General features: G+C 47.5%; 1 protein-coding gene and 1 long non-coding RNA gene across 2 annotated transcripts; both read left to right on the top strand.

The window, feature by feature from the left end:
- Window positions 1-31,995: 31,995 nt before the first annotated feature.
- On the top strand, window positions 31,996-65,291 carry LOC149339077 (uncharacterized). The gene is made up of 4 exons (XR_016283778.1): window positions 31,996-32,242; window positions 49,678-49,953; window positions 59,428-60,026; window positions 65,086-65,291. It is a non-coding gene; the product is annotated as an uncharacterized LOC149339077 (long non-coding RNA).
- Window positions 50,076-50,943, top strand: LOC149339078 (uncharacterized). The gene is given in 2 exon segments (XM_089550875.1): window positions 50,076-50,372; window positions 50,374-50,943. Coding segments are annotated over 2 exon segments (867 nt in total).
- Window positions 65,292-65,660: the final 369 nt, after the last annotated feature.

Here is a 65,660-nt window from a genome sequence, read left to right as displayed (position 1 = left end):
ATGGTCCATGTGGAGTCCTCTCCGGGAGGGGTCTCCGAAAGCAGCCACCAGATAGAGCTCCTGTATATGCTACATATACAGTAACTCAAGCACCAGAGATAGGAGCTGCTGACATGCGCACGTGTTTTCGCGGTATGCACCTTACATCACTGCAGCGTATATTGACTGCTTGATACTCGCCAGGCGCTGTCCCTGCCGCTTTCTTGTCACGTCTTTCGCGCCGATATTTAGTAACATATCGCTCATGTTTCGGAGTAAAGTACGCGCATCTTTCATTTGTCAGTTGTCAGCTTCATGTGTACCGCGTTGTAGTGAACGCCCCTCCATGCTCTACAAGAGAACAATGGAATGATTCTCCTTTTGTTGTAAATTAGGGAGGTAAGTGATAACAAAAATGTCATGCTCATAGTCCGGACGGCGCTGTAAGGTTTCGTTTGGCGTACCGTTTTTATGTGCTGAGATTCCTTCTTCGCATTTCCTTTTGCCATAACAAGGTTTGATCGGGCGTCATCGGCGTCAGTTGTTCCGTTGTCGCGTGAGTATTAACGTTCCTTATAAGACATCGCTTGTAACACTTTCTAACGGGTTACTTTATTCCAGCCTTGGTTTTTCGGTGCCAGCTTGCACAAGGCGCATTCTTTATATGTAGGGCCTTTCGTTGTCGGGTTTCGTTTTTTTTCAGGCATTCCAGAGGCAAAATTGGGTCGAATCAGCAAAATTTTTCATAATGCTGGTTTTTCGAGTGCTTTTTTTTTTGCATCAAGACACTTTATTATCCGCATTCATTTTTGTGCGGTACACGGAAAGTCCTATTTATTGCTCAATATTTCACAACAACATGCAAGTGCCAGCGTGCCAGCTGCTGTCTACTACCTGAGATGTGCCGCGCTGCTCGCAAAGAGTATTCGGACTATTTCGGTGGATACAAAGCTGGCATTTTTCGTTTATGCTTGAGCTCTGACCTCCGCGCTTTCTTAGAATGAAAATCCGTTGGGCGTGTTTGTGACGTAACGTCTTGTTCCTCTGTGCGCAGTCGACATCTTGGACGAGCGAGAAGAAATTGCCTTCTGCGAGCAACGTGGCGCCCTCTGTCGCTACCGGGCGACGGCCGTCGACGGCCTCTGCTCTCCGCGGATGTCCGCACCGAAACCACTTCAATGTCTCTTGGGATACTTGCGCGTCGATGTCTTCCCATGGAGGAAAAACAGCTGTTTTTTTTTCCTCCATGTGTCTTCCCCTGCACTTTCCGCTCATGGCGGTCTACAGCAGAGTTCATGTCGGCAGTTTCATTATATATATGTGACCGTTTTAATAAACAAACTATTGTTCTATCTCTAATTCTGCCTCGTGTGGGATTTCTACCACTTCGCAAACCCGCTTGGAAGGAAGCTTTATTAGTGTGCGATACTATGTCTCCGGGGTCTGTGTTCCGTAGTTTCGATGCTCGTGTAGCATCGTGTAGTGCACCTTTCCTACCCCTGCGTGCCGCCATGTTGCTTCCTGGGCGACGCCCTACTGCTCGCTAAGCTGCTGCGCGCATCTGCCGCAGACGAGAATCAATATGGCGACGCCTGCACTGCAGGCTCCTATAGTCAGATTACAGAAAGAAACGGGCGATTTGGTTAATATGCACGGCGGAAAACAAGCGCGTTAAGACGACGAGGACGCAGAACTAGCGCCTCTGGTGTTCGTTTCTCCTCCTTGTGTTTTCGTCTTCTGCTGTGCTGCAATGTTTTACAAGGCTATGAACCAACGGGCCTGCAAACCCACGCTACGCAAAACTTATTCAACGCAAAACGTCTTCGCGGGCTTTTTTTCCACCGTCCTATAATCAGCCACATAACTCCGAAGGTCGGCAGAGGTTCACCCGTATTTCGGCATATTTTGCTGGCAAAATATGAGCGTGAGGGTAGCTTGCCGCTACATGTAACGGATAATTCATGTTTGAACGCGCCTATAAGGGATTTTGAGACTGGACGGTACAGTGACATGTGTTGACGTAGTAGCAGGTTTGTCGCGACTGAAATCCACATATTCGAGCCTTAATCTCTTGAAGCTAAACATTGTGTACACGATGTTCCCTGCTTTCATCATTACGCGTTAAAATCGGCCTCCGTGATATACGCAGCTCCTACAGGTTAAGTTAGGGTCCCTGAACGCTGTCATGTTCGCAGTTTCAGTGGAGTCTGGTAGGAGAGCTTAGGATGCAATTGTTGTTAGCCTTTTCTTGTGCTGAGTGTTGCGTCGATTAGAGAGAGGGTTTATAGACTGCAAAGGCAGAGAGGTTGGCCTTAAAAATGAATATCTGGCCTTCTACTCTGCACTGGAGAACGGGAAGAGGAGAAAAAAAAGGGTCACGTTGGGGGATGGTGATTTGCGGAGGCAGATCATAAAAGACAGGTGACACTTGCTAACATTACAAACGCCAGTCAAGGCGTTCAAATTTCCTACAGGGATGGCACTTAGAGGAGAGTTTATTTTATTCAGGTATGCTATCGTGCGGTCCGATAAAGGCGGTTTCACGAGTTATGCAGGGTGTTTAACCTAAGACTTTACACAATTTTTATAAATAGGCTTTTTGACTTAGAATAGCGCTATTTTGGCATAGCGCATTATCAGCAGTGTATTACATCAGCACACAGGCAAGACATGTTAACTAGCTGGCTGGTTAACTAAAATTGAATCGTTTACGTTTTAACTATTACTGTTAGGCTCCTTGACTATTGACAGGCTGTAGCCCACTGTAAGTAATATCCTAAACACTTTTTATAAATTTTGAAAACGCGCTTGCTCTCGGTGCAACAATGATGTCAACAAGCGGCACGTGGCAAAAAGCGCACTAGCAGAACATGCTGCTTCCACGGGTCATGCCATCGACTGGGATAGCGCGAGGATAATTGGAAAAGGAAAAGAACAAGACGACAAGCCTTTACCTGGAATCCATTCATATCCAAACCACGTCACAGACGCTAAACCGTAACGAAGGAAATCTACCCCCGATCTACACGCGCTGCTTACGTCACCCCATGGAGCATTTAAAATGAACCCTCACTTCATTCTCCCTTTCACTGTGAACACGGCTCCCGTAGCGGAGCCGAAACGTCTCTTTTTGTTTGTGTCTAACGATTGGTCGGCGCTTGTTATTTCCGGCCATGAATTTTCCCTACCGGACGGGTTTCCGTCGAACCCATGGATTTCAGATACAACAGGTGTTTACACAAGAAGTTCTCGGGATAGGCTTTGTAAGTAAGATAACATTGCCGGGCTTGCTAAATATGACGTCACTTAGTGCGCGCACGTCAAGAAAACCCACGAACTCAGCGTAAAATAGTGCTTCTGCCTTTGTCCTGACAGCTTGTCTTTTGGGTGTGTCAAATACTGAGTGTTGCGCCGCTCAGATAAAATTAAAAAAAAAATTCTCACGGCTTAAGCGCTCGCTTGTTCGCGCTCAATTTTCGCAAAGCGGAGGCATTGGTGGTAAGTTTTATTTTATACTGCGGTTGTATTAGGCACTTGCGAAAGGCGGTTTCGCAGAAGCTTTACTGGCGGCTCCCTCTCTTGACGGTGAAAGAACGACGAAAGCAGACGAACTTGAAACGCGAAAACGAAGAGCGATTCCCTGCCTTTCGGGGGCGAGAGATGGCGCTACCGCTACATATGTTGAGCGTGAAGTGCCCTCGTACTTTAGGTTAGACCGGTTGCCTTGGAACCCGGAAGTGTAGAATCAAGTATGAACAAGGATACGCTCTGCTTCCGAGAACTGAACGCCGCGGTGCCTCGAGCAACGTACTGACGCGTTCGACGCCCGAAGTAAATGTCTTAGCTACGCATTAAAGAGAAAAACCTCCATTAACATCACTCGCCGGACAGCGATAGACAAACCGTAGTGTACGCAAAGAACTGCTAAACCTACAGTCGCGTCCACTGTAGCCAGGCAAGCGATACAAGCACAAATCCAATGAGTGGCGTCTGCTAACGCGGCCTTTGCCTTATTCGGCACTGCGTTGCGGTTACGTGTATATTGTAGGCTAATGAGTAGGCAGTGTTTCATTAAGCATGACAAGTCTTCACGCCGCAGCTGGACGATCGCATGTAGAGAGCGAGTCGTGACATTGCTGGCAGGCTGTTTCTACATAACGCGTCAAACGGGCTAGGGTTACGTAACTGTAACAGACACAGGACATCCGCTTGAATATCGCATAAAATATCAGAGAGGTTTAGAATAGGGTTGGGGCGAATAGGGTGACCACATCCGAATGCCCTTAGCGTTAGGGGAACGGGTTTACGTTTGGCGTCTATAGAATAGAGTAGCGAATGGTCGCTTTGCGTTGCTTGAAGGTAGCGCCATGACAGCGGGAAAGAGAAGGTTTCAGAACAAATAAGTTAGCATATATGATGCGTAAATAAAACGACACGTCAACTGTTGTGGCGACCAATTACTACTTAGGTAATGTAAAAAATGATGCAAATATTTTTTTTTATTATGCGGATGTGTTCAATCTTCCTGCGCTTTCTGACGTCAATCGACGTGTACCGTCTAAGCCTATAGCAGCTCTGTAAACACGGAAACAATATGAAAATTTTGCGTGTTTTATCGTTCCAATTTTGTAGTTCAGGCAACTTCAGCCAAAGCGAAAGCTTCGTGCGCCATTAGTTTGCGGTGAGTGTGAACCACAGAGTAGCGGCAGCGACGAATCGGTGATGAAGAGAGAGGGCGCGCTTCGAAGGGCGCCGCAATCTTGCCCAAATCTATCTCACGTTTGGGTGCCACGCTATTTCGCCGAATTCGCGTTAGCGTCGCCAGCTCACCCAAACACCCTTGGGCGCATGCGCAGTAGCGTCCCGCTATTCCCCTATGCCCCAAAGCGATAGGGTGACCCTATACTAAATCTCTCTATTAAAATAAGCCGCCGGCGCTGCCTAAAGACCCAAGCACTTCCCACCTCTCCCGGCTCCTCGATCGGTAGTAGCGCCCCTAGCGGAGGCTTTTGTGTCGGCGGGAATTTAACGTCCATAGGAGTACTGAGACTGGTTTCAGTGACGAGCATTTGGGTGTGTTACGAATCGGGCGGAACAAGACGCATGGGGTAGTGAAAGCGGTGGTTGGAGCTTCCCTATAACTGCCTCTCATAAACGGGTCTCTGGAAAGGGGTGCGGTTCACTCACAGCAGGAGAATGAGAAAGTGGGAGAGGAGGAGAGCACGTGGTTCGAGGCTTGCAAGCAGATTGGTGAATTTGGGTGAGGGGAAGGATCGGGATGGAGAGGGAGGTATAAAAGGCAGCAGTTTTGGATGTTTTTGGGGAGTATCTGTCCTCGCTTCGGCGAGCGCGGCTTCGGCCGCTTATTGGTTTTTTGAGCAGCGTCCGCTCCGGCGGACGCAGTTGTTTCTGCGACGCGCGTCTTTTCTTTCCTTTTTCTCTTTCCTCTGCTCTTTTAACTCTCCTCTATCTGCACGTGGCAGCGGTGGTGGCTTGGCTCGAGTCAGTAGCAGGCCCGTGCAATTTCCTTTTCATCCTTCTCTCAGTCACAACAACAACAACAACCTTTAGTAATGGAGTATCTGTTCTCGCTTCGGTGAGCGCGGCTTCGGCCGCTTATCTGTTTTTTGAGCAGCGTCCGCTCCGGCGGACGCAGTTGTTGCTGCGACGCGCGTCTTTCCTTTCCTCTCTCTCCTTCCTCTGATCTTTTAACTCTCCTCTATCTGCACGTGGCAGCGGTGGTGGCTTGGCTCGAGCCAGTAGCAGGCCCGTGCAATTTCCTTTTCATCCTTCTCTCAGTCACAACAACAACAACGACCTTTAGTTTTGTACTGTAAAGCAGTGTGAGCGCGTGTCAGCTGCTGTTTTGTCTACCACCTGAGATGGACCAGTCTGCTCACGGAAAGGATGCCGGCAATTCGGGTAAGTACATAGCTGGAATCTTTCTTGTTTGCTTGACCTCTGCGCTCACTTGGTATGAAAATCTGTTGGGCATGTTTGTGACGTTATGTCTTGTTCTTTTCTTCGCAGTCGATATGATGGACGTGCAAGAAGAAATTGTCATAAGCAAGCAATGTCGCATGGATGACCCCGACCTCTATTGCGAGCGGACAACGGAGGTTGACGGCCTCGGTTCTCCGCGGAGGTCCACACCGAAACCGAACGAGCATCGCGACACCACTTGCGAGCCCATTTCTTGCTCGTCGATGTCTTCCCGTGCACTTCCCGGCCATTCATACGACGTCTCTATGAGCAGCAGTGGGTCCGAGTCCGTCGTATCGCCGATGTCGCAGTCACCGGGGCCCCTCCTTGCTGGCATGTCTGCGCAGAAGTGGCGCCGTCGCCTGCCTTCTGCCGATCTTTGCGCGTTCATGGAGTCCACGTCAAGCGACGGTACAGTAGATTCCGTATCCGCCATGGCAGACTCGCGGCTGTCATCCGACGAGGCGTCCTGGATCGGCTGCCTGCCAGAGTTGGGCGTCGTGTGCCAGTCCCTGTCTCCGTTGTACCAGACGCTTGCTGCGTGTGGAACGAGTGCGCAACTCTTGGGCTGTCACCAGTCACACTCGCCTGATGAGCTGGAACCGGTCATGGCCGATGCGGAGTCCTCACCGGGAGGGGTCTCCGAAAGCAGCCACCGGAGCTAGGAGCTGCTGACATGAGCGCGCGTTCGCGCGGTAAGCACCTTACATCACTGCAGCGTATATTGACTGCTAGATGCACACCGGGTGCTGTCTCTGCCGCTTTCTTGTCATGTCTTTCGCGCCGATATTTAGTAACATTTGGTACATGTTTCGGCATAGAGCACGAGCAGCTTCAATTTGCCTGTTCTCAGGTTCATGAGTATCGCATTGTAGTGAGCGCCCCTTCATGCTTTACATGAGAGCTCTAGAATGATTCTCGTTTTGTTGTAAATTAGGGAGGTAAGGGCTAAAAAAAAATGTGCTCATAGTCCGTACAGCGCTGTAACGTTTTGTTTTGCGTATCGTTTTTTATGGGCTGAAAGTCTGTCTTCGCATTTCCTTCTGCCATAACAGGAGTATAGTTGTTGTGTGCATGAATAGCGCCCTCATTCCTGTGCAAAGACTGCGGTAGTGCCCGTGAATGTCTACACCTGTTATGTTGGCTGTTTCATTGCATATATTTACTTATTTATGACATACTGCTAGCCTCACCCTAGAAACTTTCGTAGGACCGGTACAAATTATACACACACCGAAAAATACGTAAGAGTACAGTCAGGCTACTGCAGGAATGATAAAAAAAAGAAAAAACAATAGAAATGGCAGTTGTAATGAAGAAACCATTGTTCTAACTCGAATTTCGCCTCGTACGCGATTTCGCCTGAAAGGAAGCTCTATTCGACAGTAGAAGGGCTGTGTGATGCTCGTCCCATAGACCTCTCCGACCTGAGCACCGCCACATTACTTATTGGACGACACACTAACGAGCGCTATGCTGCTGTGCGCACAAACGACGACAGGATAAAAGCTTATTCAACGAAAAACGTCTTCATGCGCTTTTTTCCTCCACGTTGTAGTCACCCGGAAAGCTCCGAAGGCCGGCAGAGGTTTTCCTTTATTCAGGCATTTTTTTTCTTATTATTCTGTATATAGCACTGTCCATTCTTGCTCGAAGATCCTGTAGTTAACTTGCCTTGACTAGATGGCGCTACTGTTGTACTTGTTTTTATTTCCCTTTATTTCAATTTCTGGGTCATTTTACTGGCGAAAATAAGCGGTGATGTAATAATTTGCTTAAAGGACTGAAATATTATATTTTGGCGCGTTGATGTCCCTTTCAAGTACCTGTCGCCTCCATGCACTGCAGATCGCGTGTAACGTTTTCAGAACGCTATATTAAAACTGTCTTCAGGGATAAGTTGCTTGCGGCATGCTACCGTAATTTCCCTTAGGTCCGCTATCACGCTAACGCTATACTAAAACTCTCTAATTATTACGCGTCAAAATCAGCCTCCGTGGCATATGTAGCTCGTAGAGGTTAATGTGGGGTCCCCATATGATCGGTCTGGTGCTCGGTTTCAATTGAAGTCTGAGAGGAGAGCTGAGGATGGACTTGTGCTGAGTGTTGCGGTCGTCTTCATTTTGTCTTCTGTGGTTACTGCGCTATCCTTTGTGTGTGACGATGAGCCAACAAACATAAACGTATTCCATGAAGACGAGAAAGACGGTTTCGCGAGATGTATGCCCATTGGCAACCCCGTTTTATCGGGGCGGTGGCGAGTATCTTGTCTAGTAAATTTAGGCGATTGTTTTGTTTGTTTTGTATTTGACCCTAGTTTTTTAGAACTTTCAGTGCTGCTTTGTTGATTTCATTTCTCCATCCAAGGCTATCTTTATGTTTTAAGCTGTATTACTGGTTGGTGTGACGTTTCTTGCAATTTCTCCGATCTGCTTTTACGACGTCTTCACTTAGGGCCCTTCGTTGTCGGGTTTTGTTTTTTTTGGTTTAAAAATATGCGAAACTTTTTGAGCTAAAATTCGGGCACAAATTGGGTCATCCAGCGAAAGGATGAATAATTCTGGTTTTATATGGCGTCATCGGTGTAAGTTTTCCTGTTGTTGCGTGCGTAATAACTAGAGGCCGTATTTTTAGGCACTAAAAAGCACGTTTTAGGCGCCATAAATAGGCGGCTAAAATTGCATTTTAGGCACCTATCGGAGAAAAATAGGCACTATAAACTTTATCAAAAGTGCACACAGTTCCGAACTTCAGCGCGCAATATCTGCCGTAAAATGAAACAAAAACACAGCAGTAATGATTTGGGACCTTAAGCAAGGTGCGAACATTAGAAGCCGTTTTTTTTTTAAGGCTGTCGCGCAACTTTTCGTACAATACACATGCTTCAGCAGAGCAAAAAGGACGGTTACCAACCCTTTTAAAACACTTTCGAAAGAAACTATTCGCTTGTCGTGAACAAAAGTAGAAACAATGAACACCTTAACAGAAGGCCATGTATTTAGTAATTGATAGAAACATTGTCTATTCAAAGCATCTGACAAATGACTTCAGTCTTCGCTCACACAGGAATTGAACTTATTTATTGCAGGCATACACGATGCTTCAACATTAATAAACATGTTGTCATTTGTGTAAACAGTGTTTTATAGTTTGTGGCTTCACGTGTCTGGAGCCACGCGACTATCAAATGATGCTTGCCATTAGAAGGGTCTGGAAACCATAAATACGAGATGCTAGAAAATATTACACACAGTGCTGCTGATGCAGAATATGCCGAAAAGAATCATAGTTGTGCACGGGCCTACGTAAGTACATCCACGAGTATCCATGGTAAAATGAACATCACCCATCTAGAAATCACTGTTAAAGCTATGGAAGCAGTAGCAGACAAGCACCATCTCCAGGTTGATGGACTCAAATTTATGCCTCGTATCGGTAAGAACAAGCTTGTATGCTGAAAAGGAACGCACAACATCAACGGATGTTACAGGAGCGTGCTTGTACTTAGGAACATTTCATGGCTTTACACTGTTCGGTATCATAGAATGTTCACCGGTAAGTACTCCTGAAAACCACAGCGTATTTCAGGCCCCTTTTCTGTAAAATAGGGCATTTTTAGGCACTGACGTCGGAAATAGGCATTTATAGGCACTAACACCCAAAATAGGCATTTATAGGCACTATAAAAACCGTATTCAACATATTGTCGACACCAGATTCGTGCTCATATGTAAAAATGGTGCGCCTATGAAGCGTTGAAAAAAATAGGCATTTCCCTAAGATCCGGTCTCTAGTAATAACGCTGCTTAAAAAACTTCGCTTGTAACACTTCCGAACGCGAGACATATTCCACGCATGGCTTTTCGGTGCCAGCTTGCAGAAGACGCACTCTTTATATGTCGGGCCTTTCGTTTTCGGGTTTTTTTTTTACAGGAATTCGCGGAGTAAAACTAGGGCGAATCAGCAAATTTTTTCAGAATGCTGGTTTTTCGAGTTCTATTTTTTTCCCCAGGAAACGACATTTTATCATCAGGGCTCGTTTTTTGCGGGACATGGGAAGTCCTATTTATTGATCAATATTTCACAAACAACATGCACATGACAGCGTGCTAGCTGCTGTCTACTACCTGAGGTGGGCGGAGCTGCTCGCAAAGGGTATTTCGGACCATTTGGGCGGGTACCACATGGCTCGCATTTTTCGTGTGCGCTTGAGCTCTGACCTCCACGCTTTCTTGGATTGGAATGAAAATCCGTTGGGCGTGTTTGTGACGTAACGTCTTGCTCCCCTGTGCGCAGTCGACATCTTGGACGGGCGAGAAGAAATTGCCTTCAGCGAGCAGCGTGGCGACCTCTATCGCTACCGGGCGACGGCCGTCGACGGCCTCGGCCAGTGACTCTACTCCGCAGATGTCCGCAGCGACCCCGAACGAGCACTTCAACACCACTGGGGAGTCCACTTCTTGCTCGTCGATGTCTTCCCCTGCACCTTCCGGTCACGAGGGTCTACAGTAGAGGTCATGTCGGCTGTTTCATTATGTATATATGGGGCGGTTTTAATAAACGCACTATTGTTCTACCTCTAATTTTGCCTCGTGTGCGATTTCTGCTACTTCGCAATCTCGCTTGGAAGGAAGCTTTATTAGTTGTACGATACTCTGTATCCGGGGTCTTTGTTCCGTAGTTTCGATGCTCGTTCAGTGCACCTATCCTATACCTGAGTGCCGCCATATTACTTCCTGGGCGACGCCCTATAGTGTTCTCTAAGCTGCTGCGCGCATCTGCCGCAGGCAAGGCAGCAATGTGGCGACGCCTGAACTGCAAGTTCCTGAAGTCAGATTTGAGAAAAAAATGGGTGACAGGTTAATATGCATGGCGGAAAAGAAGCCCGTTAAGATGAAGACAGGACGGAAAACTTTTCACAGGCATTTTTCCCACCATCCTAAAGTCACCCACAAAGCTTCGGCAGAGGTTTGCCGATATTTTGTCATTTTTTAAAATCTGCATAGTACTGGCAAAATATGAGTGCGAGGGCAGCTTAGTGCTATATACAACAGATAATTTGTTTGGACGCGTCTAGCAGGAATGCCACTACTCGACAGTAATCACATGTGTTGACGTAGTAGCTGGTTTGTTGCTACTGAAATCCACATACTCGAGAATTGATACGACGATAGACACCTAAATTTCTTGCGTTTATTCTTCTTTCGTATGATGCGTTAGACATTAGAATACACTTATTACCGCGTGGTATTCGCCTGCGACCACTAAATAATTTCTATTTCTTCTCTTAGACTGTTTCGGTTTCATCAACCGAACGATGGCTGTTACGTGTGGTTGGTGTTTAGGTGACGTGATGCACTAGAAACACGCTAATATAATCGCTGATACGTAGCTTTAATTTACTGCAACACTTAAGCGAGCCTCTTCCAAGACCCGGAAGGAGAGAAAACGACCTATCAGCAATTATACAACAGATTTTTCATTTTTCACGTGACCTAAACATCAACCACACGTCACACCCATCATTCGTCAATTGAAACCGAAACAACGTCAAGAAAATTTTCAGTTATATGTTACTCAGTGGTCGCCGACGATTACCACGGGGTGCTCATAGTATACCGATGTCTAACGCATCGTTTGAAAGAAAAAACACACAAGCAAAAATTTGGTGTCTATAGGCCTTTAATCTCTTCATCCCAAACATTGTGTACACTCTATGCCCTGCTTTAATTATTACGCTTTAAAATCAGCCTCCGTGGTATAGACCGTTTACAGCGCGCAGTTCTTCTGTTTGAGACCAGATGGCGCCACAGGTGCGCTCAGAACACGGCGCCATTACTTTCCTCGTAAGTCGCCGGCGTGTATGCCTCGACGCAGCAGTGGAAATGTGGAAAGAGAAAATACGTGCTCTGTTGTGGATTGCGAGAATTGCGACAAACAGTTAAAGGGGCGGGATGCGATCGTTTGCGAGCTTTACGGAACCGAACTGCACTAGGACGTACTGCCCCTGTTCGCGCCCGTTGGACATCCACCCTTTCCGAACGGGCGAAGGCAGCACACATGTTCGCCAGCGCTAGACAGCAAATATAGAAAGAAAGGTCTCGATCTTGGAAAATCTGCGAGGGTAAGTGCGCAACATAGCCGCATGAACAAGCTGTCCCGCCACCGAAACGTCACAAAAAAAAAAAAAGACGGCTAACGCTACTGCATATTGTGCAGTGCATAGCCGTGCGAGCGGACAACGCTTACCGTCAGTTCGTGTATTACACACCGCCTTGGTGCTACTGTTGAACTTCGCTCCAAATAGCGTGGTTTTCGTGGACCACAATCGGAATAAAGCATTTGTGTTACGGCTGTTGTGCTCAGCGGTTGTCACTTCCTCGCGATCCATGCGAGACAGTCACTAGAAGTGACTACGGCTTATTGCTTACAACCAACGAGACCTCGAGCATTTTCATGTCCGCATATCGAGCATGGAGCGTACCACAATTTTATACTATGTGAGGCTGACATAATTGTGAACTTCTTGTAGTGAACGCTCTGCCATGAGCGCGTTATCACAAATATATCGCGGAATCCTTGTAAACGATTGCATGCAGGCTTGTGAAGGTTTTTTGATGCATGGTACTGCTTACATGATTGGGTAACATTTGTTTGTTCATTTATTTTTGTCGCCTTCCTTTGTTTAGCAAACCAACAGAAAATATTTTTAGGCTTCCTAAGCACCTTCAACAGGTTGTAAACAAATGAGTACGATGTGCATGTGAGCGTTTTAGAGCAGTCTCCGCATGCATGTACGCAATACGACAACGACCTGCGCAGCCGCAGGGTCGTTAAACCTTGCTGTTTTAGATAATAACACTAAAAAAATATTAAGCAAAGCCTTGCGCGGCATTCAGGCGATCCACCCGTTGCCTCGAACACAGACGGAGAGCTCAGCGGCTCTTCGCGACATGAAGCCCGATCACGTTTTCACGCCTAAAGTCATCAAATTAGGGTTTTCACATGTCCTTCGAAGCTTCGGACCAAACACAGTGTCGTCTTTTCACTCCTTTCCAAACTGTTTCAGCCGAAACACTGCCTGTCGGAACTGAATCATCAGACGCAGCAGCCGTCGCGACGAGGCGCGCGCCGAGCGGTCAGGAGGCGAGTAATGGCGGCGTGATCACGTGATCAAAGATGGCAGCCCCCATGATACGCCGCTGTAAAGGGTCTTATAGACCCTTTACAGTGCACAGTTTCAGTGCAGTCTGGGAGCAGAGCTGGGGATGGAATTTGTTGTCGTGCTGAGTGTAGCAATCGATCAGAAATGTTCTCAAAGCTGCAGTGCTGTCTCTGGCGTTCAAACTTTCCACAGAGGTGGCATTTAGACGTCAGGTTTGTTTTATACACGTATCCCCTAATGCCGAGGCGATAAAGATGTTTTCGCGAGATGGATACCCTCTGTCATCCCCTTTGTATCGAGACGGTGGCCAGTGCCAGCTTGTCTTGCAAATTAAGGTGCTTAAATGTTTTATTTGTTTTGTATTTGCCCCAGCTTTAATTAACCTTCAGTCCTGTTCTGTTTATTTCATTTCTCCATTCAAGGTAATTTTTATGTTCTAGGCTGTGATTACTTCGGTTGCTGCCCCGTTTCGTACAATTGCGTCACTTATACCTAGGACCCTTCATTTTTTTGGTTTTGTTTTTGCCGGAATTCGGGGGTTGAAAATCTCGCGAAATTTTTTTAGCGGAAATTTGGGTTATGCAGCAAAGGCTACATAATTTGGGTTTTATCGGTTTTCTTCGGTGTCAATTTTTCAGCTGTCGCATGCGCAATAGCACTGGTTATAACACTTCGCTTATAACACTTTTCTAACGCTAGACATTTTTTTATTCTAGGCTTGGCCTTTCAGTGCCGGCTCGAAGCAGGCACACTCTATATATGTAGGGCTCTTCTCTTTCGGGTTTTATTTCTTTGGTTCATATTCAGATAAAAATTGGATTGTTGAGCAAAAATATTCAGGATTCGGGTTTTTCGGGTTCTTATTTTTTTGCATCGAAAGACGATATGCTATTATCGCTCGTTTTCTTATTTTTTTTTGCGGGACATGAGAAATCCTATTTATTTCTCAATATTTCACAAACAACATGGAAATAACAGGTTGAGCAGAAATGAACTGTTCACCAAATGAGATGTTTATTACAATTGTTATGTAGTGTTAGCTGTGAAATCCACTGCGCGACAGACATTGGTATTCTAACACACACACACACATACATACAGACACACGTGAGAGAAGCCAACAGCCACAGAAACCAAGGCACACAGGGGATTTTTAATTTATTTATTTTCTGGTGTTGATCAATTTAGAATATTACTGAATATGTTACCGCTTAAAGCTAATTGATTAGAAAAGCAGAAGAAAAATTCGCTGTGGCTTAGCTTGGTTAAGCCCGGTAATTGCGAAAGCAATATCCGTACCTACGCCATGGCACAGCTGGTAGTGTAGCTGATGGTGGTGCTTGTGGTTAGACTTGTGGTGATGCATCGGTTATACAATCTAATCAAATCCCATTCAATCCAATCTATTCCAATGCAATCCAATCCACTCACATCCAATCCATTGTAATCTACTCTATTCTAATGTAATCTAATCTAATCCAGTCCAATGCAATCTAATCCAATCTAATGCAATCAAGGTCAAATGAAGGTCAATGGTGGTCACCGCCGCGGCACGGCAAAGGCGTGAAAGTGCAAGTAGTATTACTTTGGTGGTCACCGCCGCGGCACGATGGTGGTCACCGCCGCGGCACGGCAAAGGCGTGAAAGTGCCAGTAGTATTGCTTTCGCATTAAAACAACCACATGCCGTCGGGATCCCACCGGCAGCCAAATCGAAGAAACCTTCTTCAGTGTAGCGTGTCCCGTAGCCACGCCGGGTGTATCGCGCTTCACCCACTAGGTGCGCTGTTGTCTAACAGGTGGTGTGACGTCATAAGCGAGGCGAAAGATGGGCTACCAAGTCGGCTCTTCAGCTTAGCGTGGCTCGTAGCCACGCCGGGCGTTTCGCGCTTCTCCCACTAGGTGCGCTGTGGTCTAACAGGTGGTGTGACGTCATAAGCGAGGCGAAAGATGGGCTACCAAGTCGGCTCTTCAGCGTAGCGTGGCTCGTAGCCACGCCGGGCGTTTTGCGCTTCTCACACTAGGTGCGCTGTGGTCTAACAGGTGGTGTGACGTCATAAGCGAGGATAAAGATAGGCTACCCAACCCGATTCGTCCTGCAGGCAGTAGCACTGTAGCAGTAGACGCGGCGCACTGCGTTCCTTCCGTTAGAGGCGCTGCGCTCGCTTTCGCAACCTACCAGGCTTAACCAAAGCTAAGCCCCCGCCAATTTTTTTCACGTCATAAAGCGGCAAGACATTTTTACCAGACAACACTTCTTTACATAATGTGAAAACCTCGTCGCACTGACACGATCAGTGCCATTTGCTTTCTTTACGGGAGCAAGTTGTGCAGTGGGTCAAGGACCATTGCCAAGTTTGGCAAAAATTTGGCGCAAAATTGGACCATGCCCAAAAACGCCTTCAGCTGGGTCACGTTGGTCGGCTTAGGCGCATTTTTAACGGCCACCACCTTTTCAGGTATGGGATGCAACCGATCCTTATCAATGTCATATCTCAAGTAGGCTATGCGCTGCTGAAACAACGACCACTTTTTTTTAATCACTCGCACACCGTGTTCGCTCAGGCGCCGGAGAACCTGCTCTACTCTTTCGTAGCACTCCTTGTAGTTCTCGCCTGTGATGGCTGTGTCATTCAAGTAGCAGGCTGTGCCCGGAATACCATGGAGTATTCCATGACTGCTTACAACACTGCAGGTGAGAAGCTACGCCATACGGCAAGCGACGAAACATAAAAAGGCTCAAATGCGTGTTTATACAGGGTCTGTTCTGAAAGTAGTAGGACTCATTTTTTAAATAAAATGTATTCAAGAGAGTAGTACAAACGAATAGAATTTTTCAAAGCTGTCAATGAGTTTTCCAGTTTTCGTACGCCTCCAAGAACGCCTGGACCGGAATAGCTCCCTCGACACCGCCTTGAACCGCCTCTACCGATCCGTGATGTTTCCCCTTGAGCGTCGATTTTATTCTCGGGAATAGAAAAAAGGCTGGCCGGGCCAAGTCGGGGCTGTAGGGGGCCTGAGGCAGCGTTGCGGTCTTGTGCTGGGCAAAAAATCGGGGTCCTCATTCACATGATGAAGAAGATCCTGGCAGATCGCTTTCCGGTTGGCCTTTTGCTCCTGTGACAACACTCCCGGCACCAACTTCGCGCACACTTTCCTCATGGCTAAGTTTTCTGTCACGATCTCGAAAACTTGGGTTTGAGGAATGCTCAAGTCATCAGTAATCATTCTGATACTCATCCTAGAATCACTGTTCAGTAAATGTCTCTCTTGCTACACATTTTAGCTGTTCTTGCTGGTCGAAGGGCGTCCGGAGCGTTCGTCGTCTTTCACTCTTTCCTGACCTTCTCGGAACAGCTTCTATCAGTCAAAAAGCACCTGATGTAACCATGGCAAAGTCACCGTAGGCCTCCTTAATCATGTCATGAGTCTCTTTGCCCGTTTTATCAAGATTTACACAAAATTTGATCGCGTATCGCTGATCTAGTAAGCGCTCTATGATTCTGCGTGACGAGACGTTTCGACAGGGGTTCACACTACAAGCGACCTGCTATCTTCAACGGCCGAGAGCCGACTGCCGATTTTCCCTAGCATTCCTAGTATCCCCCTTCAACGATCCTGCACGCGGAGATCGCCTCTCGTCCGCCCGTTCGCCCAGGAAAAAAACAATCCTACTACTTTCAGAACAGTAGTAAGCAGTTCTTGAGCATACTCGTCTAGCTCGAGCTGGAGATACGTCTTAGACAGGTCAAGAACAGAAAACACTGTTCCGCCTTGTAAAGCGGCGAAAATATCCTCAGGCAGCGGCAAGAGAGAATGGTCTACCTTAATTTCTCGGTATATGGTACCCGGTAATCGCTGCAAAGACGAAACTCCTTGCTGTTCGTTTCAGGGACTATGACCTGAGGCGTTGCCCAAGTGCTGTGCCTGACCCGATACACGACGCCAGCTTTCTCTAGATGTGCCAATTCCTGTTCGACTTGTTCGCGTAAAGCGTAAGGAACTGGCCTTGCTTTACCAAACACTGGGCGCGCATTTTCTTTGAAGACAATGCTAGCTTTGAACCCTTTGATAGTGCCAAAACCTGAGCCGAACATTTTTTTCTGTAAGGGGCATATCACTTTCCACTGCTTGCATAGACATGATCTCGTGCCAAGTGATCCTAATTTGGGAAAGCGAATCTCGGCCGGATAACGTGGGCATTCTCGCGCCCTGCCTTTCCTTTGCAATAACTAGAGGCAGCTCGAAACACTGATCTTCATACTGGACCTTGACGTCCGTAACTCCAGCAATAGGCACAGCCGTGCCGTTCTATGTCACCAATCTCACATTGGCTTGTCTTAAACCGGCATTTGGAAAGTGTTTCGCCCACTCGACTTCCGACATGATTGAGACAGCTGCTCCTGTATCTATTTTATCTATTTCCATGGGAACATCTTTGCCATTTACCGTAACCACAATGACAATAGCAGGTGCTCAAGCTTTTTGGGTACTGTGACACGAAGTCAGTTGCTCAGTACTGCTATCATCCAGTTCTACAGAGTGCACTACTTTAGTTCTGCGCTTTTTTGCAACGTTTCCCTTCTTTTTACACTTGTAGCGCCGGCTGTTTAAAAAAGGGCAACTCGCTGGTGACTGTTGAAGAAGCGTAGGTTGTTGGGCCAGTTGGTGCATGGTAAGTAGAAAACCAGCGGAAAGGACGCGTTCACAAGGAGAAGTACACAGGACTACGCTGGAAACACAACTGAAAATTCTTTACTTGATGAATCATCCACATCAGGCAAGGGCGCACATGCGCGAGAGCAACCACAAACGTTAACAAAAACAACAAACACGGAATAGATTAAGTGATCGAATAAAGCGTGTAGCAACCTATGTCCCATTCATGAAACTATACTCTTTTGCCGTGAACCTAACAGAGCTGTCGCTGACGCATTCAGTTCCTAACTACTTGATTTTGAAGGCTTATAAGATTTCTCGTTCTATCTGCGTTTTGCCGCGGCCAATGATTCTTACATTACGGAACAAAGGGGTGCAGTCTTTGCAGTGGTTGCAATGTCGTGGCAGATTTGCTGTGTTGCCTGGCTGCAGCGAAGTGCGGTGCTGATTCATTCGGTCGTTGACGCATTGACCAGTTTGACCTATGTAGGCCTTGCCACAGGACAGTGGAAGCGAGTAAACAACATCGGATGTGCATTTAGTGAACATGCTCTGGTGCTTGACATTGCATTTCTTTTTTGTGCTAATTTTAGAGATACGTGAACAAAGCGACGGCAGTTTGGTGGGCGCAGAAAAGACAACCTTAACACCGTATTTCATGGCTACCTTCTTAACGTTATGTGACACTTTATGCAGCTATGGCATTACAGCGGGTCTGCATTCTTCACCAGGCGTTTCAAATTTTTTGTACTGTGACTGAAACTTACTGGTCAAGGTCTCGGCAATAGAAACGAGGACGTCCTCAGGGTAGCCCGCTGTCCTCAAGCGGTGAAGCTGCGCTAAGAAACTCTTCTGCATATTGTGTGTACAAGACCTGCGCAGAGCATTACCGCGGCAAAGGTTGCAATGCCTCTCTTCACAAGTTTTGAATGCGAGGAGGAGTAGGGCAGCAGGCTTTTCTTGGTCTGTGGAGAGTAGCTCCGCGTCCTTTTCGCTGGTTTTATACTTATCGCGGGTGAGTGTTGACCTTCACATCGGTGACATGGAGCTTTCGTCCCTTTTGACGTCTTCCGAATTGGACTCTCTGCCTCTTTCCTCGACAGGCGTTTCTCTGTTATAAGCTTTACGTTGCTTCCCTGCCTCTCGTGTCCTGTAGACTTCGGTGCTGTCCAACGAAGCTGTTTTTTTGCGCGGCCATTTCAGCATGTCTTTCGTGTCCTGGCTTGCAGCTTCCATGGCTATGGCCACACTACACGCTCGGTTCCGTGTTATCTCATCGTCAGGAATGACTAGCAGTCGGCACCTATGGCTTCGGAACGCAATCCCGCGACGAGCCGGTCCCGCAGAGCTTCGCTTAGAAACGGGCCGAATTCGCCTTCCGTAGCTAGTCTTTTCAATTCGACAATGAAGTCCGCGATGGTCTCATGGGCTTCTTGCTTGCGCTGGCTGAACCGATAGCGTTCGGTGACAAGTGAGCGCTTGGGAGCGTAGTGCTTCTTTAGAGCACTTACCACTTCCTTAAATGAAGACTTAACAGGCGTAGCCGGCAAAAGCAAGCTCCGGAGCATGACATACGGTTCTTTGCCAATAGCCGTTAAGAAAACTTGCAGTTTCTTGTCATTCTTGATGCCGTTGGCAGCAGCGAATAATTCGAAGCATTCCAGGTACACTTCGAAGTTGCCACTTTCCGGCTGGAATTCCGGTAGCTTCCCGACACTTGCGGTCATTCTGGTTTCCTCGTTGTCCCCATCCATCCCATCCTCGTCGCCACTTGCTGTAACCAGACGCCGAGTAACCAGACGCCGGCCAGAGAACCGGACGCTTTATTACGAGGCGCCCACTAGCAGCCTCGAACCAACGACAACCGTGCATGGCGACCGCACGGGGTTAAATACATTTGGTGAGACGCGGGCGCATGCGCAGCAAGGCATGGCGACCGCGACAAGTCACGAACAGATATCGCGATACGATACGACGCAAGCAGATTGGTGAATTTGGGCAAGGGGAAGGTTCATGGTGAAGAGGGTGGTATAAAAGGCAGCAGTTCTGTCGCGACCTTCACTCGTGTACTGTGAACCCGCCTAAGTGCCTGCCAACTGGTGTTTGCCTACCACCTGAGTTGGACCAGCCTGGTCACGGAAAGGATGCGGGCAGTTTCGGTAAGTACATAGCTGGAATTTTTTTTGTGTGCTTGACCTCTGCGCTCACTTGCTATGAAAATCCGTTGGGCATGTTTGTGACGTTATGTATTGTTCCTTTCTTCGCAGTCGACATGATGGACGTGCAGGAAGAAATTGTCATAAGCGGGCCAGGTCGCGTGGATGACCCCGACCTCTATTGCGACCGGACAACGGAGGTTGACGGCCTCGGTTCTCCGCGGAGGTCCACACCGAAACCGAACGAGCACCTCGACAACACTTCGGAGTCCATTTCTTGCTCGTCGGTGTCTTCCCCTGAGTCCGTCGCATCGCCGATGTCGCAGTCACCGGGGCCCCTCCTTGCTCGCATGTCTGCGCGGAGGTGCCGCCGTCGTCTTCCTTTTTACGATCTTTGCGCGTCCATGGAGTCCACGTCAAACGGTGATACAGAAGGCTCCGTATCCGCCATGGAAGACTGGCGGATGACATCCGACGAGGTGACCTGGATCGGCTGCCTGCCAGACGTAGGTGTCGTGTGCGAGGGCCTGTCTCTGCTGCACCAGACGCCTGCTGTGTGTGGAACGAGTTCGCAACTCTTAGGCTGTCATCAGTCACACTTGCCTCAAGAGCTGAAACCGGTCATGGCCGACGTGGAGTCCTCTCCGGGAGGGGTCTCCGACAGCAGCCACCAGACAGAGTTACTGTATATGCTACATATACTGTAACTCCACCACCAGAGATAGGAGCTGCTGACATGCGCACGTGTTTGCGCGGTGAGCACCTTATATCACTGCAGCGTATATTGACTGCTTCATACCTGCCAGGCGCTGTCTCTGCCGCTTTCTTGTCACGTCTTTCGCGCCGATATTTAGTAACATTTGGCTCATGTTTCGGCGTAAAGTACGCGCATCTTTCATTTGCCAGCTGTCAGCTTCATGAATATAACATTGTGGTGAACTTCCCTTCAAGCACTACATGAGAGCTCTGCAATGATTCTCATTTTGTTGTAAATTAGGGGGGTAAGTGGTAACAAAAATGTCATGCTCATAGTCCGCACAGCGCTGTAAGGTTTCGTTTGGCGTACCGTTTCTTATGTGCTGCAATTTCTTCTTCGCATTTCCTTCTGCCATGACAAGGTTGGATCGGGCGTCATCGGCGTCAGTTGTTCCGTTGTGGCGTGGGTAATAATGTTCCTTATCATCAGACTTCGCTTGTAGCACTTTCTAACGGGTCACTTTATTCCAGACTTGGTTTTTCGGTGCCAGGTTGCACTAGGCGCATTCTTTATCTGTAGGGCCTTTCGTTGTCGGGTTTCATTTTTTTCAGGCATTCCAGAGGCAAAATTGGGGCGAAGCAGCAAAAATTTTCAGACTCCTGGTTTTTCGAGTGCTTTTTTTTTTGCAGGAAGAGACACTTTATTATCAGCACTCATTTTTTTGTGCGCTACACGGAAAGTCATGTTTATTGCTCAATATTTCACAAACAACACGCAAATGACAGCGTGCCAGCTGCTGTCTACTACCTGCGACGGGCCGCGCTTCTCGCAAAGAGTATTCGGACTGTTGGGGTCGGTACTTGTGCTTGAGCTTCTACCTCCGCGCTTTCTTACAATGACAATCCGTTGGGCGTGCTTGTGACCTAACGTCTTGTTCCCCTCTGCGCAGTCGACATCTTGGACGAGCGAGAAGAAATTGTCTTCTGCGAGCAGCGTGGCGACCTCTATCGCTACCGGACGGCGGACGTCGACGACCTCGGCTCTCCGCGGATGTCCGCACCGAAACCACTTCAACGTCACTTGGGAGTCCAGTTCTTGCGCGTCGATATCTTGCCCTGCACTTTCCGGTGATGAGGGTCTACAGCAGAGGTCATGTCGGCTGTTTTATAATATATATGTGGCAGTTTTAATAAACCAACTATAGTTGTACCTCTAATTTTGCCTCGTGTGGGATTTCTACTACTTCGCGATCCCGCTTGGAAGGAAGCCTTATTAGTTGTGCGATGCTGTCTCCGGGGTCTTTGTTCCGTAGTTTAGATGCTCGTGTAGTGCACCTTTCCTATACCTAAATGCCGCCATACTACTTCCTGGGCGACGCCCTGTACTGTTCGCTAAGCTGCTGCGCACATCTGCCGCAGACAAGGCAGCAATGTGGCGACGCCTGCATTGCAAGTCCTTGTAGTTAAATTAGAGAAAAAAAAATGGGTGACTGGTTAATATGCATGGCGGAAAAGGACGAAAAACTTCAGGAAAAACGACAGGACGAAAAACTTCTTCACGGGCTTTTTCCCCACCATCCTATTGTCAGCCACAAAGCTCCGATGACCGCCATAGGGTTGCCCATATTTTGGCTTTTCTTTATTTAGCATAGTACCGGCAAAATATGAGCGTGAGGAAAGCTTAGTGCTATACGCAACAGATAATTTGTTCGGACGCGTCTATCAGCGTTCCCGCGTTCCCTGCAGGCACGCCGGTGATTTCCGATCACCACCCCTTGTCAGTCAGGCTCGACTTTGGTGAGGACACCCCACGTACTGTTACGTGGCGCATGGACACGAGCCTACTGGCGGACCCGGAAAGCGTGGCGTCGCTGCGTACGGCGTTGGCAGCATCGTGCAGGAGCTTCGTTGCGACTGATTCATGGGACACACTCAAGGCTCGTTGGCAAGCAACCCTGGTGGCGGCCGGGAAAGACCGCAGACGCCGGGTAACTCATGCACTGAATGACACCCTCAAGCGCATCCGTATAGTGCAAAGGGGAGCACCCTTAACCTTTGCCATGAGCGATTACCTGAGTCTACTTAAAGCACGTTACCACGTGTTGCTCTGCCAGTCATCACGGGCAGCTAGTCGTGCACACCAGCTCGGGCGGCCGATATCAGACCCGGCTGTGCTACGACACGTACGCGCAGGCACGGCAGAGGAATTCGCTCCCGCTACTGTGCCTTTCGTGACACTCCCAGACGGCACCCAAAGCAAAACCACGGCCGATATCTGCACGATCTTCGCAAGCCACTTTTCGAACCTGTTCTCTACGGACAGTTGGCTACATCTTCAAGATGGTTATGACGGGCTTCTACAAAGTTTTTTTGGAAACTTGCCACGAGTAGCTGAAGAGTTGCATGAAAACCTTTGCGCACCAGCCACAAGCCAAGAGCTGCACGCCATCCTGCAGAGTATGAATGCAGCCTCTGCCCCCGGTCCAGACGGCATTCCAACAAGTTTTTATTCAAACTTTTTTTACGAGATCCAAGGAGCGCTCCTGAAGATGGTCAACGGCTTCCTCGCGGATGGGTTACGTCCAAACTCTTTCCGCGAATGTCGCATCATACTCATTCCGAAAGCGGGCGGTGACCCCTCCGACCCGCAAGCATGGCGGCCCATAAGCCTCTTAAACGCAGATTACAAAATAGTCACATCTTTACTGAACACAAGAATGCGGACGATCCTACCTCACCTAATCCACCGGGCTCAAACCAGCAGCGTGCCTGACCGCTCTGTGTTTGATGCATTGGCACTCACTAGAGACCTGTTCACATTTGCCAGCAGGACGGGCTTCAGCGGGTGCTTTGTTTCACTAGACCAGGCGAAAGCATTCGATCGGGTGGAACACTCGTATCTGTTCGGAGTCCTTGAAGCCTTCGGATTCCCTCCGCAAATTGTCAGCAGGCTGCGCTTACTTTACGCAGACCTGAATGCTCGTCTCTCCGTAAACGGCCACCAGAGCGCTCCCTTCTCAGTCACCAGGGGCATAAGGCAAGGATGCCCTCTCTCCCCAACATTCTTCGTGTTGTGCCTGGATCCACTCATCCGGCGCATTAACGACAGCCCATCCATACGCGGCTTCCCTCTGCCTGGCCAGGGCCAAATCAAGGTATCGGCCTACGCCGATGACGTGTCGCTTTTCCTCAAGGACGAGGATAGCTACGCCGCTTTTTCGCGGCTGTTTCTCGAGTACAGCGAGATATCTGGGGCCCTATTGAACAGGGGAAAAAGCAAGGCACTAAGGTTTGGCACCTTCACACCGAACCTTGCGGGCGAGGTGGAGTGGGTGCAGGGAGTGAAAGTCCTGGGAGTAGTATTCCTCGCCAGCGGAGAAGTAGCCCGCGAAACCTGGACTAACCTCCGCACGAACGCTGAGAAACGCCTCTCGGTGGCGTCAACTTTCCGCCTTTCAATGGCAGAGCGCTGCTATATAGTTAAGTCCACAATCCTAGCCGCATGTTTTTTTGTCGCCCGCGTCGCAAACCCACCGCGCACGTTTGCGCGCAGGCTAACCTCGGCCTGTGGCTCTTTCGTTTGGGCGGGCAAAACCGAACTTGTGTCACGAATGTTCATGCGCCTTCCATCGTACATGGGTGGGTTTGGTATACCTTGTATCCGCACCATGTGCAATGTGCTCGCCTTGCGAGGAGTACGAGATCTTGTACGCAACCCAGACTATCCCGGGAGAACACTCCTCACGTACTTTCTGGGTACAGCGCGTAACGTGTTTTTTTCACAACACGTGGTTGGACCTACAGCCGAGCAGCCCCCGGCATTTTTCGTTAATGTGCGTCGCACACTGACGTCGTTGACTGCCAGCGTGCCCGATCTGGATGTTGATGAAACCCCGCCCTCCAGGATGTGTGAAGCACTAACGGTCGCTGCGCTGACCCGCGAACAACTCCAGAAAACGAGACGGGCACGCTGGCGCCAACTGACCTCAGCTACGCTTCCTGCAGATGTCAGGGACTTCGGCTGGCTGCGAGGCTGGCGGGTCCTGCCCACAAGAGACCGCCTTGCGGCGTGGGGCGTGGCGCCCTCCGCCCGATGCCCGCAGTGCGGTCTGCTTGAAACTTTGCAGCACGCAATGTTTGAGTGTGTAGTTGCGCGCACCTTTTGGACATTAGTGTCACGCATGTTTTTAACCCGCCTGGAAGCGCGCACTAGTTCTTCCGAAGTGTTTCAAAATATGCTCTTGTGTGTCGGCATGTTCATTTTGTGGCGGCAGCGTGGAGTGGCATCCTTAAATGGGCGTCCGCAAAGAACAATGTTCCCAATGTTGCAGCGCCTGCGCACGCGCCTCTTTGAACAAGCATGCATGGACGCTCTGTCAATGAGCGAGGCTGAGTTCTTGCGCAAATGGTCGACATACTTTATCGCCCTGCGCGGCGGTCGAGTATCGGCATTTTTACTGCATTACTGACGTGCTCAGTGCTGCGCCACTGAGCACGTGCTTGAGTGATCAGAGCATTAAGTTCATCTGTTTTGTTTTGTATTTTCTATGTTAAAACAGAAAAAATAAACTTCTCTTTCTACGCCAACTGGTGTTTGCCTACCACCTGAGTTGGACCAGCCTGCTCACGGAAAGGATGCGGTCAGTTTCGGTAAGTACATAGCTGGAATTTTTTTTGTGTGCTTGACCTCTGCGCTCACTTGCTATGAAAATCCGTTGGGCATGTTTGTGACGTTATGTATTGTTCCTTTCTTCGCAGTCGACATGATGGACGTGCAGGAAGAAATTGTCATAAGCGGGCCAGGTCGCGTGGATGACCCCGACCTCTATTGCGACCGGACAACGGAGGTTGACGGCCTCGGTTCTCCGCGGAGGTCCACACCGAAACCGAACGAGCACCTCGACAACACTTCGGAGTCCATTTCTTGCTCGTCGGTGTCTTCCCCTGAGTCCGTCGCATCGCCGATGTCGCAGTCACCGGGGCCCCTCCTTGCTCGCATGTCTGCGCGGAGGTGCCGCCGTCGTCTTCCTTTTTACGATCTTTGCGCGTCGATGGAGTCCACGTCAAACGGTGATACAGAAGGCTCCGTATCCGCCATGGAAGACTCGCGGCTGACATCCGACGAGGCGACCTGGATCGGCTGCCTGCCGGAATTAGATATCGTGTGCGAGGGCCTGTCTCCGTTGTACCAGACGCCTGCTGTGTGTGGAACGAGTTCGCAACTCTTGGGCTGTCATCACTCACACTTCCCTGAAGAGCTGAAACCGGTCATGGTCGATGTGCAGTCCTCTCCGGGAGGGGTCTCCGAAAGCAGCCACCAGATGGAGTTGTTGTATATGCTACATATACAGTAACTCTACCACCACAGATAGGAGCTGCTGACATGCGCACGTGTTTGCGCGGTAAGCACCTTATATCACAGCAGCGTATATTGACTGTTTCATACCTGCCAGGCGCTGTCTCTGCCGCTTTCTTGTCACGTCTTTCGCGCCGATATTTAGTAACATTTGGCTCATGTTTCGTCGTTAAGTACGCGCATCTTTCATTTGCCAGCTGTTAGCTTCATGAGTATTGCATTGTGGTTAACTTCCCCTCAAGCACTACATGAGAGCTCTGGAATGATTCTGCTTTTGTTGTAAATTAGGGAGGTAAGTGGTAACAATAATGTCATGCTCATAGTCCGGACAGCGCTGTAAGGTTTCGTTTGGCGTACCGTTTTTTATGTGCTGAAATTCCTTCTTCGCATTTCCTTCTGCCATGACAAGGTTGGATCGGGCGTCATCTGCGTCAGTTGTTCCGTTGTCGCGAGGGTAATAATGCTCCCTATAAGACTTCGCTTGTAACACTTTCTAACGGGTCACTTTATTCCAGACTTGGTTTTTCGGTGCCAGCTTGCACAAGGCGCATTCTTTATATGTAGGGCCTTTCGTTGTCGGGTTTTTTCAGGCATTCCAGAGGCAAAATTGGGGCGAAGCAGCAAAAATGTTCATAATGCTGGTTTTTCGAGTGCTTTTTTTTTTTTTTTTGCAGGAAGAGCCACTTTATTATCAGCACTCACTTTTGTGCGCTACACGGAAAGTCATATTTATTGCTCAATATTTCACAAACAACATGCAATTGACAGCGTGCGAGCTGCTATCTACCACCTGAGATGGGCCGCGCTGCTCGCAAAGAGTATTCGGACTTTTGGGGGCGGTACAAAGCCGGCATTTTTCCTTTGTGCTTGAGATCTGACCTCCGCGCTTTCTTGGAATGAAAATCCGTTGGGCGTGTTTGTGACGTAACGTCTTGTTCCCCTGTGCGCAGTCGACATCTTGGACGAGCGAGAAGAAATTGCCTTCAGCGAGCAACGTGGCGACCTGTATCGCTGCCGGGCGACGGCCGTCGACGGCCTCGGCTCTCCGCGGATGTCCACACCGAAACCAAACGAGCACCTCAACGCCACTTGGGAGTCCAGTTCTTGCTCGTCGATGTCTTCCCCTGCACTTTCCGGTCACGAAGGTCTACAGCAGAGGTCATGTCGGCTGTTTTATAATATATATGTGGTAGTTTTAATAAAGAATCTATTGTTCTACCTCTAATTTTGCCTCGTGTGGGATTTCTACTACTTCGCAATCCCGCTTGGAAGGAAGCTTTATTAGTGTGCGATACTATGTCTCCGGGGTCTGTGTTCCGTAGTTTCGATGCTCGTGTAGTGCACCGTTCCTATACCTGCGTGCCGCCATGTTGCTTCCTGGGCGACGCTAAGCTGCTGCGCACATCTGCCGCAGACAAGGCAGCAATATGGCGACGCCTGTACTGCAGGCTCCTATAGTCAGATTATAGAAAGAAATGGACGATTTGGTTAATATGCACGGCGGAAAACAAGCGCGTTAAGACGACGAGGACGCAGAACTAGCGCCTCTGGTGTTCGTTTCTGCTGCTTGTGTTTTCGTCTTCTGCTGTGCTAAAATGTTTTTCAAGGCTATGAACCAACAGGCCTACAAACCCACGCTACGCAAAACTGATTAAACGAAAAACGTCTTCGCGGCGCTTTTTTTTTCACCGTCCTATAATCAGCCACAAAGCTCCGAAGGTCGGCAGAGGTTTGCCGGCATTTCGGCATTTTTTACTGGCAAAATATGAGGGTGAGGGCAGCTTACCGCTACATGCGACTGATAATTCATGTTTGGATGCGCCTAGCAGGGATATTGAGACTCGACAGTACAATGACATGCGTTGACGTAGTAGCAGGTTAGTCGCTACTGAAATCAGCATATTCAAGCCTTAGTCTCTTTAAGCTACACATTGTGTACACGATGTTCCCTGTTTTAGTCATTACGCGTTAAAATCGGCCTCCGTGATATACGCAGCTCCCACAGGTTAAGTTAGGGTCCCTGAACGCTGTCATGTCCGCAGTTTCAGTGGAGTCTGGGAGGAGAGCTTAGGATGTAATTGTTGTTAGCCCTTTCTTGTCGTGCTGAGTGTTGCGTCGATTAGAGAAAGAAAGAGTCAGAGTTTATTGACTGTAAAGGCAGAGGGGTTGGCCTTAAAAATGAATATCTGGCCTTCTACTCTGCACTGGAGAACGGCAAGAGGAGAAAAGAAAGGGTCACGATGGGGGATGATGATTTCAGGAGGCAGATCATAAACGGCAGGGCACACTTGCTAACATTACAAACGCCACTCGAGGCGTTAAAATTTCCCACAGGGATGGCACTTAGAGGAGAGTTTATTTTATGCACGTATGGTATCGTGCCGGACCGATAAAGACTGTGTCACGAGTTATACAAGATATTTAACCTCAGACTCTACATAATTTTTATAAATAGGCTTTTTGAGTTAGAGTAGCGCTTTTTGGCATAGCATTATCAGCAGTGTATTACATCAGCATACAGCAAAGACATGTTAACTAGCTGGCTGGTTAACTAAAATTGAATAGTTTACGTTTTAACTATTACTGTTAGGCTCCTTTACTATTGAGAGCCTGTAGCACACTGTAAGTAATATCCAAAACACTTTTTATAAATTTCGAAAACGCGCTTGCTTTCGGTCCTGGGGTCCGACAAATTTTGGCTACTTCGACGAATTGCGTACACTGGAGAGGTTGCGTTGCCTGAAAGCTTCTCGAAAGCGCATGTATTTTGGCGCTATGTAGCCAAAATTTGTTGCTCCACAGCGCCGAGGGTAACCGTGTTTTCTAAATACTAAAAACTGATGCGGATATTGCGTACCGGGGAATACACGCCTGTCAATAATTAAGCAGCCTGACAGTAACAGTAATAAAGATAACTATTCAATATTAGTTAACGACCCTCCTAGTTAGCACGTCTTAGCTGTATTATGACGTAGCACACCACTGACAATGCTATGCCGGAAAAATCGCTATTCTAACTCAAAAAACCTATCTTTAAAAATTGTGTAAAGCCTTACATGACACAGCCCATATACCCATTGACATCCTCTCTGTATCGGGGTGGTGGCAGTGTCTTGTCTATTCAATTAAAGTGGTGAAGTGTTTTGTTTGTTTTGTATTTGTCCCACTTTTTTAACTTTAAGTCCTGTTCTGCTTATTTCATACCTCCATCCTAGGCTATTTTTATGTTCTGTGCTATGTTTACTTCGGTTGCTGTCAAGTTTCGTGCAATTTCTTCATTGTGCTCCTACGTCACTTATACTTAGGACCCTTCCTTTTCGGGTTTTATTTTTTTCGGAATCAAAAATACGGCGAAAATTTTTTTTGATGAAAATCGGCTTATGCAGCTAAAGGCTGCATAATTCCGATTTTATCGGTCGTCATCGGCGTCATTTCTCCAGCTGTCGCATGCGCAATAACACTGCGTAGAGCACTTCGCTTATAACACTTTCCTAACGCGACCGATTTTTTTTTATTCCAGGCTTGGCCTTTCGGTGGCGGCTCGCAGAAGGCGCACTCTTTATATGCAGGGCACTTCTTTTTCGGGTTTTATTTATTTAGATCATATTAGGACAGAAATCGGGTTGTTGAGCAAAAATTTTCATAATTGGGGTTTTTCGGGTAGTTTTTTTTTATTTACAGCAAAAGATAGTATACCTTATCCCTCGTCTTTTCGCGGGACACAAACAGTCCTGTTTATTGTTCAATATTTCACAAGCAACATGGAAATGGCAGGTTGCGCAGAAAATGAACTGTCGATGAAATTAGATGTTTTGTCACCTATACCAGTATTCTGTTGTGCTAAATGTCAATTTCCTGTGCAACACTTCAATCGCAGGCAAGACCTGAATGCCTTGTGCACTGCGAAAACAGCCATTAAACATTGCAGAGGCAATATGCCTGTGGCAAACGGGCAGTAGGCCTGTGGCAGGACGACTTTAGGGTGGATAGCGCTTGGTACATGATGACGAACAAATTGCCTGACCAGTGCCCATGTTTTGGCGGCTAGTTTTCTAACTAATCCTGGAATAAAATCGCGTCATGGATAACAAGCATTAAGGAAACCTTAGGACCCCTCGTTTAATGGACACTCTTCTTGAATAAGCGCAGAATATCCGATAAATTTCGTGAGGTGTCTTCAGCTTTGTTCGGGAAAACTTGCTTTCACTATGCTCTTTCATGTATACGCAAGCCGTAACGAGCCCCTCAGTCTCTTTCCTTTGTGTGAACTCTAGAAAAGACATTTCCGGGGAGGGGAGAAATGGGGTTTAAAAATTCTAAAGAAATGTGTTCCGGGTGCAAGAATTGGGCAAAATCAGGTTTTACCCGGAAAGGAAGGGCGCCGCTATGCACGAGTTGATACGGAAGTCGCCGAAGAAATTATGAATTTCCCATATCTCTGGAGCTACACATGCTAGATAAAAGTTTGCGACGGGATATCTACCGGTAGTTCAGCTTTCTGTAGTCCTAGGTGGACACCGTTTCAAAGCGAGTTTAAGCTCGAATCACAGGACGGACCGTCGGTCCGCGGCCTGGGAATCACGTGTTCAGACGTCAATACAAACTGGTCTACGGTCCGATGCTGGCAACCGGAAAAGGCAAACCAAAAAAATAAACAGACGACGCACTGGGCGAACGAAAGTTGCTATAGACTACTTTAAAGCGATTGGAAATGCTCGTAAGAAGGAAAGTGAATACACGAGCTTATATCCGCGCGCAGTGGGCCTTACCGACCCCGCACCTTAACTTCGCCCCTCAAAATGCTCCTCAAAGAAGCCCCTCCAGCCAAGCGCGTCTTCTGATTCACCCCGTTGGCCGATTCTGTTCCTATTTTGGAATTGCCAGGTACCTCCAAACTGTACACGACTATAGCTTCGAGCAGGCTCTTCTACAATGAAGGAACAAATGGATTTTGCTCGATTTTAATGTGGGTGGCGACCGGTGTGACGCAGCGGCCACGCCCACATACCAGCACACAAAGGCCCATATTTTGAGCCCCGAAGCACCCCCCGGAGATTAGTCTCGTTGACAACGAGGTTATCTATAGCATGGCGATAAGGAGCACCAGCTGTGCGACAAAGGACGTTCAGAAAGCAGGCATATACAACAGGTGTTTCCACAAGAAGTTCTCAGAATAGGCTTTGTAAGGTAACATTGCTGATCTTGCTAAATATGACATCACTCAGTGCGCGCACTAGCGTAAGATGGCGCTTCTTTGTCGGTGTCCTGACAGCGTGTCTTTTGGATGTGTTATGTACTGAGTGTTGCGTCGCTCAGATAAAATAAAAAAAAAATGTCACGGCTTCAGCGCTCGCTGGATCGCGCTCAATTTTCGCAATGCGGTGGCATCGGCGGTAAGCTTTATTGTATACTGCGGTTGTATGAGGCACTTGCGAAAGACGGTCTCTCAGCCGCCGAAATAAGGAGCCTTAAAGGACTACTTGACCGAAATTTTGCAAACCGTAAAGAGGTTGTTTTTTCATAGTACACCCTCGGATTATGTTACCCACAAAACATTACGTTCCAGTTTCAAACAGTTAAGGTGCCAACGGCCCCCCAAAATTAGAGTTTTGAATACCGAAACTGGAAAAGTGGGCGCCATGGTTGCCGGCCGCCGGAAGATGCCTGTTTGAGACTGGGGACCGGGCAGGTTCGGAGCGTGTAGTCGTAGCGGCTCGTGCAAAGTGCTGTTACCGATAGCGCGTGCAGCACTTTGCTCAATAAATAGTGGCTATATATGAAAAAACGCATATTAAATCATATAACATAAATAGGAAGAAACGCCCCAGAAAAAGTTTTAAGCCTGTTTTATTTGCTGTAGTAGACAAGAAAACTCGCCCAACCTCAGCGAAAATGATCGCGTCGCATTGGTAGTGAGCGCATTGGTAGTGCACATCGGCAGCGGCGGTGACATGGAGCGGATGTGCTAAAGACTGTTCTGTCGTCTATTGCAGTTCCCATCGCTTCACCTTTGCCAAAAGCCGGAAAGGATCTTCGGCAGCTCTGTTTCTAACGGGACACCGAGCGCTGCAGCCTATCTTCGAGGTGCACGGGACGAGAAGCGATACAAGCAGGCCACGACCACTGGCGCCACTACGCTGCTGTTTTCTTCAACTTATCGCGCTTTGGCCGACACGCCCACTTTACTCACATCGGCAGCGGCGGTGACATGGAGCGGATGTGCTAAAGACTGTTCTGTCGTCTATTGCAGGTTAGTCTTTTCTTTTACTTGACCTGTTGATTTTTATTCTGCTCCCGCCGCTGCCGAGCGTGCAACACTCAGCGTTCTTTGTGGTTATATGTTGTGTTTGAACTGCTCCTGTATTTCACCATGTCTGGCTCTGACAACGCCTGTGCAGCATGCTCAAAAGTGCTCTCAGCTCAAGGTCGTTTTATGCAGTGCTCGGTATGTGCTGGTTCGTATCATCTAGGCAAGTGTTCTGGGGTGACAGATGCGGCGGCTAAAAACAAAGCGGAAACATTCTTTCAGACATGGTCGTGCGTTAACTGCTATTCATCTCGACTTAGGGGAGCGGGTAGCGGGAAAGATAAGCAACCTATGGACACTCACCAGATTTTGACGGCAATCTATGCTAAACTAGAAAAACTAGAAAATCTCCCTGAAAAGGTTGATGGCATCGAGAGAGCTATCACACTAATGTCAGACAAATACGATGAAGTACTGCAGGCAGTAGCTCGGCATGATGCAGAGCTGAAGGAACTCCGAAAGCGAGTTGAAGCTGTGGAGGCCCGTGATGATAATGTCGAGGTTCAGCAGCTCAAATTGGAAGTAAATGATTTAGAATGGCGAAGCAGACGCCACAACTTGGTTGTTCATGGCGTACCATTCTCTGATAATGAAGACTTGCTCTCGAAAATCAATGAAGTTGGTAGCACAGTAGACCTTCCAAATCTGAATCTGCATGAAGTAGAGGCCTTGCACAGACTGCCATCGAGGCCAGATAAGGTTCCTGGGATAATCATTCGTTTTTCTCAGCTGCAACAGAAAGAAAACTGGCTTCAGAAATGCAAGAAACTGAGAGACTTGCAATCCAAGGTATCTGTCGCTGAGAACCTTACTCAGCGAAATAGGTCGCTTCTCCTTGTTGCCAGGAAATGGGCTAAAGAGAATGGCTTTGAATACGCTTGGCACACCAACGGTAAAGTTCTAGTCCGAAGAACTAATGGAGAATCCGCACATGTTGTTCGTGTGGAGGATGACCTGGCAAAGCTCGTCTCGTGAGAGCACTTGCTTTTAGTGTTTTTCTTTTAAACACAAAAACTGTTAACCATCATGAACAGTACTCCAAACCAAGTGATCTGAATGCGACTGTTGGAAAAGAATCAGCATTGTCACTTTTGCATATTAATTTGCAATCGGCAAGAGGTAAAGAAGAAATTTTACATGAGTTTCTAAACGAATTTCAATTCAATTACACAGCAGTTATGATCACAAAGACGTGGCTGAACGATCATGAAGGTTTTTCTTTTAGCGGTTATCATACCTTTCACCTGAATCGAGTTGGTAGACGGGGCGGGGGCGTTTGCTTGCTAGTGTTAGATAGCATGCATTGTGAGAAGGAAGATGAAATAACTGCGTCAACAGCTCATTACGAAATCCTTTCTGTGCGCACTGGCAGAATTCTAGTTGTTGTTGTTTATCGTCCTCCAGATGGCAATATCGATGACTTTTTTGAATATATGGAGAATGTCTTTGAATTTGCACATGCTTGTGGTTACACTATTTTTGTAGGCGGGGATTTCAACATTAATATAGACGAAAATTCTCCACGACGAACACGTATGTTGCTTCTTCTGGAATCTTATTTCCTTCAAAATGTCATTAAACTGCCCACACGCGTAACTCCCTCGTCAGCAACAATGCTTGACCTGTTAATTGTCAGCAAGTCGACTGTACTTATATCGGCAGGAGTCATTGACAGTTCCCTCAGTGACCATCTTCCAGTTTACGCAATTTGTACTTATGATGTCACACATACTAACCCTAGCATGAAAATAGAAAAGAAAATGCAGCATATTAATTGTGACACGTTAGATACTTTCAGAAGTGCTGTTATCAAGTTTGACTGGGGGCCTGTACTCAAACACAAAAATGCTGATGAAGCATTCCATTTTTTCTTAGAACAGTTCATTTTAATTTATGGAGAATGTTTTTCATACAAGACGGTTAAAGCAGCTAAAAAGGCTCGCAAGCCCTGGGTCACGGCCCATATTCTTAAAATGATTTCAATGAAAAACAAACTGTATCAGAAATTCCTTAAAAGTCGCGACTCAGATGACTTCTTAGTCTTCAAACGACATCGGAATAAACTAAATGCTGTCCTAAAGAAAGCGAAAGATGACTATCACATCAACCTATTTTATGGCATCAAAGATCAAAAGATCGTTTGGAAAAGACTAAACACACTGTTGTGTAAGGAGCAGTCTAATGTACCTAGCAGTTTAATTATTGATAACGAAACATTTACCGGTAAAGACCTAGCTGACAAATTCAATGACTACTTCGTTTCGCTTGTAGACTCTGGACATGATCCTAGTGCTATTGATTACATAGACAATTATAAGTCCAATACTCTCTTCCTTACTTCGTGTGACGACACGGAGGTACTGTCAGCCTTCAGGCGTATGAAAGTTAGTAAATGTGAAGACCCATTTGGAATTAAAATGCAACCAGTTATGCATGTTATAGATATTATTTGTCCAATTTTAGCTCACATTTGTAACTTAGCTCTAGATACAGGTGTATTTCCTTTTGAAATGAAAAAGGCAAAAGTGATTGTCTTACACAAAGGCGGTTCTAAAGGTGTTCTCAATAACTACAGGCCTATATCTATTTTGCCAATATTTTCCAAGGGCTTAGAGCGAATAATTTTTGTACGCCTGTCTGATTTCCTTCAAAAATATAATGTCATTACAATGAAACAGTTCGGATTTAGGCAGCACTAATCTACAGAACTGGCACTGCTCCGACAAAAAGAATTCATTCTCACGAACATCGAGAACAAAATGATTACTTTAGGAATATTTGTAGACTTCTCAAAAGCCTTTGACAGAATAAATCATACTACCCTTCTCTTAAAACTTTCTGCATACGGTATTAGGGATAAGATGCTTAATTTCCAATTACCTCAGTAACCGCGAACAGTCTGTCACTGTTGATAATTTTCACTCTGCTTACAGACCTCTTAAACACGGAGTTCCCCAGGGAAGCTTACTGGGTCCGCTGCTATTCAATATATATATTAACGATCTAATAAATATAGATAAAGAAGTTGAATATGTAATGTATGCAGACGACACCACTTTCTTTTTAACTGGCTCAGACGTAAATGGCTTAGTGGCAAAAGGAAATGAAGTCTTGGATAAACTGCATCTGTGGTCTATCAAACATTCTCTCTTAGTGAACTCAAGTAAAACAAAAGCTGTATTTTTCAGAGCCAAAAACACGAATTATAACATAGAAAATCCCCTGAGATTGGGGGTGAATGACATAGAAATAACTAAGGTAGTCAAATCCCTGGGTGTTTACTTTAATGAATACATGCTGTGGGATGCTCATATTGAGCATCTACAGACCAAGTTGTCTCGTACAGTCGGAATTCTTAGAAAACTGCAATATATGCTACCTGAGAGAACCAAGCTTCTTTTGTATATCGCACTGTTCGAATCCAATATAAGATATTGTAACTTAATCTGGGGCAGCACTACAGCCACCAATAGAAATAAGCTGTTAACGGTACAAAAAACCGCGCTGAAAGCAATAGCAAATGTGCCTTCTTTTTCGTCTTCTGGGCCTTTATACTCAAAATATAATATAATTAAAGTTTCCTCGTTTTATGATTTTCGCCTCCTCCAACTGTACAAATCCTTGTCCGAACGTCGAATGCCGTTCTTAGAAGAAACTATCAATCTACTCGAAAATACGCACTCCCATCTAACTCGCCATCATGAAGTTTGGTATGTTCCACGTCCTCGCACTAATTACGGATTTCAGACACTAAATTACGCCTTACCTACTTTGCTTAATCAGTTTCGCCTACCCAGCTCTTCCGTTCGTTTACCTTCGAACCAACAGATGAAAACTTTATTTTTGTAATATTTTCTAGCCTTGCCTTTGCGATGCCTTGATTTCTCTGTGTTGGAATGTGTTTGCTTTGATATGCCTTTTCTTTTTGTATGTGATGTAAGATATATTATGTTGATTGCTTTTCCGGTTGCGGATAAACCGTACATTCTTATTTTTTTTCGATTTCTTTTTTGTTATGTTCAAATTGTGAACTAAGTGCTTTGTATGTTTGTATGTATGCTTTACACGCTTTCATTATCCCTGCCGCCGATGTAGTGTGGGGGAAGGGAACGTTGTCAAGCCACAATATTGCGGCTTTTTTTCCCTCCTCCCCAGCCATGTGATTTTCTTTACATGTCTGAAATAAAGTTGACTTGACTTGACTTGATGTTGTTTGGCTGGCAGTACTCGATTAAAGCTTGCGCAAAACTCGGAGGCCAAGTGGAAGTGCAGGCATTTTAGATCGGGCAAGCACGTGCCAAGAGCACATGTGCGCTCTGCCGTGCGTGCAATATGGTTATTTTCTTGATTAAAAAAAAACATGCCTTCCTTTTCCTTCTCATTTTTCTTCCCCGTGGAAGGTATTCTGCCTGTGCATAGGAATTTGGAACAGGTGCAGTGAACACCAGGCAAATGAAATAAAAACAGCTGGATGTCAAAAAAGGGAGCTCTAGAGAATTAAGCGCTGCGTAACGCGTAAGAATATGCCAGAAGCAAAATTTGTGATGGAAAATAAACGTATATTTTTCCCTTCGATGAGGACCATGGCATCAATGCGGTGCCGATGGTGGGCTGGTACATCTCTGCGCGCATCGGACGGGCAAGCCACTGCGCGTTTCAAAATACATGCCGATTCAAGTGGACAAAAACTTGTTATGCGTTCATTACTGTATTGACCTAGAACCACTTCAAGCCCGTGTACTGCAGGGACGGAAAAGTTTTTCTATTTTCAAATCACACAGCTGAGCAGAACGACGTCGTTGTCGGACCCCAGTCGACCATACGCCCAGCACGCAAATTACCGTACGCAGTGTACCTCTACCGACAGAGAAATAATGCAGAACATATAATCAAAATTACGTCTTGTCTTCTTTTGAAAATATTCTCATAAATAACCGGCGTTCAGGTCTCTGGATCTTGGAAACACGCCTCGGATGGTAATGCTGAAGCTTCCTGAAATCGACCTCAAGTATGAACGGCGCGAGGCAGTAATAAATTCGACGTTTTCAGTAACGCTCCTGTGGCCTGCCAGGATTCTCAGTCAGGCAGTGAAGTTCGCGGTGCTGTACTTTGTTTTGCCGCATCCGGTTCGCGTTAGTGGAATGCCCATTACGTTCTTTCTCTTGGGCCCTCCGCACAACCGCAGAGAGGGGGTGAGTTCAACCCAGCTGGATACGGGAGGCGCCGGATAGCGGAGGATTACGGGAAAGGTCAAACTCCCCTCAGGGACAGATTGATTAGGTCGCGTCCTGTGTGCACGTGCTTGCGGCGAGGCGGTATCCGCGTCACAGTCCGCGGCTTTTGTCACATGTCTGCAGCGGCGTGCGTTGACAGCTTGAAGCGCGGTCAACAGGATATTGCCACGCTAGCTGCAGGCATGGGGAGCGACGATGCGGAACAGAAGGGTTGAAGTGACTTTCCTTGAACTTGGGTCATCCGGACGTTGGGAAAGTGAGTGTTCGCGAAGCTCGCAGCAGTGATAGTTGAAAGTGTACATATGTGTACGGTGTCGCGATGAGTTACCTTCGTTCCCCAATCATTGATTGGTTTGGTTTGGTTTATTAGGGTTTAACGTCCCAAAGCGACTGAGGCTATGAGAGACCCGTAGTGAAGGGCTCCGGAAATTTCGACCACCTGGGGTTCTTTAACGTGCACTGACATCGCACAGCACACGGGCCTCTGGAATTTCGCCTTCAAGAAATTCAGCCGCCGCGGCCGGCAATCATTGATTGGTTGTGTTATCCTTTCCGAATTGTTGATTGGTGATGTTTTCCTTTCCCCAATAATTTATTGGGTGGATGTTTCTGTAGTTACCTGATTGGTTATTCTCCCCTCCGAGGGCGGGGACATAGGTTTTAAAACCAGCTGTTTCGGCAGGACCGAGGGCTGGTTTCGTCACGTTGAGTCAATCAAGTGTAAATATGTTTTCTCCTTGCTTGTATCTTCCTTTGTGGTTTTAATTGTTATAAAAAGTTAACCTCTCCAGAAGTGTCCTCTTGCAATGTGATTGAGCAATTCGAATCTGCAAGACGTCAAGCATCCTACAACAATTATCATCAACCCAATTTCCCTCTACAAGATCCAAAGGGGATATCAAGTCAGGCCTCCAAGGATTCTCTGCTCGGACTGCGAGTCTTCGAAGCAGCAGATAAACTGGGTGCACGACGCCATTATTGCGCATCGGGCAGACCTGTACGTGCAATAACCGCGTGCATTTCGAACCTTTTCAGACGAATCAGACCTCTCCTTAGACTTATGCCTGGTGTAAACAACGCGATGACAAAAAGGCGTTGCTCGATGAGCAAAGCCGTCTACTTTAGTTTCTGAACCGGCTTAGCTAGCTTGTGAAGAGCGGTCCCCCGTACTCTTCATTCTCCGGATTAGAGACGCCTCCAAGCCATTCTTCTCCCAATTATAGCTCCCTCGGTGCGCTGCATGCTTTGCCGATCGGACCAGAAACCCGTACGTGCTCTGATGCACGTTGTACACCAGAGGAGGTCTATTGACAAAGCCCTACCCACAAAAGGGGTTAGCGCGAGGGAGAAGCGTCAGTCACCCACCATTTTCATCTTTTTTTTTTTGAAGAAGCGAGGTGAATTGAATTAAAAGCCTGAGCTCCAGACACTGGACACAAGCTTTCGAGACTCGGGTGTAAAGTGCAGTGGCCGAGAGGTATACGTGGCGCTTTCCGCATTCCTCGTATTCCTTTCCACGGCCACGCACTTCGTCGATTAATTTTTCTCGGAGGCCATCGAGCTTCGAGGTGAAAACAGCCAGAAACGCGCCAGAAAAAGGGCATACAAAGGGCGTTCACTCACTTCAGAACGCCCGAAACTTTTGGGTGTCTGAGTGGACACAGGCCACCAAACAACGCGGGTTCGGGCTTCGCGCGAGCCAAGGGCCCCGTTCAGCCGTCACCACACACACCCTGGGGCACCGCTGCGGCGCACTCAACCTCCGTAGGGAGGAGAGCGATTCGCCGTAAAGAAATAGGCCTGCAAGTTCACAAAGGAGACGTTCATTCACGTCGTCCTTCAGCAGGTACACACACACGCAATAGTCACCCCGTCCCGGGGGCGCGCGAGGAGCAAGACTCCGCTGCGCACACGAAGCGACTAGAGAAATGCACGCCGCTAGCACGCCGCTAGCACGCCGCTAGGACACCGCTGCAGGAGAATGTCCCCGCGGCAGTGCTGTGATCTCACTCTCCTGTCGACCGTTGGGCCGGTTCCGAGAGAGAGCGGGAAATCAACGCAAGGCACGCCTGTCGGAGGCCGCTGGACACCGCTGGACAGGCTCGAGCCGCTGCAGGTCAGAGGACCCGTGCTGGCGAGCTCGAGTATGCACTGGTCCGAACGGCAAAGGCCGGCTCAGACAAACAGTAGCGCACGCACCTTACGCTGTCTCGGAGGGATATCTTTCTCTTGGCTCCGCTCGGACGGTCGCGCGGCCGCCCAAGCGGGTCCCGAAATCCCGCCAAAAGGCGCCAGTGGCAAAGGCCCTTGGGGAGCCAGGGCGGAGCTGTTGCCAAATGACAGTGATTAGTCACTTAGCCGCCTCTCAAGGAAGGGAAACCGGTGTTACACTTCGCCGCCGTGCAGCAGTACCTGAGCGTTGCTTGGGATGGTGTACAAATATCACAAGAAAAGACAAGATCGCCTTGTTATCAGAACTGCCAGCTATACTCGAGCAGCGACAAAGCATGCGTGCTTATGTTGGGAGCTTTCGGGAACGGCACCGCTCGTGGGCGCTCAGGGCGACGAGTTCTGCTGCTGCCTGGCTGCCGTGGTCGTCGCTAGGCCTATAGCCTGTATCGCAAGCGGCCGGCGCTTCAGAAGTCGCCTGCGCTATAATAAAGGGCCTACTTTTCACAAATAGCTTTAGTGTCAACAGCATCATCTCACAATAAAATAATAGCATGGTCAACCTCCTCGACGCCTTCGGCAGCGGAGCTAGCGGGCGCCAGGCGAGCCGGACCCCAACGTCGAGCCAGCGGCAGCTGCGAGGCGGTTGTGGCAAGAAATTTGGTTATATAACAGTTGTTACCTCTACCAGCAGCTCAGTGTTGGTCAGCGATCCTCAAAAATGACACTTTTTCACATTTCTTGTCCCGTGGTTTATTGTTTTCGTCAAGAACACTCTTTAGCTCGCTTTTATGGCGTCGGCAGACGGTATCCAGGCTACAGTGCTCTAGAATATTGGTATTCTAGAGCACTGTATCCAGGCTGGCCGACCGGCCGGCAGGCTCGGCGTACTTCACGTCCGCACAAGAAAATACAAAACAGCCATGCTACCAGAAACTATGCTTCCTAGATTCGAGATACGACAGCATGACTGTGCTAAAAGTGGATTTTTCGGCAACGACACTGCCTGCGGCAACGCCGGGCGACGACCTGCGCGCTGGTCCCAGACTGCACTAGTCGTCGCTAGGCCTAGTTGGTTTCGCTTCGACTCCGCAGCTCAGGGCGCTTCGGGACTGGCCAGCGCTCAGAAACGTGCTCCGCTCGGCACACCTTTACTTTGAACTCGTCCCAGACGGCAGGCGAACCGCACCAGGTAGCAGCAGCACAAAACCGGCTATGGGATGGAATTTGCTTGTATTGCAGTCATCACTTCTACCAGGAACTCGGTATTTGCCAACGATCGTCAGAAACGATGTATTTTTGATATTCATATATCCCAGGGTTTGCTATAAACGTGAACAAACAATACTATCGCGTTCTTCAGACGCCGGCGGTCGGCACGAAGACTAGCGCAGGCCGCCCGGCTCCAAGGAGTGCGCCCTATGTCATCATGACGCTGCCGCTTCCCGTCGTTGCGTTTGCCGCGAGCGGCCCGCCGTTGACATCTAGCAGGCCGGACGCAGGCGATGAGCTTCAATCGGACGACGCGACGCTGTTCGCAACGGCGCGCCGCAGATCGCGCTCACTTTTCGCACATGTGTCCCCGCCATTAAGCATAGTTCGGCAATACGTTGACAAAAACTAAACGAGCGAGTGGCGGTTAGCAGCAAATGCCGCTCGCTGGTGCGTCGACTGCGCTCACGCGGCTGTGCCCCGCTCATCGTACGTCACTGTATTTTGGTATGTCGTCACTAAAACTTTTATTTTTCTACATACGTTGTGACGTCAGCATTGATGGCCCTATCGATGGGTCTAGATCGTGAGAGTGAGCATTTAGGTAATCTTTGGAACCGAATTAAAATATTTTTTAAACGTTTGTTGTGTCCAACACCTGGCTGTGAATGCCCTTGCATACATAAGGAATCCCATAGCAGGTTTTTATAGCTTCAAAATTTGGTGTTACCACCCCTTTAAGCATGACAAGTCTCCACGTAGCAGCCAGACGATCGCAGGCAGAGAGTGAGCTGTGGCACTGTTGGCAGGCTGTTTCTTCATGAAGCGTCACGCGGGCTAGGGTTACGGACTGATCCGTTAGAATTTTGCATAAAATATTAAAGAGCTTTACAATAGGGTCGCGGCGAAGAGGGTGACCCTATCCGCATGCGCTTAGCGTTAGCGGAACGGGTTCAAGTTTTCTGTCTATAGAATAAAGTCGCGGATGGTCGTTTGCGTTGCTTGATGCCAGCGCCATGACGGCGGGAAAGAGAAGCTTTAAGAACAAATAAGTTAGAATATATGCTGTATTTTTTCATTGTGTAAATAAAACGACACGTAAAGTATTGTGGCTACCAATTACTACTGAGAAATGTGAAAAATGATGGAAATATTTTTTTATAATGCAGACATGTGCAATCCGAGCCAAGACTATCCACGCAGGAAGTTGCTGCCGCTAACAGCTGATTGCTTTAATGAGCGTGCCTTGCTTTGTTTTTGTGCATAAGTTCTGCGCTCGCTTTGGCGCTAGCTGAACAAGAAATGCTTTTCACATTTTTTTTGTTTCCCACGTGCAGCGCCATCTCGGGCGGAACTCGCAACGGTAACTCTCGCAAATGTAATTATTTTCAGTTTTGTTTATGTCCGCGGGAGCAAAATATACTGCGTAAATAAGAAAAGTGTGTTACCGGGATGCCAATTCTGTGTGACCCCTTTTTGGTACCAAAATAGCTAACCTGTTTGTGAAGATCAGTAGATCGAACCTCCTGCGCTTTCTGACGTCAATTGACGCGTACCCTCTAAGCCTAGCAGCTCTGTAAACACGGAAACAACCTGAAAATTTGGCGCGTTTTATCGCTCAAATTTTATGGTTCAGGCAACTTCAGCCAAAGCGAAAGCTTCGTGCGCCATTAGTTTGCCGTGAGCGTTAACCACAGAGTAGCCGCAACGACGAATCGGTGATGAAGAGAGAGGCCGCGCTTCGACGGGCGCCGCCATCATGCCCGAACCTACCGACGTTTGGGCTCGCGTTAGCATCGCCAGCTTACCCAACCACCCTTGGGCCGTTAGCGTTCTGCGCATGCGCAGTACCGTCCCGCTATTCCCCTATGCGCCAAAGCGATGGGGTGACCCTATACTAAAACTCTGTATTAAAAATAAGCCGCTGGCGCTGCCTAGAGACCCTAAAGACCCTATAGACCAGATTTTTTTACCCTCGCACGCAGGCTGCGGACGCGCGCCTACTCTCGACACCAGTCGCCATCTGTCGGCGCGCGCGGCCCGAGGGACTGCGGGTCGCGCCGGCGCCGCGCATAGAACGCATGTTTACGTGTTCGCTTCTGCCGTTTTGTGCTCCATCAGCTAACGTATGAGGGTGTGTGCTGTGCGTCACTACTCACATTTGCCCTCTTCCAGACAGTGCTGCGGTTATCTTGTGCGCAGTTACTCGTTAACGTGACATCCGAGGGTAGTCGACCAGGTAGTGTACGGACTGGAAACCGGCACTTCGAAGCAGATTTCTGCGCTGTCGTGTCGTTTGTTGTCGCCTTTTACGTGCGATATCATCTATGATAATATTATGCATCAGAATGTAGATCTATTGACTTGACTCAGTGGAGTAGTAACTGGATAGGCGAGCTGCAGGTTGTCCCGACGGAGCGCGTGTTTTCGATCACCAGTACGTGTTCAGCATCCTTGCGCTGAGCTTGCTCTTGTTCCCATTAAGAACATTTCATGCACAGGATTGTAAGCACGACCGCTACCGATTTCAGCTGCTTTTTCCGCACGCATGTAAGAGGTATCTGGGGGGTAAAGGTTTATCTATAGTATCTTTCTGCTGTTGGTATCTACCTTAGCTTGGTTTGGTTTATTAAGGTTTTACGTCCCAAAGCGACTCAGGCTATGAGGGACGCCGTAGTGAAGGGCTCCGGAAATTTCAACCACCTGGGGTTCTTTAACGTGCACAAACATCGCACAGTACACGGGCCTCTAGAATTTCGCCTCCTTCGAAATTCGGCCGCCGCGGCCGGGATCGAACCCGCGTCTTTTGGGCCAGAGCAGAGAGCCGTAACCACTGAGCCACCGCAGCGGTGCGGTATCTACATTATTCATAGGAAAATATGCGCGATTTCATTACATTTTCCACACTTAGCCAAACGCCTACGCAACGCTCTCACACGCGGCGGGAGCTCCTGAATAAAATAACACGACTTCGGACCTCAGAATTAGTGAAAGCTGGATTAGCTGCTCATATCTATTCAAGCTTTGATAAATTAAGCGAAAGTACGTTTTTATGCACCAGGTTGCATAAACCATGACAAAATTTCTTTTCTGTAGGCGCTGCGACTCAGTGGGCTCACAGCGGTAATTTGTTGATAAACTGGCGCGGCGACAAGAAAGCCCTGTTTGTGGAAGGGGTGGGGGGGGGGGGGGGCTTATGTCCGGCCGGCAGGAAGGAATAAGAGTGCATGGGAATTGGAACTGCATGCTAGGCGCACACCTAATGCTTGATATTGAACAAAAGTTTCTTTGCGGTGGAGCACCAAGACGGAATTCGATATCAGCACGAGCGCGTGCTAAGCGCCGGCACAATTAACCTGAATGTCAAACTAAATGTCATTAAAACGCGTCAATGTTATCGCTTTGATAACGTAAATACTTCCTGCAACACAGCCACGCAGCGGAAGTATGCTCGACAATGTTTTTTTAGCGCCCGAAGCGCGGCTATATGCAGGCGCGGCCGCGGAACTGCCGCAGCCCCGCAGTCCCCAAAGAAACGCCCGCACCGCGGCGCGCCAGTCGGTGCAAAATGGCCGCGCCCAGGAGAGGCTCAAAAATATAGACCAGATTTTTTTACCCTCGCACGCAGGCTGCGGACGCGCGCCTACTCTCGACGCCAGTCGCCATCTGTCGGCGCGCACGGCCCGAGGGACTGCGGGTCGCGCCGGCGCCGCGCATAGAACGCATGTTTACGTGTTCGCTTCTGCCGTTTTGTGCTCCATCAGCTAACGTATGAGGGTGTGTGCTGTGCGTCACTACTCACATTTGCCCTCTTCCAGACAGTGCTGCGGTTATCTTGTGCGCAGTTACTCGTTAACGTGACATCCGAGGGTAGTCGACCAGGTAGTGTACGGACTGGAAACCGGCACTTCGAAGCAGATTTCTGCGCTGTCGTGTCGTTTGTTGTCGCCTTTTACGTGCGATATCATCTATGATAATATTATGCATTAGAATGTAGATCTATTGACTTGACTCAGTGGAGTAGTAACTGGATAGGCGAGCTGCAGACTGAAGGTTGTCCCGACGGAGCGCGTGTTTTCGATCACCAGTACGTGTTCAGCATCCTTGCGCTGAGCTTGCTCTTGTTCCCATTCAGAACATTTCATGCACAGGATTGTAAGCACGACCGCTACCGATTTCAGCTGCTTTTTCCGCACACATGTCAGAGGTATCTGGGGGGTAAAGGTTTATCTATAGTATCTTTCTGCTGTTGGTATCTACCTTAGCTTGGTTTGGTTTATTAAGGTTTTACGTTCCAAAGCGACTCAGGCTATGAGGGACGCCGTAGTGAAGGGCTCCGGAAATTTCGACCACCTGGGTTCTTTAACGTGCACTGACATCGCACAGTACACGCGCCTCTAGAATTTCGCCTCCTTCGAAATTCGGCCGCCGCGGCCGGGATCGAACCCGCGTCTTTTGGGCCAGAGCAGAGAGCCGTAACCACTGAGCCACCGCAGCGGTGCGGTATCTACATTATTCATAGGAAAATATGCGCGATTTCATTACATTTTCCACACTTAGCCAAACGCCTACGCAACGCTCTCACACGCGGCGAGAGCTCCTGAATAACATAACGCGACTTCGGACCTCAGAATTAGTGAAAGCTGGATTAGCTGCTCATATCTATTCAAGCTTTTATAAATTAAGCGAAAGTACGTTTTTATGCACCAGGTTGCATAAACCATGACAAAATTTGTTTTCTGTTGGCGCTGCGACTCAGTTGAGCTCACAGCGGTAATTTGTTGATAAACTGGCGCGGCGACAAGAAAGCCGTTTGTGGAAGGGGGGGGGGGCTTTATGGCCGGCAGGAAGGAATAAGAGTGCATGGGAATTGGAACTGCATACTAGCCGCACACCTAATTCTTGATATTGAATAAAAAGTTTCTTTGCGGTGGAGCACCAAGACGGAATTCGATATAAGCACGAGCGCGTTCTAAGCGCCGGCACAATTAACCTGAATGTCAAACTAAATGTCATTAAAACGCGTCAATGTTATCGCTTTGATAACGTAAATACTTCCTGCAACACAGCCACGCAGCGGAAGTATGCTCGACAATGTTTTTTTAGCGCCCGAAGCGCGGCTATATGCAGGCGCGGCCGCGGAACTGCCGCAGCCCCGCAGTCCCCAAAGAAACGCCCGCACCGCGGCGCGCCAGTCGGTGCAAAATGGCCGCGCCCAGGAGAGGCTCAAAAATCTGGACCAGAATCTTTTACCCTCACACGCAGGCTGCTGGCGCGCCCGTACTCTCGACACCAGTCGCCATCTATCGGCGCGCGCGGCCCGATGGACTGCGGATCGCGCCGGCACCGCGCGTGGAAAGCATGTTTACGTGTTCGCTTCTGCCGTTGTTTTGCTCCATCAGATAACGTATGAGGGTGTGTGCTGTGCGTCAATACTCACATTTTCCCTCTACCAGACAGTACTACGGTTATCTTGCGCGCAGTTAGTCATTAACGTGACATCGAGTTTTTTTCTGTTCATTTGGATATGAGTAAGTGCGGCGAAGCAGAGCGCGTCTGTCTCGTTGTTTGTGCCCACCATGATGATATTGATATTGATGATTAGCGCTCGTGTCCTGTCTTCACCTTTTCTGTGTCTCGTTTTTCGCGCTACGTTTTTCAATGATGATATTCTGCTGGCTCAGGATTGTAAACGCTGGCACCGCAGCGGCGACGCTGCTCCACCGAGCCGCTGGTGCGGCGGCGCTGCTCAGGGAAATTCTGGAATAGTATTGCAAACAGCAAGGATTTTTCCCGCGGAGTAGTCGGCCAGGTAGCGTACGGACTGGAAACCGGCACTTCTAAGCAGATTTCTGCGCTGGCGTGTCGTTTGTTGCCGTCTTATACGTGCGTTATCTATGATAATTTTAGGCACAGGAATGTGGATTTATTGATTTGATTCAGTGGTGTAGTAACTGGATAGGCGAGCTGCAGACTGAAGGTTGTCCCGACGAAGCGCGTGTTTTCAATCACCTCCTTGCGCTGAGCTTGCTCTAGTTCCCATTAAACACGTTTCATGCACAGGAGTGTAAGCACGACCGCTACCGATTTCAGTTGCTCTTTCCGCACGCATGTCATAGGGATCAAGAGGGGGGGGGGGGGGGGGGGGTAAAGGGTTTACCGTAGTGACTTTATGCTTTTGCTATCTACCTTAATCATAGGAAAATAAGCGCGATTTTAATACATTCATTCACACTTAGCCAAACGCCTACGCAACGCTGTCACACGCGGCGAGAGCTACCGAATAAAATGAACGCGACTTTGGACCTCAGAATTCGTGAAAGCTGGATTCGCTGCTAATATCTATTCAAGCTTTTATAATTTGAGCAAAAGTACGTTTTTATGCACCATGGAGGTTGCATAAACCATGACAAATTTTGTTTTTTGTTGGCGCTGCGACTCAGTTAAGCTCACAGCGGTAATTTGTTGATAAACTGGCGCACCACGCATGCGACAAGAGAGCCCTGTTTGTGGGTGGTACTTTATGGCCGAATGAAGAGTGCATGGGAATTGGAACTGCATGCTAGCCGCACACCTAATACTTGATATTTAACAATTTTTTTTGCAGTGGAGCACCAAGACGGTAGCGATATAAGCACGAGCGCGTTCTAAGCGTCAGCACAGTTCACGTGAATGTCAAACTAAATGTCATTAAAACGCATCAGTGTGCTCCCTTTGATAACGTGAATACTTCCTGCAACACAGCCACGCTGCGGAAGTATGCTCGGCAATGTTTTTTAGCGCCCGAAGCGCAGCTCTATGCAGACGCGCCCGCGGAGCTGCCGCAGCCCCCCAGTCCCCAAAGAAACGCCCGCACCGCGGCGTACCAGTCGGCGAAAAATGGCCGCGCCCAGGAGCGGCCATGGAGGAAAAAGAGTAGTGTGACAAAAGCCAGAGAACTGATAGAAGCATTCCATATCGAAAAGAGGGGCAACTTGTGCGTCAGCGAAACATCGATTAACCTGTATAAGGCTGAAAAAGCGTTTTTTGATCGCTGCTTATCCTCACGAAGCTGAATGTCTTCCTTGCGCATGCGCCGACAGTGACATATATGTACGTGTCTTTCTGCACATTAAATCAGTTGTGAGTGGCGCTCTGTCTCGTCTTTCTTTCTACTCCTGTATGTGTGTGCGTGCGTACGGTTTGGCGCCTTTGAATTTAATTATGAATAACTACCAACTAGCCCAACAACAAGTTCTTCTGAGTATTTGTATTCGGCCACTTTGGGTATTTCGTGGCCTTGTATTGTAAGCACCTGATCAGTTGTATCGTTAAAAATGATCACACCTGATTTAGTTGCGCTCAAACTGAATCCTAGAGCGTCTCCTTCGTCTCCACAGCAATTATCCAAAGTTTTTAAATCTTTCTGGCCATCTGCAAACAGTACAATATCGTCCGCATACATTAAACCCGGCAGTCGCTGCTCAACTACATTTCCGCCTAATCTGTACGACAGATTATAACCTAGATTACTTTCTTCTAGCCTTCTTTCCATATTTACCACGTAAAGCATGAACAGCAGCGGTAATAGAGGACAACCTTGCCTTAATCCTTTGTGCACCCCCACAGTTGTGGTACTTTTTTTCCCATGTAATTTAAACTTCATTATCTCGGTAGATTTCCTGTAGAAAATCAATTACCTCATGACCGATACCTATATCTTTCAATATGCTCCACAGGAGTTCCCTCTTCACGTTATCGTATGCACCGCTTATGTCCAGAAAGGCTAAAAGCAGAGGTCTGTTTTCCGCCTTAGCTATTTCTATGCATTGGGTAAGCACGAACAGGCTATCATCTAAGCGCCTACCCCTTCTGAACCCATTCTGAAGTTCTCCGAGTATCCGATTACCTTCTACCCATGACTGCTTTTTTTAAATTTCACCGCCAGCATTGCCAGCCTGTACATAACAGACGTTATCGTAATCGGACGGAAGGATTTTATGTTCATCTTATCTCCTTTCCCTTTATAAATCAAATTCATTTTACTCTGTCTCCAGCTGTGCGGAAATTGCTGATTTGTTATGACTGTCTCCAATGCTTTTATCAGCGCTTCCTTGCTTCTTGGGCCAAGTTCATTAATCAGCTTAATTGGAATTTCGTCTATCCCTGCTAGGAATATTCGATTCCGCTTTTTCCCAGTTAAGACTAGCCAGTTCTAAGCGGTTCATTATTGTGCTGTCCTGTGTTGCCGCCTCACTTGGGGAGATTACCCCATTGTCGTTCCTAAAAGACGCCGCTATAAATGACGTAAAGTAGTTCACAGCATCGTCTCTCTCTAAACATTTTCCCTCAGCATCTATAATCTGTTCCTGCGTTCTTTGATTTGTTTTTTCCCAACCAGCTTATATGGTTCCACAATTTTCTTGGCCCGCCTTTATTTGCCTCGCGAACTTCAGCCAGCCATTTATGAGAGGACTGCTTCATTTTAGCCTGGACTAGGACCTGAACTTGCGGTTTCTTTTGTCGATAAGATTCCCATTTTTCGCCTATTTCCTCTTGAGATAACTGCGCCTTCTTTGCTTCTCTGTGTTCCCTTGAAGCCACCCGTCGTTGTTCGATGGCCTCCTTAATTTCCATATTCCGCCAGCTTCGTGGCTTCCTCTTTCCTCTCCAGCGGTTTACTCCTTTCACTTGTTTCATTTTTTGTATCGATGAGCACTTCTAACTGGGCGTGAGAACAGCACAACGATGAGGCTTACTAATCCGCTCCGCTTCCTCGTCCAGGTTATGGCATGGGCTCACCTCAGCGCCGTATCGCTGTCCTCATCTGCCAGTGACGCAAGCAAGTTACCGTATCATTTCGACGACGCACGAGGATCCGCTTGGCCGCCCGACGGACACATTTTCACGGTTGTGCCTCAACAACACCAAGGATCCGGATCGACGGCAACATCGTCTTCTGCTGCCTATATGAAGAGCTGGAGGAACCCCGGCGCCCTTAGTGGGCATGAGAACAGCACAACGATGAGGCTTACTAATCCGCTCCGCTTCCTCGTCCAGGTTTGTCCTGTTACCTCTATGTACGCTAAGAAATCGAATAATGTGTGCCTGTTGCTGTTCCCACGCCGGGAGTTTTGCTTTCTTTGTTTTGTGATTGCCTTGATGTTACAACTCAACTGCAAATGTTGTCCGGGGATGTGGAGCTTAACCCTGGGCCTAACAAGAAAGCCCAGGTGCAGAACCCCTTGCCCGATTTGCCGTCCCAGCAAATTGACGATATGTTTGCCATGCTACGAACTATCAACACTCGAACTGAAAAAATGGAAAAGAATCAGATGGATTTAATTCAGTCAGTTCGTGAACTTAAAAAAACCCAGGAGGAATTTAAGGAAAATCTATGCGAGATAGACGACAGACTAACCGAGGTTGAGCACAAAACTGGCGTCTTTGACAGTGTCGCGAAGGAGGTGGAGCGTCTTTCTTCGCCAGTCAATTGACCAGCTTATAGGCGAAAACAGTGTACTGCACTGTAAGCAGGCTGAGCTGGAAGACAGGCAACGGCGAAACAATCTTCTATTCTACGTACTAGCCGACACCGAATCAGAATCCTGGGCCCAGTCGGAAGAAAAATTGGTCAATGTCCTTTCATCCTGTTTGAAAACCCCACCTTCAGAAATTTTGATCGAGAGAGCCCACCGGCTCGGCAGGTATACGTCGAATAAGTGCAGACCTATTGCCAAATTCTCATCTTCAAAGGTCAAACAGCAAGTGCTCCTCAATAGTTCTAAGTTGAAAGATGAAAAGAGTTCGGTGAGTGACGTCTATTCTCCCGCTACACGTCTTGCTAGGAAAAAACTTGTCGGATTTGGCAAATCTCAACCCTTAATCTTCAAACTTCGCTTCAACAAGTTGTACATAGGTAAAAAGTGTTACACCTATAATCCTTCTGATGATTGTGTGGATGAAATTCCTAACACCTTCACGCCCCCGGCTGAATGCTCCGATTCCGTCCAGGAACAGTCTAATGCTTCCCCATCGACCACTGCATAACGCTACGCGAGGGGCAGTGAATATAAGTTACCGGTCATTAACCCACTTTCGTTCTTATTCACAAATATTCGAAGCATACTTCCAAAATGTGACGATCTTTGCTCTGCTATCGATGCTTGTGACGCCGACATAATATGTCTTACTGAAACTTGGTTGTCTGCGACGGTTGATAGCAGTGAATTGTTCGACTGCAAAAAACGCTACAACGTTTATCGGCGCGATAGGGGTGCTAGGTTCGGCGGAGGCGTACTTATAGCCGTCTCTGATACTTTTCTGTCATTTCCTGTTCACTTTACAAACGCCTTAGAACTTGTGCTAGTTGAAGTTCGCACGTGCTCTAGGAAATTAATAGTAGGTGTTTGCTATCGTCCTCCGTCCTGTTCACCCGCCTTTTCTGACGACCTTCATGACGTCGTTCATATGGTTACACTGCGGTACCCGAATAATCATTTCATTTTACTAGGAGACTTTAATTTTCCTAATGTTGTGTGGCGTAATGTGCGTTCCTATTGTAATCCTTTTTCTAGTGAAGCTGAGAAATTTTTGAATTTGTGCAGTGATTTCAACTTGTCGCAGCTTGTAATGCAGGCAACTCGAATTACGTCTGCTACTTCTAACATCTTAGATTTAGTGCTCACCACTTCACCTGATCTTTTCCAGCCCATATCGTATCTACAAGGGTTAAGCGATCACTTACTGCTTCATTTTTCTTTAACCTACATAGTGCCTCACCAGAGCAACTACAAGAAATATATCCGGGACTACAAAAATGCTGATTTTGATGCCGTTAACCGTGAACTGTGTTTTTTTAGACGATTACTTACCCAGCTTTTATGACCGCTCCGTGAACGCCAACTGGAATATGTTTGCAGAAAAAGTTTCATCGCTCACTGATAAATATGTTCCGCGCATAGTTATCGCATCTAACCGGCAATCACCATGGTTCAGTCAAACGTTGAAAAGGCTCAGTAACAAGAAAAAACGTATCTTTCGAAAGGCAAAACTAACCGGTTCTCAAGATCGTTGGAATGCTTATCAGGCCGCAGCTACCGAATACAAAAAAGCACTCAAGCTCGCCAAGGATTCATTTTTCAATACTACATTACCATCTCTTTTAGTAACCCTAGGCAATTCTGGAACATCATTAACAAAAGAGACGATATGCTATCGCCCTTAAGGACTCAACCGACGCACTTATCCGGCCTGATGAGTGCGCGAATGTTCTAAACTCTGTATTTGTCTCTGCTTTTTCAAAAAATGTGTGTTCTGTACCACATACATATCCCGATGCTGACTTTTTTCCAATGGACCCTATTATCTTTGATATTGCTGGCGTGGAAAAACTAATAGAAAAACAATAAATTTCTTCATCATGTGGGATTGATAACATCAATTCAAAGTTTCTAATCAGGACTAAAGTATACAGCGCTATAATACTTTCTCATCTTTTTCAGCAATCTCTTGACACAGCCTGCATTCCTGGCGACTGGAAGGTCGGGAAGGTGATTCCCTTGCACAAGTCTGGAGATAAACATTCACCGCTTAATTATAGACCCATTTCTCTAACGAGCATTCCATGAAAAATCATGGAGCATGTAATTTACTCTCACCTTGCATCATTCCTACAGTCAAATGCCTTTTTTACAGATTATCAGCATGGATTTCGTAAGTCATTTTCCTGTGAAACACAACTCTTATCGTTTACGCATGATCTGAATTCCATCCTTGACTCGGGTTCCATTGTCGATTGTATATTCCTAGATTTTTCCAAAGCATTTGACAAGGTTTCACATCAACTGCTTTTTTTCAAACTAAGCAAACTTAACCTTGATACTAACATTCTTGCATGGTTGCATTGTATTCTTACTGATCGTTCACAATTTGTCACAGTAAATAACACTTGCTCCTTCACTTCGCCAGTCGAATCAGGCGTACCACAAGGCTCTGTGTTGGGGCCTTTGCTTTTCCTAATATATATCAACGAATTGCCTATTAGCATATGTTCATCAGTTAATCTTTTTGCAGATGACTGCGTCATATACCGCGATATTAACAGTGACGCTGATGTAACTTTTCTTCAGTCCGATATCGATCATGTTCTTGACTGGGCTAACACCTGGAGCATGGAACTAAACCCTAAGAAATGCAAGCACATGCGTGTTTCTCGTTGTAATACATTACTGCCCTCGTATCATCTTAATAACAGCAGCATCGAATCTGTGTCTTGTTACAAATATCTAGGCGTATTTATTTCTTCTAATCTCTCTTGGAACACGCATGTAGATTGTATAACTAACAACGCTAATCGCATGCTGGGCTACTTACGCCGCAATTTTTATCTTGCTCATAGTTCTGTAAAATTACTTCTTTATAAATCGTTAGTCCGTACTAAACTGGAATATGCTGCATCTGTTTGGGACCCCAGTCAAGAGACGCTCATCTATCAACTGGAATCCGTCCAGAACCGGGCGGCTCGTTTCATTCTTTCAAATTATCATCGCAACTCCAGCGTCACGACTATGAAAACAAGCTTGTCACTACCCCTGCTGTCACAACGTAGGAAAATATACCGTCTTTGCTTGTTCCATAAGATTTATTATGATAATCCCATTCTTAAGAATAAAATGATGTTACCACCCTTTTACATTTCACATCGCATTGACCATCGTCATAAGGTTGGTATTCCTTCATGCCAAACCAACCATTATAATTCATTCATCCCAAGTACGTCAGTAAGCTGGAATCACCTTCCCGGATCTATCGTCGAAATTTCTGATAATTCTACGTTTAAATCTGCTTTAACCAACCTGCTGCTGTCATAAACTCGAGAATCCTTAACACTGTCATCTTTTTTTTTTCTTTTTACGGTTGTTCCACTTGTTTTATATGCGCGCATGTTACTGCCTTTTGAACGTGATTTCTCTTGTTTGTTTTTATTGTATGCTGTTGCTTTTTGTTGTTGTTTTCATTCTGCGATATGCGCTGCTAATTTTGTACTTGTTTTGATGTAACCTGTTTGTTCGTTTTTTTTTCTGTGAGCTTCATTTATGTCTAATTTTTACGTGTATTTACAGCTGTATTTTTTGTTTCGCTTTCTTGTGTAATCCACTCCCCTCTGTAATGCCCTCTGGCCCTGAGGGTAATGAAATAAATAAATAAATAAATAAATAAATAAATAAATAAATAAATAAATAAATAAATAAATAAATCCCACTTTTTCAGGGGGCGTTTCTCGATTACTTCTTCTATATTGGCTGATATTAGCGCTATTTCTTCATCGTTTATTTTTGCGTTGTCTTTTTGACTTCGCTGCATTTCTCTTTTGACTAGGGCTCCCAACTGTAGACTAATACGTTTATGATCACTTCCTAGGCTGTACTTCCTCTCTTCGTCTATTTCCATTATTGCGAGCTTGCTATAGATGCCCTGCGACATTAGACAGTAGTCAATGGTTGTTTGCCTGTTACAGGATTCCCACGTGATTTGTCCCTCACATTTAGTTTTTCTATTGACAATAACCAGGTTGTGCCGCTCACACAAGTCTAGCATTAACTTCCCGTTACGATCTGTGTATCCATCCAGATCCTCGATGTGGCCGTTCATGTCTCCAAGCAAAATAATATCGACCCCGTCTCCAATCTGCTTTATATCGTCATTGAGGCACTTAACTATACTCCGTCTCACAACATGTTTGCAGCACTACGAAAGGTACAGCTCTCTCGTCCAATCAGGATGGCGCGCACTACATTAGTGTGTTCCTACGCGCCTGTGGCTCGATCCACCTGATGTCCAGGTGGCTTCTTTCTACCTTTAGCAGGTGGCGCGTGATGTCTTTGTATTCTTTTTTTGGTTTCTTTTTGGACAGGCGGACGCCCGTTCCAAAGGGACTAGCCCCACTTTTTTTTTTGTCGCAACCTGTTCTCATCAGTTCCTCTGTTGTCGCGTCGCAGTAAATTTCAGTAATCGTGTCATGTGCATATAAATTTATTTACTCCAGCGTGCCGAGGCAGCCGAGTGTCGATGGTGGCGAAATGCAAAACAAGCCCATGTGCTGCGCGAGAGGCAACGCACGTTAAACGGGCTCGATCATCTCATCGTCCTCATAACAACTGAAATCAGCACTGCTGGTTGTGTCGTCCTCCAGGTTGACAACAATGGCCGGTCCCTGGTCAACAACATCGTCGATGATGTGGTCCAGTTTTCTCATCACATCTTCCTCACTGATAATATTCTGCACGTAATTCTTCCATTTCTCAACAGTCACTTGCGTGATGCCTTGCCAAACCAGAGGCTCGACGTCTTGGAGCTTAAACGTCTTGTTTTGGCTAGCCACGAAACCCTTGACGTCGCTCCAGACAAGCTCTATCGGGTTCAGTTGGCAGTGGTACGGTGGCAGGCGCACAACGAGATGGCCAGCAGCTTCAGCAATGCAGTCGACACGGTATCGCTCCCCACCAGTGTTCACACTGCTGACAAGCTGCATGAGCTCGGCCTTCACCATGCCGCTGCTCCATGCGACACCTTTTCCGGACAGCCAAGCCTGTATGTCCTTTTTGAGGCTACTCATCCGCGGCACTTTATCCTGCTTCACAGAATGATATGGCGCGTTGTCCATCACTATAACGCTGCCGGGTGGTAGTAGTGGGAGAAGTCTCCTGGAGAACCAGTTTTCGTAGTGTTCCCCGTTCATTTCCTCGTGGTAATCGCCCGAGTTTTTCTTCGCTCGGAAAACTTCCGCTGCACCTTCGACAAAACCTTGCTCACTACTGCAATGCGTCACAATAAGCCTGCCACCTTTGCCACTGGGGTTTTGTAGACCAGTCGACAGTCCGGATCGATGCGCTTGGTGTGCAGATTGGATGGTGGAGTCAGTCCACACTCGACTTCGCGTGTGGCCGGCGTTAACCCACGTTTCGTCGGTGAAGAAAATATGCCTACCCTAACGTCGCAGCTCCGCTATCTGGCGCACGTACCGGCGGCGACACTGCACAATGTGCGTCGCTTCGATTAACATCGCATTCCGAGAGCGCTTCTTGTATCGGAAGCCAAGTTTGTTCAACATCCTCTGCAATGTCGCTGCGGACACGGTCGGTAGCGTTTCGTCCTCTTCGAAATGCGCAACCACCTTCGCGATAGTTGGAATTTCCCCTCTCTGGAAAAAGGTGTGTACCACCCTTCGCAACACGCTCAGGTCAAAATCGTCCAGCTTCTTCGTCCGCTCGCGGCCTCTTCCGCCAGAACGCTTCTTCGGTGACAACACTCGGCCCGCGTTCAACGTCTCCGTTGTCCACTTCTAAAGCGTTCGCTCGCTCACCTGCGTGAGTTTTGCCGTCCTCTTGATGAGCGCATTTGTACTCCAACTGCCCCCGCACTCGACGCGAAGCGCTTCAAGAACATTTAAAGCCACCTGCTTCGCCTGCTTGGGGAAACAGCGCACTGTCGGTGTAGAGCACACAGGAGACACAACAGACTCGACCGACGCCATGTTTGAAAGTGGCGACGCATCACTACCTCGCAGCAGGCCTCCGCAGAGCTGTGTCCGTACGGGCTTTGTCTGGTAATTTCACCAGTGATTGAAACACTCCCTACCATTTAAATATACCTGTCGAAATCATGTTTTTAGTTGCAATGCTTATTGTTTTGATTAATAGTCATACACTCCTCAAATATTCGAGGGACTATTTTCTGCGTTTCTGCAGCCCTGATTGGACGAGAGAGCTCTACCTTCCGTAGTGCTGCAAACATCTTGTGAGACGAAGTATAGATCCTTGTTTTCTTGCCTGCATTTGTCCCCGGTCCCTAAATAAACTACCCCTAGCCATGTCCCTTTGCCAGCAATTGTACCTGATACCCAGACACGTTTTTTGCAAGTTGATTTTATTCTTTGCCAATTTGTTCCTTGATGTATCATAATACCTACTCCCTTCTTCTCCGTTGTTGTTCTGTTGCACCCTTCCCAGACATAGCCTTCGATTAAAGGTGGATCTTCTAGATCCCTCAGATGTGTCTCGCATAGAGCGTACACACCTACTGCTTCATCCTTTAACTGCTGTTCTATTTCTAGCCATTTCGCTCTCTTTCTACCCCCTTGCATATTTATGTAACTGATCCTGGCCTTAAATTTCTTTTTCGTAGTTTTCTTTCTCGGCCTCCTAGTGGCCATTTTGTTGGGCTCAGCCGCCATTGTTACATTTGCTACATCGCTACCTACTCCTACGCCCTGAGCCACCGTGGACCCCCTAAAAAAGCTACCGCTCGGCCTCCCAGGCGCCAGCCTATCTCTTCTCCTACCCTTCCACTGAAATGGACGCCATCTCGTCCAAAGTCTCTGCCCAAACCTGCTCTGTGCACTTCCTTGTTTATGTCTATCAACTCAACGCCTTTCTCGAGGCTTAACTGCCTTATCTCTCGATTATGATTCACAACGTCGTTAGCAATCTCTACATTCCTTCCTTGTAACTCCGGCACTATACACACCACGATCTGCGCTTCCTGTGCTATCGCCCTGATACCGTCCACTCCCTCAGCTAATCTTTTCCCTACTTGTGCGGCGTTACCATTCAGGACATCACTTAGCCCCGCCGCTACCACTACCAAGTTACTCCTTGCAACATTCTCGGAAAGTTCACTTTTTGTCGCTCTCAGAACATCGTCCATTGTCCTTCCTGGAAACACCCCGACCGCTACCCGCCTATCACCCTTCACCCGGTCCAGAATAGCTCGTTTGCAGCGCCTCATGTTTGAGTCACCAGCGATAAGCACTAGCGTACTCTGCCCCTCCCTCCGATCTTCCAGATCTTGCTGCCTCTTATCAGCGACTGTGACCTCATTTCCTGGAATTAGCTCGTTCCCCTTCTCAGTATCGCCTCTCGACTTCCCAGATGCCCCCTGTGCGCAGCTGTTCCTGCCTGATCATGTCTGACCTACTGGCTTATCGCTGTCCATGCCAGTGCAAGCCCCATCCGCGTGGCTGACGCTGGAATGCCCGCCACTGTGGCTTCCAATGGCGGTGTCAGCCGTTTTTGACTCCAACTGACAAAGCTGTTCTTGAAGCTTGCGCTTCTCTGCCCTCTCTATCTGTAACTCTGTTTCTAGAGCATCCATACTTCGCACTAGTTTGCTATTCGCCTCTTCAGCCCTGTCCAGGCGTGCACCTAATACGCAGAATTTGCACATAAAATCTGCGCCTTCGGCCTCCTCCACTGAATCGAACCGCGTTTCTTTTAAATTCATCGACGCCTCACGCTCTATACATCGAACCTTCAGTAGCTTAACCATCTTAGCAACACTCGATTATTGCTTCCACCAAATGCTAAGATATCTACAGGCTCGAGACCAAAAAACACTTGAAAACACGTGCACAAATAAAATAAAATTCTGTCTACCGCAAGTGACGATCGATCACTTAGAAAAAAATAGCTATCTCTCTAAAAGTTAACGCACAAAAAAGCACTGAAAAAAACTGCTGGCCAAATATAGGCCACTGACCTAAATTCTATTCCTTGACCTGCACTTCCACTAACAGCCTAAAAAAATTAAGCACACATTTAAAAATATTGTAAGATAGTACTCATTTATATTACGCAGTCGCTCTCGCAGTCGGTCCGGTCCCGGTCTCCACGCGTGATCCGAAGAGCCCCTAATCCTACGTCCGCACAGCACGGCTGTCAACTGCTCCTGGATCGGTAGCAGCGCCCCTTGCGGAGGCTTTTGTGTCAGCGGGAATTTAATGTCCATAGGAGTACTGAAAGACTGGTCTCAGTGACAAGCATTGAGGTTGTTACGAATAGGGCGGAACAAGACGCAGGGGGTAGTGAAAGCGGGCGCTGGAGCTTCCCTGTAACTGCCTCTCATAAACGGGTCACTGGAAAGGGGCTGCGCTTCACTCACAGCAGGAGAATGAGAAAGTGGGAGAGGAGAGCACGTGGTTCGAGGCTTGCAAGCAGATTGGTGAATTTGGTGCGAGGGGGAGGATCGGGGATAAGAGGGAGGTATAAAAGGAGGCAGTTTTGGCGCGTCCTTTACTTGGTTTGGTTTTGGTTTTATGGGGTTTAACGTCCCAAAGCGACTAAGGCTATGAGAGACGCCGTAGCGGAGGGCTCCGGAAATTTCGACCTCCTGGGGTTCTTTAACGTGCGCTGACATCGCACAGTACACGGGCCTCGAATTTCTCCTCCAAAGAAATTCAACCGCCGCGGCCGGGATCGAACCCGCGTCTTTCGGGACAGCAGCCGAGCACCATAGCCACTGAGCCACCACGGCGGCGATCGTCCTTTACTTGCGTACTGTAAACCAGTGTGAGTGTGTGCCAGCTGCTGTTTTGTCTACCACATGAGATGGACCAGTCTTCTCACGGAAAGGATGCCGGCAATTTCCGTAAGTACATAGCTGGAATCTTTCTTGTGTGCTTGACCTCTGCGCTCACTTGGTATGAAAATCCGTTGGGAATGTTTGTGACGTTATGTCTTGTTCTTTTCTTCGCAGTGGATATGATGGACGCGCAAGAAGAAATTGTCATAAGCGAGCAATGTCGCATGGATGACCCCGACCTCTATTGCGATCGGACAACGGAGGTTGACGGCCTCGGTTCTCCGCGGAGGTCCACACCGAAACCGAACGAGCACCTCGACAACACTTCGGAGTCCATTTCTTGCTCGTCGGTGTCTTCCCCTGAGTCCGTCGCATCGCCGATGTCGCAGTCACCGGGGCCCCTCCTTGCTCGCATGTCTGCGCGGAGGTGCCGCCGTCGTCTTCCTTTTTACGATCTTTGCGCGTCCTTGGAGTCCACGTCAAACGGTGATACAGAAGGCTCCGTATCCGCCATGGAAGACTGGCGGATGACATCCGGCGAGGTGACCTGGATCGGCTGCCTGCCAGACGTAGGTGTCGTGTGCGAGGGCCTGTCTCTGCTGTACCAGACGCCTGCTGTGTGTGGAACGAGTGTGCAGCTCTTGGGCTGTCACCAGTCACACTCGCCTGATGAGCTGGAACCGTTCATGGCCGATACGGAGTCCTCACCGGGAGAGGTCTCCGAAAGCAGCCACCAGAGATAGGAGCTGCTGACATGAGCACGTGTTCGCGCGGTAAGCACCTTACATCACTGCAGCGTACACTGACTGCTTGATACCCGCCCGGCGTTCTCTGTCGCTTTCTTGTCAAGTCTTTTTTTCTTATTCTGTATATAGTACTGCTCAAATATGAGGGAGAGAACACCTTAGCGGTATACATGGATGTGATAATTAATATTTACATTAGTCTGGCCGGGATGATGCTACTTGACGGCGCTGATATCAGTAGGCGTTGTAGGATGTTTGTGGTCAAAATATTGCATTCATGAACTGGCAATCCCCATACTCGAGCCTTAACCACGTCTAGCGAAAACACTGTGTGCACGCTGTTCCCTGTTTTAGTTATTATGCGTCAAAATCAGCCTCTGTGGCATACGTTGCTCGTAGAGGTTAATGTGGGGTCCCCATATGCTCAGTCTGGTGCTCGGTTTCAGTGGAGTCGGATATTAGAGCTTAGGATGGAATTTCTTGTCATGCTGAGTGTTGCGGTCCTTCAGAAATGTTCCCAAAGCTGAAGCGCTCTCGCGTTGGCGTTCACATTTAGACGTCAGTTTTGTTTTATAGACGTATGCTCCAATGCTGGGCCGAGAAAGACGTGTACACGAAAAGCACAGCGCAGTAACTACAAAGGACGAGGCGGATATGTCTTGTCCTCGCCTCGTCTTCTGTAGTTACTGCGCTATGCTTTCTGTGTAACGATGAACTAACACACACAAACATTCTCTCACTACAGGAAAGACGGTTTTGCGAGATATACACCCATTGGCGTTCCCTTTGCATTGGGGTGGTGACGAGTATCTTGTCTAGTAATTAAGGTGATTCATTGTTTTATTTGTTGTGTATTTACCACCTGGTTTTTTTAAAACTTTCAGTCGTGTTTTGTTGATTTAATTTCTTCAGCCAAGGCTATTTTTGCATTTTAAGCTATTTTACTGGCTGGTGTGATGTTTGTTGTAATTTCTCCGTTCTGCTTTTACGACATCTTTACTTGGCCCTTCTTTGTCGGGTTTTGTTTTGTTTTTTTTTTTGTTTAAAAGCGGGCGAAATATTTTGAGCTAAAATTCGGGGACGAATCGGGTCATCCAGCAAAAGGTTGATTAATTTTCGTTTTATCGGGCGTCATCGGCGTCAGTTGTCCTGTTGTCGCGTGCGTAATAACTATGCTCATAAAATTCGCTTGTAACACTTTCTACAAAAGCATTTGGTGGGCGAGTTGGTGTTTTTGATGATCCATAACTACAGCGCAAACGACAGGACAGAGATGAAGAAGGGACACCACACAGCGCTGACTCACAACTAAAGTTTATTGGATGCCATAAGGTATAAATACCTCCCTGGCAGCCAGAAAGAATGCAGTCCACACTTACATGCGTGACTGACATAATAGTGTACCAGTCATATGCCGCCAAGCAAATCACATGCGCGAGAATACAATATAAGCAGTGACAGAATACAATATAATCAGTGAGCACTTGTCAATATTCGCAATCAAGGTATCTTCTTTCTTTTTCTGACAACGCGACAGATGAAGCACTGATGCATTCTTCCGAGAGCCTACCTATTAAGTGAGCTTCAATGATCTCCCTTGCTAACGAGTCACGGTTCTTTTCTAACACTGCACTTTCCTGATAGTTTGGCGCACAGACGTAGGTGTCATCGTCATCTTCATTGCCTTTGCAGTGCCTGCAATGTTTCGCCACGTGGCCAGAGATAGCGACACGGGAGACATTTTACTCATGCTCTCTGAGTCTTTCGTTTAAACATCGGCCGGTTTGGCCGATGTATCGCTTACCACAAGACAGTGGCAGCGAATATATCACCCCTTCCTGGCAAGGCACGAACTGTTTTGCGTGCTTTATCGGGCACTTGCGCGATTCTTTAATCTCTGAATTGACATTCTTAATCAGGCTGGACAGTCGTTTGGGCGCCGAAAAGACGACATCAACGCCTGCATGTTTTCCGATTCTTTTCAGATTGTGCGACACTTTGTGAAGATATGGCAGCACAACAATCTTCCTTTTCTTCGTCTCTTTCGTACATTTACTATTTCCTTTTGATTTTAACTTTTCCAGTAGTTTTTCTGCCACGGAAACTAATAATTCAGACGAGTAGCCTGCCTTTGCCAGGCGGTCTACTTGGTTGCTGAAGCTATGCTTCAACCTGTGTTCACAGGATTTGTTGACTGTGTTGCTAAAAACGGTATGTACAATTGCTCTCTTCACCAGCTTGGAGTGAGCTGATGAAAACGGCAAGATGGGCTTAACAGCACGGGGCTCATAAGCCCAACAAACATGAGATGGAGTGAAATGAAGCGAAAGATCTAAAAACCTAATAAAATCATTCAATGGTACTTCGTGTGTTAAAACCAATGGTGTGAGGCATTCTGAGAACACCGAAAGGACGTCAGGGAATTGCTGCTCGAAACCGAGGTTGTCACGATCTAAAAATACAAGGTAGTCATCAACAAATCTAAAAATGCTACAAACTCTGGAACCTTCAAAGCGCTCTTTCATGCTTCTGTCTCGTGCTGCTAGGAACACGTCACTAAGGAAAGGCGCTAGACATGAACCAATACAGATCCCCTCTTTCTGAATAAAAACTTCGCCATTCCATTCCGCAAAAGTTGAGCCAAGATACAGTGACAACAATTCAAGGAACCCAGTAGTGGAAATTCCGCTCTCATTCTGAAATGCAACAGCACCATATTCATCAATCAGATCGTTAACAGAAGACAAAATTTCTGCTTGAGGAATGGTGTAATAAAGATCCTTTACATCGACGGAAAATCCACAAAGCTTCTTACTGTAGTTACTTTCTAGGAACGCGATAACATCTTTCGAACTTTTTACTCTAAAAGGGTCTCTAAACTAGAGTGGCCGTTTCGTGTAATTGTCTCGGAAATTGGAACATGGCAGCAGCATGTAGCTAAGTTCCTGCAGAAAAAACTGAATCTTTTATCAATTGACGACCCTTTTAGAGTAAAAAGTTCGAAAGATGTTATCGCGTTCCTAGAAAGTAACTACAGTAAGAAGCTTTGTGGATTTTCCGTCGATGTAAAGGATCTTTATTACACCATTCCTCAAGCAGAAATTTTGTCTTCTGTTAACGATCTGATTGATGAATATGGTGCTGTTGCATTTCAGAATGAGAGCGGAATTTCCACTACTGGGTTCCTTGAATTGTTGTCACTGTATCTTGGCTCAACTTTTGCGGAATGGAATGGCGAAGTTTTTATTCAGAAAGAGGGGATCTGTATTGGTTCATGTCTAGCGCCTTTCCTTAGTGACGTGTTCCTAGCAGCACGAGACAGAAGCATGAAAGAGCGCTTTGAAGGTTCCAGAGTTTGTAGCATTTTTAGATTTGTTGATGACTACCTTGTATTTTTAGATTGTGACAACCTCGGTTTCGAGCAGCAATTCCCTGACGTCCTTTCGGTGTTCTCAGAATGCCTCACACCATTGGTTTTAACACACGAAGTACCATTGAATGATTTTATTAGGTTTTTAGATCTTTCGCTTCATTTCACTCCATCTCATGTTTGTTGGGCTTATGAGCCCCGTGCTGTTAAGCCCATCTTGCCGTTTTCATCAGCTCACTCCAAGCTGGTGAAGAGAGCAATTGTACATACCGTTTTTAGCAACACAGTCAACAAATCCTGTGAACACAGGTTGAAGCATAGCTTCAGCAACCAAGTAGACCGCCTGGCAAAGGCAGGCTACTCGTCTGAATTATTAGTTTCCGTGGCAGAAAAACTACTGGAAAAGTTAAAATCAAAAGGAAATAGTAAATGTACGAAAGAGACGAAGAAAAGGAAGATTGTTGTGCTGCCATATCTTCACAAAGTGTCGCACAATCTGAAAAGAATCGGAAAACATGCAGGCGTTGATGTCGTCTTTTCGGCGCCCAAACGACTGTCCAGCCTGATTAAGAATGTCAATTCAGAGATTAAAGAATCGCGCAAGTGCCCGATAAAGCACGCAAAACAGTTCGTGCCTTGCCAGGAAGGGGTGATATATTCGCTGCCACTGTCTTGTGGTAAGCGATACATCGGCCAAACCGGCCGATGTTTAAACGAAAGACTCAGAGAGCATGAGTATAATGTCTCCCGTGTCGCTATCTCTGGCCACGTGGCGAAACATTGCAGGCACTGCAAAGGCAATGAAGATGACGATGACACCTACGTCTGTGCGCCAAACTATCAGGAAAGTGCAGTGTTAGAAAAGAACCGTGACTCGTTAGCAAGGGAGATCATTGAAGCTCACTTAATAGGTAGGCTCTCGGAAGAATGCATCAGTGCTTCATCTGTCGCGTTGTCAGAAAAAGAAAGAAGATACCTTGATTGCGAATATTGACAAGTGCTCACTGATTATATTGTATTCTGTCACTGCTTATATTGTATTCTCGCGCATGTGATTTGCTTGGCGGCATATGACTGGTACACTATTATGTCAGTCACGCATGTAAGTGTGGACTGCATTCTTTCTGGCTGCCAGGGAGGTATTTATACCTTATGGCATCCAATAAACTTTAGTTGTGAGTCAGCGCTGTGTGGTGTCCCTTCTTCATCTCTGTCCTGTCGTTTGCGCTGTAGTTATGGATCAACACTTTCTAGCACGACACTTCATTGTAGGCTTGGTTTTTCGGTGCCAGCTTGCAGAAGGGGCACTCTTTATATGTACGGCCTTTCGTGTTCGAGTTTTATTTTTTCAGGAATTCGCGGAATAAAACTAGGGCGAATCAGGAAAATTTTTCATAATGCTGGTTTTTCGAGTTCTATTTTTTTCCCCAGGAAATGACATTTTATCATCAGGATCTCGTTTTTTGCGGGACATGGGAAGTCCTATTTATTGATCAATATTTCACAAACAACATGCACATGACAGCGTGCTAGCTGCTGTCTACTACCTGAGGTGGGCGGCGCTGCTCGCAAAGGGTATTTCGGACCATTTGGGCAGGTATTACATAGCTGGCATTTTTCGTGTTTGCTTGAGCTCTGACCTCCGCGCTTTCTTGGATTGAAATGAAAATCCGTTGGGCGTGTTTGTGACGTAACGTCTTGTTCCCCTCTGCGCAGTGGACATCTTGGACGAGCGAGAAGAAATTGTCTTCTGCGAGCAACGTGGCGACCTCTATCGCTACCTGACGACGGACGTCGACGACCTCGGCTCTCCGCGGATATCCGCACCGATACCACTTCAACGTCACTTGGGAGTCCGGTTCTTGCGCGTCGATGTCTTCCCCTGCACTTTCCGGTGATGAAAGTCTCCAGCAGAGGCCAATTCGGTTGTTTCATTGCACATATGGCAATTTTAATAAAAAACTATTGTTCTATCTCTACTTTTGCATCGTGTGCGGTTTCTGCTACTTCGAGATCTCGCTTGGAAGGAAGCGTTATTAGTTGTGCGATGCTCTTTCTCCGGAGTCTTTGTTCCGTAGTTTCGATGCTCGTGTAGTGCACCTTTCCTATACCTGAGTGCCGCCATATTACTTCCTGGGCGACACCTGTTTGGTTTAAACCTAAACCAAACCTATTCGCTAAGCTGCTGCGCACATCTGCCGCCGGCAAGGCAGCAGTGTGGCGACGCCTGCACTGAAAGTTCCAGTAGTCAGATTAGAGAAAAAAATGGGTGACTGGTTGATATGCATGGC

Source organism: Amblyomma mixtum, chromosome 6 (genome assembly GCF_055824585.1).
Source record: "Amblyomma mixtum isolate Tamu chromosome 6, ASM5582458v1, whole genome shotgun sequence".
Lineage (NCBI taxonomy): Eukaryota > Metazoa > Arthropoda > Arachnida > Ixodida > Ixodidae > Amblyomma > Amblyomma mixtum.
This window is presented reverse-complemented; position numbering and strand designations above follow the sequence as displayed.